This window comes from Pelecanus crispus, chromosome 8, assembly GCF_030463565.1.
Source record: "Pelecanus crispus isolate bPelCri1 chromosome 8, bPelCri1.pri, whole genome shotgun sequence".
Lineage (NCBI taxonomy): Eukaryota > Metazoa > Chordata > Aves > Pelecaniformes > Pelecanidae > Pelecanus > Pelecanus crispus.
The window spans coordinates 28,381,523-28,442,470 of NC_134650.1; the positions used below are offsets into that span (position 1 = coordinate 28,381,523).

The window sequence follows — 60,948 nt, forward strand, 5'->3', positions numbered from 1 at the left end:
TAATTCAAATTTGCAGGTGGTCATGTGAGCCTGTAGTCTGATAACTATTCAGACCATTACATTATTAGACTTAGGTATCATGTCTATATTAAAGTTTTAAAAATTTCCCTTGGTAATACCATGCAATGAAACAAAACATACAGAAACTTGCATACTCACAGCCACCTTTGCAGTAATCTTACCATGCACACTAAGATGAAAAGTGGCAGAGTAATGTATCAGTTTACTATGATTTTAGCATTTTCTTAAAATCTAGTCCAGCATTCTCTTAGCAACGCTGCTGAGGGTATTGGATATGCTATCAACCATAACCTGTGGTCTTTTTTTTTTTGTTCCTGTCATGTGCAGCAGTTCTGGCAGCAGAAAGGATCGTATGAATGCTCCCTAGTACTGTAGGGGTGAAATCATCCCAAATGTCATAAAATATCTTTGTTGGGTGTTTGAACTGAAGCAGATGACTTTGAAGGAAATTCTGACAGTAGATGCAAGAAGGCTGCACTTTGTGCTGTCGAAGCTCTGACAAGTAAATGGGATGTATTATCATTTTGAGCTGACAAAACTGTTCACAAAGTAAACTTTATCTATACTAGGTCTGGAAACATTTTCCTTACTCTGAGGCTGGATAGATCTTTTAAATGCTTTTGGCAGGCCAACTATTAGTACATACTTCTGTGTTAACTAGTTACAATTGACACAAAATATGAAAAATTATTGGCTGTAGGCCACATGAGAGCTGAATTAAGTTGACAATTGTGTTTGCCTTCTGGATCATAGCTTGGTTACCCTGATCTACATAGTAGAAAATCTTCAAGCAGAGGATGCCGTATTATTCAGCTGTAAGGGTTAATGTATTAATGATGAAAGCTAAACTGAGCAAATAAAGGGACATTTAACATGTAACATATGTGATGTAGTGTTTCTGTTAACAAACACTGCTACTGCTGAATGTTCCTATGGACTATAATTTCCTCTTGGTTTTTCAGAGTCACAGTTCAAGACAAAAGACTCAGATTTTTTTTTTTTCCCCCTAACAAGTTGAAATACTCCTTTTCTTATCCTGCCTCATTGAGGCAAACTGTATAGCAGTGCAACTGCAACAGCAGTATGTTTGTCCTCTTGCCTTGGGTGTATTGCACATTCACTGCTCAAGAACACTTTCAAAGGTGACCTAATTCTGGGTGGGCTATAAGCAAAAATGCCTATTTAAAAAGGGAAAGAATATCCATGGACTCTTCAAGGCTTCTGTCTATCACCTCTATATTATGAAAGTCTCATATCTGATTCCCACATGTCATTATTATACGTATATAAACATACATATTTTATGTTTGAAATTGGATGTGTCTATTATCCTGTGGTTTTCTTTGTAGTGCATATGAAGTGTGAGACTTTTTACTGTTTGAACATGCCTCCTATATTTTTTAGATACATCTACTTGTTTTGATACTCTTCTTCAGGGTAAAACATTCAAATTGGTTCAGAGAACAGACAAACCTGGGGGAAAAGTCTAATCATTGGGTAGAATTTGACTGTCATCTTCCCAAGACATTAAGGAGCATTATTAGAATTAAGTTGAAGGAAGCAAAGAGAAAGAGAAGGCAAAAGATGTTGTGCAACTGTTGAGCAGAGATTTATCCTATAATGCTTATTAGAACAAACAAAAGCAAGAATCTCTTCATGTGAAGTTAGCCATTTAAGACTGACTTTGCAAATCTGCATGGTGTTTGATCAGCATAGTGGTCCAACCGTAGAAGTAGCCTAGGTACAGCTTAATGTTACATCCTTCTACTATTTCCTGAACAACAAACTAATTAGTATGGATTATTATTTGAATGAGTCCATAGGAGAAAATCCGTGATGAGATGTCGGTTCAGTTGATAGCACTTACCATTTGATTTGAAGGTAAGACGGTAACTGCAGAGCACTGGTATGGGATACTGTGCCACTACCATCTTCCAGAGCATTTCTTATTAGAGGGTCATTGTTTCATGGCCAAACACAAATGCATCATGGTATTATGTCTACTTAAAGGCTCCCACACTAATTCCAGCTTTTTAGAACATACTTCACTGCATGCCTGTGCCAGTGTGTGATCTTGCAGAGATTAAATGACAGTTCTGTTCCATTAATATAATTCTGCCCTTTAGCCATGGGCAAAGGACAGTTTTGGAATTTTCAAAATGAAAATGAAGGCAAGTATTACAGCTAACCTTAAAACCTACATTCACTGTATATCTTACCATGGTGGAATAAAATGCATCCAAATAGTGCAAAGGAGTAGGTACCCTACTCAAGCATGACACTAGCAATGTATTTTTTTATTCAGAATGGATCCAGAGTCCAGGAAGTATAATATAACTAGCTTATATAAAAATAATGGCAATAAAGCTTTTCCTTTCTTGTTTTAACTTTCAACAGGAATTCACCCGTGTATTATTCAGGACTAGTGAATGAATTTTTACAAGGCCCACTGGGGCCTTTTATCTGCTGACTTCTATTGAGTCTGCTTAGCAGGAAGCAATATTGGAACTTCTATGCAACAAGTTAGCTCTGTGCTGAATGCTGCCTTTACAACTGACATCTGTCATGTCACAGTGAAACTTCTTGAGAAACTGCACAAGTGGTAAGAAATAAAAGATCTTTTGCAGGAATGTGGTATACATCACATTTGGGATCTTTGCATGGCCTGGGAAAAATTCAGTCATGATCCAGCTTTGGACTAAAGCCTGCCATTGCAGTTGACTTGATATACACAGAGTTCTTTTCTACATTCTTAATCAATGGAAGCATATTCTCATCCCCTTCCAAAGGCCCTGTCAAGCAGATGTCTTTTGAATTGTGGCTAAAGTATAATTTCATGCTATTCCTAAGTAGGAGCAGATATCCTGAGTTTCTGAACCCTCACAGAGAATTCTGCCAGTCATGCCTTTTGTTATATCAAGGATATCAGATTAAGGCACATGGACTGCAACTGTGGCCATGTGTTGGCAGGTATGTGCACAGAGGAAAGAGTAATGAGAAAAAAGGGTATGAGATGATGCACCCATTCTGTGTAGTACTTGTAGTTCATAGCCAACATATGGAAAAAAAAATTGCTTTGAGTCAAGAAGTTCAGAAGTAGTCCTTGCTGTACTGACACGAACCTCATTTTATTAGGTTTTTTAAGGTGCAGCCTTATGCAGAGTACATGACAACAGCATAATCCAGATGGAAAACAATTATTAAGGGCTACACAAGGAGCAACTGTTGCATAGGTATAGTAACTTCAGAGTGAAGCTGCTTAAACATGAAGGCATTGCTGGGAGGGGTGGAGGAAAGGTATCATAAAGAAGCATCTATGTGGAAGGAGTATGTCTCTCATAGGCAGTCATTCTAAAAAAGGGTGCTGTGTACTGCTGGTAGAAAAGTGAGACAGTCACCTTCAAATCAAATGTAAAAATATTAAGTATATAATGGCATTATAGCAGGTGTGAATTTCACCCTATTAAGGCAGGTTTTTTTTTTGAAGTGTCACTTCCTTTCATTGAGGGGAAGGGGGAGACAGTAATGACTATGTGTCCTGAATGATGTGTTAAATAATATGTATACAATTTATACTTGTAATACTCTTGTGGAAAACTTGAGAACTCTACAGACATTTGGTCATTCTGTGTTGCTATATACTCAGCTAATATTCTGCATTTTCAGATACTTGAGAGAAAGTATAGAAAAATATAAACTAAAGGAAGTTTGTAGGAAGCCAGAAATGCTAAAAGGGAACAGATCAGTTGTCTGCCTTTGGCCCAAACTTGAAAACTCTGAGGGAGCACAAAGTTGAGGAATGAAAATGAATATATAACAAAGGATCTACGTATATGTGCATGTAGATATACATACATGTTTGTCTATAATATGGGATCATGTATTTTGGTGAGCTTGCTATCCAAACATTCATGTTACCCTTGGTTGAAATAAGATGTATTTTGATCTAAGAAATAGATTTGGAAACTGAACTGTTATATTTTGATTCTTTGAAATTTGATGTTTAAGTCACTGAAGTGTTTCAAACAGTATGTAAATTAGCTTCATATATGTCTTTATCCTCTAAAGGGCTAAAGAAATTAAACAAATAGATCCCTAGGCTCTGATTTTCTTTCATGTATAAACAATGCTCTTGAAATTACTGGGTTTTGTCTCACTCAAAGACAGTGGATCAGACAAACTCCTCAATGTTTCACCCCCATGCTAATCTTTCTTGTTACATGCTGAAGTTTTTGTTTCACATTAAAATTGAAGGCAGCAACTCTCAAATAAGTTTGAGAACATTCCAATACACGTCCTTTGCCTCCGTATTCCTCAACCATTACGCAAACCATTGTGCCCAATGCCAAGTCAAGTTCCCTGTTGAAATGTGATGAATGTTTTTTGTCATCTAGCCTTGACTGTATTCTGGAAAGACAAATGAAGACTGAAGAAAAAATTTATATTAAAAAGCAGCACTTGACAATGAATATTTGTTGCCCAAGAACCAGGAACTGTGGGCCTGACTTGCAGAACTGTTGGCTTAAGTATCCCTTTTCCTGAAACAGACTTAACATTTTTTGTCAGTGGTCATATGGGGTTTTTTTCAGCTTAGACTGTATAATCCTGCCTGCTTAACCCATGTATTACCAGTCCCTTAGGATTCTTCTAAGAAAGGCACATTTTCTTTTCTACATAAGAGAAAAAAGTCTATCTTATGCAGCATATTGTCCATATGACAATGAAGAATTTACTCTATGACTCCGAGTGTGTGTATATAGTGGGTTTGTAAATCCCTTTGAGCCTAGTCTTGAGAAAGGCAGCTAATCCCAGTAAAAGGGTATTGCTTCATATGAAGTCTTTGCAGAGCTGTGGAATACATTCCTCCACCCCAGTTGCCCAGGCTGTTTGCATACTGGGGCTTTGCCTGCTATAGATAAACTGTGCAAATAAATGAAACTGGCAGCTATTTCACACCCACTAGTTTTATTTCATTAGGTATATGCTCACAACCTCCTTCTCCCCCCCACCCAATCGTATATTGTGACTATCTATTATGAAGACTGCTGTTCCTTTGAAGCAATGAAAATGCATCCTCAAATGCATTGTCTGTCTCCTCCACTGCTTTTAGGCCCGTGCAACCAAGTTGTAATTCTTAAAGTATGAATCCTCTCCTATTGCATTAGAGCCTACATCATCGTAATGTGTACTGCAGGTTTCATTCTCAGAAGAGCAAAAATAACAATAAAGTAACTGATTCCCAATTTTTAATTTTCTATAGTTGTCTGCCTGTAAATATTTTCTTCTTTAACGAAATCCTGAAGGAAACATGGATTAAAATGCTGTTGATTTTCTGCCTTTTCTTTTAATTGTTGTGATTACAAAATACTTTCATGCCCATGAGCTGGAGGATTCTGATTAAGTTCCCACAGAATACAATTACTCACGCCTACTCCACCTTACTGCTGTGCTAGTAACTGTATCTTATTAATCATTGTTGCTATCCACCCAAGCCTTAGAAGCTACTATAATTTGTAAGAAATACATAGTGGTAACCTGAAGTCCCAGTCTTTCATATTACATTAAATTTTCTTTGCTGTTGCATACACTCTACTACTAGCTCATTTGCAGTATGCAGTGGCAATAAAACAAAAGATGGTTTTATATCCTGAATCAGAGGGAAAGGTAAAGGCGGGGGGGGGGGGGGGAGGGGGGAAATCTGTGAAACTACAGGAATGATTTATCAGTAAGAAGGTTTCTAATATGAATGTTTGGTGTGGTTTAGGCATTTTTAGGTGGCTTAAGTTTCAGCAGTGCGTTCTGTGCTTTGATTTTTTTATAGTACTGAATATGTGTGTGTTTAAAAATTGTTTCTTTAAGTAGACTATGTTTAAAAAAACCCGAAATAACAAACACAACAACTTCCTGAGATTCATACGGATACTGAGCATTGACAGGACTGACAAATATTTTATATAAGAATTTAAATTACAGATGAACCAGAAAAAGGAGGGTGCAAGTGATCTAGCAATTATACCATGATGATGCCTCAGAGGACTGAGAGCATTGTTTATATATAATGAACCCTTGTCCTGTCTACTGGAACTGCCAGTCAGCCTACCATTACTCTAATACAGTGTATATATCAGCCCAGAGGGATTGGAGAGGAACCCACTAATTCATTTTCTTCTGGTCACAATGCAGCCACCAATGGAAGAGCTGGATTCAAACTGATGAAAGGGTAGGAAACATTACCAGTATGCTAAGCATGGAATACTTTTGAAAAGTATATCTCATGGTAAACACTTCCCCAAAACCTTGTGTGAACTATTTAACAAGAGCACAAAGGCAGGTGACGTGCATTGGCTTTGCCAGCTAGCCAAGATCTGAAGATCTAGCTGTTTATGCTTTTTTACCTCCAATTATCTCTCTGGAGTATGGGAGACTGCTCTTAAGGCTGCACTGTGCAGGAAGTGCTAAGTATGTTCATAAAGGTGTGGCTTAGCTCCCTAGCGATTCCATGGTAACAGGGGCATAGTAAACTAGCCTTAAGTAAAACAAACAGGCTTTGTGGAAATCAGAAGTTGAGAATGCATGCTGTTCACATCTCTTTGATTAAAGCAGCTAATCTTTGATTGAAGGTGGTGGGCTCCACCTTGTTCCCCTACACCCAACAGGTTCACAAAGGTTGGATAGATTAAGTCTTGTGCTTTCAGTACCAATGCAAAGGAGTGGTTTTTAGTCATTTTTGCAAGATGTGTTGTGAGAAAAAGAGATTAAATTTACATGTTATTTTATCGCAAACATAATGTTAAATAAGAGGAAAAGCCCTGTATCATTTATTAAAAATCTCATTACCCTGTACAGAATTGCTCATCTTATACTGAGTGGTACAGAGCAGAACCCATAATACTGAAAAAAATCTCCACGCTTTGTTGTTGAGTTCTTTTACCTTGTTTTCCCCAAGAGATATTATGTGTTCTTACCAGGAGCTGACCAGCACAGGTTCAACTCTTACACAAGGCAAAGCAGATTGCTGGTACTTTCATCTGGCTAGCAAGAATTTAATTTATAGACAGTGTTCCCTTCTCCAGGAATCTACATGGCAAAAGCACGCTTTTTTCCTACCTTCAGACAGGGATTCCTGCATAGATAGAAAGTAATTCAGAGATCTGAAGAGACAAGAAGACCTGATCTTCACAGTCTTAACAAAACTTAGGCCTCTACAAAGTAGGTGTAAAATGCTACCCAACGTGACTCATCTGTAACAGTGATAGCCAACCTGCCTGCCTTTAGTGACAGCTGCAGGTGTTCAGTAGTAACTGGCCACAGAAAAGCTTGATATGCCCTGAAGCCATGGATTCACGTTACTATAAGGCAGCAGAACCCCTCTTGTTTTCCTGTTCCCATGAGTCACTCTCTTGTTTTTGCCGGGATAACTGTAGGACCAACCTCTGAACCAAATGAAGGAATGGATCCACCTTAAGGAATACTCTACCAAAATGAGGTGATGCGGTGTTCTGTTTGGTTTTAACTGAATCAGATCCAGCTTTCTGAAACTGGATCAATATTTCAAAGCTGATTCAGTGTAGCCCCACAAACAGTGCTGAAGAATCAGAGGGGACAATGAGCCAAGGGTGGGATGAGAATGAACAGCTGAGGCTGGATGAACAAGGTATGCCTGAAATTTATATTTATGTCAAACATATGAAACCTACAGCTTAAGAGCACAGTTTGTCATATGTGGTGGGCCCAACCAACTCCGAACTATTCCCATTTCTTCAGTGGGGGTATGTTTGTTTATAGTGCATTTATAGGATTTAATCTATCTGAAAAATAATGACGGAGTAGATTGGACTCCTCTGCCTCCCTGCTCACAGAAAGCAGAGCACTGGAGAATGGAAAGGAATGGTTGAAAGATGGTAAGTTAAAGTTATGTCCTAGACATCTACATCACCCGGAGCGTTATCAGTACATTCACTCTACTCACTGTGTAGCCAGTCCCAGGATGTTCCAAGCAACTTTCTTTTGTGTATGCCCCAGGACTCTCTTCCTTTTCCTCACCACTATACATTACAGTGTAGAAAAGGCAAAATCTTAATGTATGTTAACTGTGTCACACTATGATTGAAATTGTTGAGAAAACCAAGGAATGACTGAACACAAGATGACACTTCCTGTCAAACAAGGGTGTGCCATGTTAGCAGAGGGTTGTGGAAAGGAGGTGTGGTAGTACTGGCACTTCTAAACCAGCTCTGTCACGGTACTTTATCACAACTCAAACTTATTGGGAAGGGAAAGGGCAGAACTCATTGCACCTGCTTGCCATGCGCTTAGTTATTATCTGTGTTTATAAAGCAATTCTGTGGCTATTAAGTGATAAAATGCACTGAATTGCATCATATGGCATCTTAAATTTAAAATTTCTGCAGTATGCCAAAGGGAAGAATCTAGGTAACACTGGGTTTTTGGGGGTTTTGGAGGGTTTTTTTGCTTTTTTTTTTTTTTTTTTTTTTTTTTTTTTTTTTACTTGAATACATTTAGTGACTGTACATATGTTTCTTTGAGAATGTTTCTTCCCAGGAATTCACATCACTCTCTAGTGTCAGCCAGATCAGATGCGTCAGTAAGGACACTACTTCTATCTTACTTCCACTGTGTAAATCCACCATCAGGACAAAGGAAGAAGGATATTTGCTCAACCATGCTCAGAGGTTACAGTGAAGAGAGGATTTGTTGAATAGAAACAATGAAATTTATTTGAGTGAGAATCTGATTACTGTACTGACATAACTGTAACTATAGAATACAGTTCAGTGTAAACTAGAGTCTTCCATGCAAGCAATTGCATGTAGAGGTCCTGTAGAAAAAATTAGATATCGTTGCAAAAACTGTGGTTGTGTTATCAGGTTGCAGATGGTAGAGTAGAAAATAAACTCATCTAATCTTCTTAGAAATTAACATATCAGTTCTGCTAGACTCTGGTAGTAACAAGTCAGACAAGACTTAACTTTTTAAAGACCATGTACTTTCAAGACAAAGATGGTAAAAACAAAAACACAGAAGTTGTATCAAAGGTCTGATTCTTTGGAGAAATTGTTCCATCATTGTAATCGGATTGAATAGGACATGGAGCATGTTTGAAATCCCCCTGTGAGATCCTAAGTATGTAATAATTGGTGGTGGAAGTGAAGTGGAGCAAAATAAACATAATCAAGATGAAAGAACAAGAAACCATTGAATGATAGGTCTCCTATCATGTCTATTTTGGATGCACATAATTGCATTCATCAGTTTATTATACAAAATACTTCAACGAAATGTTTTTAAAGTCTAAGTACTTTGACAGGTGGTTAAGTTTTGCTTAAGTTTTGCATTTATATTTTATCTCTATTTATACTGTGGTGAGAAAAAGATGTGTATTAGCATATCTGTATGTGGAATAAGTTTAATTAAATTATAATGAAGAAACCGGTTAAATCTCAGAGCAGCTAAATCAAATGGGAATGAAATATTATAGGAACACACCCTCATTTTTTATCAGGGTTTTTAAGTCAGCTGAGAGCTTGTGGTACAATCTGAATAAAAAGCCAGAGCTTAGTAATTTCTGCCAAGATACTCTCATGAGGCCAGTATCAGCCAGTCATCGGTAAAGCTTGAGAAAATGTAGCTTGCATAAATTCATCATTAATTGTGGAATTCATACAGTTACTTTTCAGTGAGCAATTTGGACTTCCGGTGTACAGTCTTTTGTATTCAGTTGATGATCAGTTCTTTCATCACTGCTATATTGCAGAACTGATTATCAACTCTCAGCAAGCGACAGTAGTGTATAGCATACAGATCTTTTGATGTAGATAGTGACATTTACATTTCTTATGTTCTCTAATTGTTTTTTATGTTTGCATGCAAGGTGACTGGAGTTGGATACCCAAAGTTCCAGATGGCTTTGGCTGTCTCACTTTCAAACATCAATGATTTTGTGTTTCAGTGAACTTCTGAGGACTTTCTAGATCTACAGTGTGAATATATTTATGTGTGGGAATATGTAGGCTGAATATCATCAATTCATTGAAGGAGTTAACACAAAAATTCTTTTGTAAAAAGTCAAAGGATTACTGAATTTCCTTTCTTGCTATTCCTATGACTGGAACTCTCTGAGTTGGTCTGTTAAATATAAAGTATAAAATGGCCCAAACTAAATGCTTCATGTAGACATCAGGTCATTCTCATTTTCTGTTATGAGGAGTTAACCACCTGATCTTTTCAAAAGAGAATATAAAGTTTATCCTGTTGAACTTTAAACATGTGAAGTAATTTTGAATGTTATTGTTTATGAATTAATAAGACGGTTCTATTCAATTGCATTTAAATAGTAGTGAATGGAAGCCACCATTTTGGCTTTTAGCTATTGCAGTGAATTGTGTTATCAATTTATGTATTTACTCTTTTTGCTAAAGTGTGGTAGTGATGGTAGCAAGAATGGTGGTAGTGAGTTTTTTTTCCTTTGTCGTTTGATGTAACAAACAACTCATTATATTAAACCTCATCGTTAGAAAGCAAGTTTTTTACTGTCATGCTGACAGACTGCTATATCCTTTTAATGGAGAAAGAGAGGATGGGTTAGTAACAGAGTTGTTTTAATCTGAGGCTGAACATCAATTTGCTTAACATCCTGCCACTGAAAAAATATTTTCCATTAAATTTCAATTTTCATATTATACCTGAGACTTGTAAAAAGGTGACCAATTTCAATGAAAATTTTTAAAGTAGATTTTAGGGGCAATAAAGCTTCACACAAAGTGAATTTGCAGTCACAGGTAAGGTAGATTGAAAGGTTCAGGAAGTACTTGCATATTCATCTCATTAGGTAACAGAAATCATATCACATGGCTTGTCTAATTTACCGCAGCTTAAAGATCCTGTCTCAACTAGTTGTGGTGAATTATTTAAAAATGTAGCAGTGAGATCAGATTGGCCACTAGGAAGAAGTTTCTCATCAGCAATGTAGTGCAGCATTGGGACAGGTCATCCACGGAGGTTTGGAATCTCTGCTCTTGGAGGTTTTCAAGACGCAGCTAGACAAAGCATTGGCTGGTTCAGTCTAGTGATGGCAGTAGTCCAGCTGTAGGCATAATGTTGGACAAGATGACTTCCAGAGGTCCCCTATTTCATTTCAATGATTCTAATTCTAGAAAGCTTTAGTAAATTATTTGAAGGAAAGCATTCTTTCCGATGAGAGAAAAATCTAAATTCACTGTGTATTTGCTGTAAACTGTTCACTTTCATGTAACTCTACAATAATATTTATGAAAGACAGTACTATGCATGCATGTTTGATCTGTTCATAAATTTGATATAAAAGTAAATGCTTAGGTCTTCAAAAGCCTGATACTTGTAATCTGGAGAAATTTGGCTAAACAGCATACACCTATACTCCAGTGGGAGCTGAGCATGTATAAAACCTTTGTAGGATTAAGACACTGGATTGGTTGTCATCCCATAAAGGACAGAAGCTGTGTAAAATGATAGGGAAAGTTATTTCATTTTTACTTGTTTTTAGTCAAGTCACCAATTTTATGTTTTAATTTATCTTTGAGTCAATAGAAATTAAATTCCAGCTGAGTGAATGCTTTCAGTATGGCCTGATGGGGCTAGTATTTGCAGGGTTAACAATCCGTTGGAAACCATCTTTCTGAAGCATTTTTGCATATTGCTGAGCTTTTGTGAATATCCCAATGGAAATGGTTTCAAGGCTTCTACAGTGCATTGTAATCATGACAGACCTACCTGGCAGACCAAAAAAATCAGATCTCTCCAAACATCTGGACAGCAATCAAAGAACACTGTTAAGCACTTGTTCCCATGCCCTTTCCCACTCATTTGCTGTTAAAGAAAGGATGCCAGAAAATTCTTTACATATGGGTTTATGTTTCAGGAGTTACAGTAAGCTCCTCCTTCAGAAAATATTGCTACAGTTGCTTATAATCCCATCCAGGAGCCAAGGACTGAACGGGTGTGAAATCTAAATGTCTTTTCACATTTACTTATAGATCACTTATAGCTCTTTTACTTCCTGTGCCAGTTCAATTTGGAGATGCTGAGGCACACGTGAATTTACTATTCCTATTGTGCAGATAAACACCAAGGCTCCATACTTATTTAAGCATCTCTGTTCCTCAGAACCACAGAATAATTTTGGCTAGAAGAGACCTCTGGAGGTCATTTGGTCCAACATCCCTGCCCCACCAGCATGGCCAATTTTGAAGTTAGGCCCAACTTCAAAGTTAGTTCACTTTTCTCAGGGCCATTTTAGAAGGATAAACGTCATCATCATTGTCTTCCTGTTAGGTGATGAGTAAAGTATTCATAAGGAAGACATAACTTTTCAATATCATACAAGTTTGGAACAGAAGGTTGACTTTTAGCTTCCCTGAAGGGTAATTGAAGTATTGCTGTAGATCTGAATGTGGCCAGGATATTACTCCACATCTCATGTCTGCAAGTTTCATACTCCTTTTATTAGGCTGTAATAAAAGAACTTCAGTGATCAAGACACTCAGTCCTCAGGGGTTTTTAACAATAATGTAGTAAAGGTAGAAGGGGATGGTGGTGTTTTCTTTTATTTTCTTTTTTTTTTTTTGTTTGTCTTGATTCATGACACTGGATAGTGTGTGCAGTAAGAATGAAATTGTTACTACAGATTTGTCCATTGCAAGCACAATGCATTTAATGAGCTTCTTCAGCGTTCTCATGTGATCCAACTGTAAAACCTTTCTATTTTCCAGTTTTGTTTGTTTGATTAAAAAAAGAAACAAACAAAATAATCACAATGCTGAACTTGCATAACAATGAATGTCCATCTTTAAAACTTTTATTCTCCACCCAGTTACATTTATGAGACATTATCCTTGTATGGAGCCTACAAACAAGAACCTCTACAAATATGCCTGCCAGGATTAAAGCTAAAGGTGAGCAATAACTCTTATTTCAGCAAGATCTTGGTTACAAATTAACTTTGCTAATGGTCAGTGTACAAGGCTTGTCCTACATGCTGTTTCAGGAAGTAGATCCTGTTGCTGTTCTGTGGAGACATGCAATATCATTCCTTTGAATTTTTTAGATCAATAACATTGCAGACTCTGGTATAACTAAGGGTTGCATGCAACTAAGGGTTGTGGACAGAAGGAGAATGGGAAAACAAGTTCATAATCTGATACTTGAAAATGTCTGAAATCCCATGAAGGCCAGTGGTTATTTAAATTTTCCTTTCAAGCACTTTAGAATATGTTTGAAGTCAATTTAGCTAGAATACTTTAGATAAGTTAGTAACAGTAGAAATATATGAGTCAAGATAGTCTAACAGTAGAAACCAGATGCGTTTTCTAGGAAGAGATACTACATTTTATTAGATGAGCTAATATAATTATGAAAAGCATACAAGCTTTTGGGCTCACTAGCCTTTGACACCATGCGTAGATTTCAAATAAGTTTTCAAGGGTCTTTGGCATTGATGTGACTAGGACTTCTTTAATTTGACATGTTGTGATAAGTGAATTACGATAGTTTTTTCTTTCACATTAGATCCTAAAAGACAATTACATAGGTATTGGCATTCTCTGTGCCAGTTCACTGAAGCCTGTGAGCATATATGTCAAGCTAGCCAAGAATATATCATGTGTATGGTCTTCTATAGAAATCTGCTAATTATAATCCCAATTTGTATGAAGTAGTTACGTATTAGGCCTATGAAATGGCACCCTCATGAAGGCAGCTAAATTGTAGCAGACTGATACTTTTTTCTGTGAACATAGCTACAGGTAAAATCTGTGTTTACATTTATGCGTACAGACACTGCCTCCCCCCAAACACCCCCATGATATATGTGTATTTGGGAGGGAAGAAATAGGTTGGGATAAGAGGAACAGTTCTCACACTTGAAGTCAAGGTATTCTTATGGTTCCTATTACAGACTTACAGTATAAGAATCATCCCATACACAATGAACAGGCTGTTAATGTAAATATATATATGTAACAGATTAAAGTTTTCATCGTGGAGTGTTTGGGAATTTGCCCTTTCTATAACAATGCTCTAGCTTCAGGACTGCTTTTCAGGCAGCTGCACATGTGAGCAGCAGAGACACCAGCTGAGAGGCATTTAACAACTATCTTGTAATGTTCAGCGAGATACACCTGTGCTCTGTGAAGTTCTCTGCGTGGCCTCTGCCAGGCAAATATTTGCAATACATGAATTCTAAGATAATTCAGGTGAGACAGCATCCTTGAACTGTAGTTTACTTTCATTGAAACAAGTGGAAATAGTCTTGGTGATGGTGTTAGCATGTGAATTGGTGTTTGCTGAAGGAGGTCCATAATAACTGCCATAATTAACCAATTATAAAATTAGCATGTTAAAAGAAGAAGAGAAAATGGGATGTTAATATTTAAATCCATCAGATAATCACAGTTAAATGTCCAGCTCTGCATTTTCCCATGATAGACATCAGTAGCTAAGTAGCACCATTTTTCATTCAGTGAAAACTGTATTTCAGCACAACACTAATATTGAAGTACAAACTGAAGATTTAATGAAGCAAAAGAAAAATTATGACAAGTCTAACTTGCAGCATTTGGCCTTTAAAAACCATTAGTAACTCATCAGTGGTGGAAATAGGAAAAATAATAACATGGTCAGAACAGTTTAGAGGCTTTTTATTTTCATTTTTGCTTTAAAATAAAGTGGAGTTTGACAATGTCTCCAAAAATTGTCTCAGTCCCCAATGTTACAAATACTACTGCTGCTCCCATCGAGCGGAAATGCTTAGGAGTATTTTTATAGCAGCTAAACCAGGTGATGTTTTCCCATTGTAGAACCTCACCTGTGAAACAGATGAAAGGTATAGAGAAAAACTGCCAATCTTGGACTGCAGCTAATGCCCAGGGGTTAGTTCTTTATTGAGCAGTTATAGGGTAGAAAACACAGGGCCTTGTATTTGTATTTTGCAAAACATCCTAGAGACAGCCTTTCTCAAAACCAAGAATTATTTTATTAGGGCCCGCCTTTGCAAACCATATGCAGGATAGGGCCTAAAACGCAAAGTGCTTTCTGCCTGTAACAGCTCCCGCAAACGCTTGTGTAACACCACACCTTTATTACACGTTAAGGCTGGCACCGGTAGCTCAGTGCGCGCACAGCGACGCGCACAAAGGGCAATTACCGAGAAGCAGGTGAAGACTTTCGTGCCTTTCAAAGCCAGGGCGCAGCTTGCGCTCTAGCAGCGGTACGTGCACGTTCTTCAGACTTCCAAAAGAAACGGGACCCGGCCCGAGCGCGCCCACCCCCAGGGCCCCGTACGCGGGCGCGCAGCCGGGGCGCGCAGCGCCCGCTCCCAGCGCCGGGCGGGATCCCGCAAAACTGAAAGCAGGTAGAGGCGCTTCCTGCAGGCAGAATTAACGAGCGAGAAAGGGAGTCTTCCTCTGATCTCCCTCAAAAACCAATCAGGCCAGATCAGCCAGGCGTTGATTCTCCCTCCGTCCCTCCTACACCTTTTCCAAAGGCCCAATGGCCTTGTCCCTCTGGGAGATTGACTAGAGTCACATGAGCTGCACCAAGGGCAGGTAACTCAGGAGAGGGGAAGGGGAAGGAGGTGGGGGGGGGGGGAAAAGCCAGAAAAAAAAAAAAAAAAAAAAAAAAAGCCCAAGCCCAGGCTGGGCTTCTGCCATGATGTCAGAGGGAAGGAAACCCACAGCTTGCTAATTTCACCTCCCAATCAGCCCCGGGAAGAAGGAGATCACCGGGAACAGGTAGAGATGCAAGCTTTCTCCATTTTTTTTTTTTTGTCTCAAACACCCTGACCTCCTAAATAGCTCTTTCTCTCCTCTTGATATTGTGACTCCTCGTTTGCTCCTTTCCCCTTTGATCACTTGGAGGTAGGGGGCGAGCCTTGTGGGATTTTTTTGTTCTTTTTTTTGTCTGTTTGTATGTCTTTTCTTTTTCTTTCTCTTTTTTTTTTTTTCCTCTCTTTTTTTTGACCTCTGCTTTTGATTGTAGTTGTTTCCCCCTGTGGTCATGACGGCTTCGCACAGTGACTCTTTGGTGGTGTTGTTTGGGGCAACAGCTGGTGCATATGGGGCTAAACTGGGTTCGGATGAGAGGGAACTAATTCTCTTGGTGTGGCAAGTTGTGGATCTACACAGCAAGAAGGTATGGCTTCGACACCCGGTCCGAGGGCGCGTTCCCCGGGCGCAGGGCGAGCAGGCTCGCCCGGCCGCTCGCCGCCTCCCCGGAGCCGTTTGTTCATTTCACAAATGCACCGAGGGGAGGGAGGGGGGGAGCGGGGCCCCCGTGCCCGGGGGTCATTCCCTCAGCGCTCAGTCACTCAAGAAGGGCCTTTTTTGTTCCGTTTTAAGGGAAGAAGTAACTTCTAAAGATTAAGTTTGGCCGCGTCCACGCCCCTGCCCCGTCCCCATTAAAACATTCGTAGCTTCAAATTCGAAGGTTGTCTGCGGGCTTTTGAAGCTTTAAAACAAAAAGCTGCCCTCGGTAGGCTCCGAACGGGCATGCTTTCACGGGAGCTGTCTCAGGGTAACCATTGGACCCTTTGCGGCCTGCAGCAGGAGACTTCTTTTTTTTAAAAAAAAAAAAAAAAAAAAATCAATGTTTGGATAACCTTTAAGTGAATATTGACTTCCTTTAAATTTTAGGCTAATCTGAAAATATGTTCTAATTTTTTTTTTCTTTGCAAAAGCCCTATCATAAACAAGACCCCCTAGAGATGAAGGGCTTTGACAAAACAAACGTGCCTATGAATTTCATGAACAGATTCAGGAAACTGCCTTAATCTTACATGATCTTCCCTTTGCAATTAACAACTCCCGTAAAAATCGGTGCTAACTGCAAAAGGCGTCACATGAAAGCTGCCCGATTGCCCGCAGCGGAGAGCGTGGCTCTCCTGGGTGGGAGGGAAGGACACCGAGGCAAAAGGTTTCGATTTGTGAAATCGACAAATGCTTTTGCTCATTGCCATTGTTATCGGCAACGTGACACTGCACCTTTCTGGTTTTTCTGCCGTCTGAACGCACTGTTAAGAAGAGCTAACTTGATTGTTCCTCACTTTTGCCCATCATTTCTTAAATGTTTCTAGGTAGGGACGCTACACAAATCCCTGGTGAAAGCAGACAATTTGGACTTAAGTGACCAGTGTCGCGAAGTGAGTGGCTTAACACCAGAGGGACTGGGCAAAGCTGAGCCCCTGGACCGGGTCCTTCAACAGGTGAGGTGCTGCTCCTGGGAGCAGGGGCCGTTCAGGGTGAAGCCTGGGGACAAGAGTCGATTGAGCTGATAAAAAGAAATAGACTTTAATTTTGCCTTTCACTTAGCAAGTTTTTGTGCTTATTTTAAAGCTAACCCCAAAGAGACCTGAACCATTTGAATTGGGAACCATGTAATTCTGAAAGTTATATACAATACCAGTGTATCTGAGCAGATGCTGTAGTCCTTGGAAAATCTGGCTTCTGATTATTTTGATGGGTCTACTTTTATTCCAAATTTCTCTTACTCAAGCCTTAAAAGAGTAGGCCAATAAGAGCACTACTTAATTTAGTGATGTTAATCAAACTTCCAAAATTCAGGTGGTATGTTTTAATCTACAGGTTCACTGCTATAACGTGTATTAAAAAACTTGACCTTTTCTCATTTGTTATTCTTAAAGTTAGTTGAAATTTTCAAAGTATACTTTCACAAAACAGCAGCTGTGCTTGTTCTGTATCACTCTTTTCCAGATGAGCTTAGTTAGTTTAGCGGATAATAAAATGATTGGGTTTTTTCCTACAATTTCTGTATTTTGCTCTTTGGCTCACTTAATTTCACACTAAGACAGTAAATCTGTGAATCTGTATGATTCTCGCCGTTAAGAGGCCCTAAGTTACCTAAAAATTTTAATGCACGTAGTGTATACATAAGCAGTTCCTGAAGGTTGGCTTGCTTTCACTGTCTTTTCTATATATGAAATGTGCTTGAATGGAAAAATACAATAGTGCATTTTTGTGTAACATATAAAACTGGCTTTCCACACCTTGTCTGAATCATTCGTAGGTGTGTTTCGGCAAGAAACTTGCTTAGGCAGTAGAACAGGTTCATGTTGCTGTAACTTCTGGTGACACAGATAACTTGGCAGACTAGGTCCTAACCCTCTTTGATACTGAATGGTTAACATTTCACCCTGGAGTGAGTATCTTTGAAAGTAGACATGTGTAACTTTTATGTGTCTTAAAATCTGTCAACATTAGCTGCAGATGGCGTTTATTCTACTTGTACTAGTTTTGCTAGAGTCCAAGACCAAGAGGTGTTTTTTGTTGGTTTTTTTTCTTGTTGTTTTGTTTTTTTTTTTTTTTAAAAAAAAAGCTTCAAAATAACCCCTGAGAAAATGTGCAGCTGCAGGTTTGATCTTGTCCCAGATCTTGCACTAAAGACATCTGGAACAGCTTAGCCTAGTACACTCTGTTTACCTTTATAACAGACACACTTTAATTATACTCAATACCTTACGAGAGATTGTATCTTATTGCTGTAAATTGCACTGTAGGTGGGTCTGCTTTAGCAAATAAAAGGAAACACTACCTTTGTGTGTAGGTGGGTAGAGACTCTTGAAAAACAACAATTTTTTTCCTTTTTGTTTGGCATATCTATGCAACTAAATAATGATTTTGCTGTTAATTGTTGGATGCCAGTTGTGATGTGGCCAGCTCCATCATAGGTCTTCTGGAACACTCTTTACCTAAGCCCGTCTCCCTTCCCCTGCCTGTGTCCTGGCTCTGTGGGAACTAGGAGAGAATTAATTCATCCTCCCACTTGCAGTGGTGGCAAAAAGCAAAATTCCTTATTCTTTAATAGTAGATCCTTTTCTGCATTTTTGAAGATAAGTCCATTAAATATTTTAATTGCATCATGTATTTTAAGGATAAGTCGGGTATTTGTCAATGCATACAGACTGGTTTTTTCCCACCTCTCAGTTAACTTGATTAGCAAAAGCACAGGTGGGTGAAGTGGTTATTTGAAAAGGAGGAGGAAAAGGAAGTAGACTTGTACCTTGATTTGAGATAATGTTGCAGAGTACGTGAAACTAGCTTTCCACACCCTGCTTGGATTGTGGTAGAAAACTTGATGATGCAGCTGAAAAGCGCTCACTTTAGCACACATCTCAATCATGTAAATGAAAGTTTCAGTGCCTGCTTCTGGCTTTTGTCTTGGGTTCCCAGTCTCTACATGTAGAGGGAAGTGAGAATCACTAAGTACAAATCCATTGTAACTTGTGTCTGTGCTTCAGAGGTCTCTCCCAACCTCAACCATTCTGTGATTCTGATTCTGTGATTCATAACTGGTAAACAGTAGATCAGCTACTGTGGGTCTGGAGTTTTTCCACTGACCACAGAAAGCCTCCTTCTATTACTATTTAGTTCACTTTCCAGCAATGATAGGGTGTACCAAAAGCCTGTAATCTGTGGTTAAGTCTTTACTCTGCTTGTAATAAGGCACTTCAAATGATGCATCATTTCAATTTTATTTCCTATTCTTACAGTGTTACATCTCACATGGCTTACGACTTGGGTTTGTCTTAAGAAATGTTCTAAAGTAGGGTTTCCCACTGATACGTTTTTGCTGTGTAATTTTACAAAATGGGGTTCTGAGGCACAGTGCCCCCAAATAACTGAGCTGTTTGCTGCAGTGTGTGTTCCATACATTCTGCTGCAAGTTTTTAAATACCGTGCTTGTCCAGGGTAACGAGCATTTGATTCCACAGATGCTAGTCCATTTATGGGATCCAGCTGTGTTTTCTGATAGGTGATGTGCAATGTTTTGATAGCTATGTTTTGGCTGGGGAGGGGAGATCCTGGTAATGTACAAATACTAGGGAAATAGTTATCTGAAGTCATAAAATGTGTGCCCTTTGGAAGCAGTCTGCTTGATGTATTTGGTTAAAAAATGGCATTAATAACTTACCTATGTTGTTGGACCAATAATGGTGAACTTAGAGCTGCTGACTGAGATATGGTGGTGTAGTTGCAGAATGTTACTGGGTAGAAAAATGTGAGTGGTTTGGTTGTTTTGTTTTGTTGTTTGTTTTTTTTTTTAAACAAAGTAAGTAGGAGATCTCTTGTTCAAGTGTGTGTTTGGAACTGTCTTGAGCCTGTGATGTAAGACTCTAAACATGCATTACCTACAATACTTACTAGAGGGAATAGCGTGCTATGCTTCTTCCTGCATTACTGGGACATTCTTGTTAAGTTTCATTGTTCGGATCCTCAAATCATAGGACTGGCTTGTTTAGCATGTTATTTGTATTTTTCTAAATAACTGCTGGAGGTTTATGGTTTCCCAGTTTCCAAGCTTTTAAGGGAGAAAATTATTTTCAGGGTGCCCTGAAACCTTGCAGGAATGGAAGCTTGCTTTTAAAGAGCAAAACCAAAATGAACTTTGCCTTTCTCTCAGCCCCATTACTCTGTTATCAAAAAGCTGACATCTTCATGTGCTTCTCTGATTCTAGCCATGGGGGTTCTAAGTTAAAGATGGAATACTATGTTGAAAGTGTTGCGGATTTCTTAATCCATCCCATACAGAAAACCCGGCTGAATCAGCATGACTTGCCGTAAGCCATGTTACTTTCCTTTTGCAATGCAATATTTGCATGTCTCCCTGACAAAGGATAAGTCTAAGGAGAGCTAATGATTTTGGAGAGCTGTCTGCAGTATTTAGCTGTAATTACCATCTTACTTCGAACGATATACATAAAAAGAGAGAGGTTCTCATGAGAGCTGGGTCTGCTTTTGGACCTATCGAAAGCAAGCAGTTTTCATCTATGGATTGACATTTCAGTATTAAAATATTGTTTGAAAGACTGTCCTAGTCTTGCTGATCTTTGATCGCATTGTACATTGAATCCAATGCATCAATGGTAGATTTGATTAATATTCTTAAACATAGAAAGACAAAGCTGGGCCTTTTTTCCCTGACTTTCCTAAATGATGCACAAATTGAAAATACTGAGGGGTTGTCACTTCATCAGGTGATAGCAAATTACCAGTTCTCTAAAGCAGGTTTGGATGCCTATTGATCATCCAGCTGAGCTGCAGGTGCAATTTATTTTCTCACATATCAACAAATTCAGCAATAAACAAGCTGGTTAGATGACCATTTCGAAACAAATGGGATGGGGGGAGAGGCAGAAGAACCAGTGAATTCTTCTAACCTGATAAACCGGTTACAACTCTTTTTTTTTTTTTTTTAAGAGAAACTTGTTCTGCAGCCTCTTCTTCACAAAGTGCTAGCAGAAAGTTTTCTTGGTTTGCTTGCCAGCTGTCACACCTTCATTTTGGATAAATGATTTTTTGAATTTTTTTTTAATACACTTCTGAACCTTCAGACTGCAGAAAAAAAGCCTGAAAATGCAGGGCAATTTTTTTGGTGTGGGGTTTTTGGTTGTTTTTTTTTTTTTAATTATTTTAGTCTCATGGTTGGTCTTCCAACTTCAGAGTATTTGGTGACTACATCACCTCAAAAAAACTAACAGCCTGTATTTTGGAATATTTGCTGGGTCCGAGTTCTGAATTTTTGGAGCAGGTGAATTTTTGGTTTGGCAAACCTTTGGCAAGTGTTACTGAGCAGGCTGTTCTTTCCACAATAAATACTCGGGGTGTAGTTTCACAAGATTTGGCTTCAGCAGTGAAGCCAGCTTCTTTCTTGCCCCTGCACCATACTTTGCCATCTTTTTGTTGTGTCAGTAAAACTCTTTGTGAAGCTGTGCTGTAAACAGGATCACTGAAATAAGCAGGTAGGGTGGGAACTTCTAAGCTGCTTTGCTGTCCAAGCTCACATCCCATGAAACTACACCCTTTGGTTGCATTTTCATGATCCAACATGTTTGATGGTGATACCAGCTTAAGGTATTTCTGCCCCCGCATTTTGTTCTCAAGCTGCAGTTGTATGAAGAATTTTTAGTGGCACCTTTCACTTGGAGGTCCATGTAGCAGCACCTACCTCTCACCTGCATTTTGCCAATACAAAAGTTTTTGGGACTGCATGTGAAACTGGAGCAGGGCACTGTTCTGAGTTAAAAACAGTTCTGGTTTGGAGCGGTTCTGTCTGTTATACCGTGGGGCAGATTAGGTAATTTTTCTGGGGGCAGCCGTAGCACCAAGCAGTGCGGGACAAGCAGTGTGGGTGAAAGGAGAGAGACATTTTAAGACAGGCTGACCACCAAGCAGTTTGTATTGTGAAACTGTGGCCTTGGTTTGGTATCAGCAGTGAATGATGAGGATTTCCTGACAGACTCAAGGTGGCCTGCAGGTTGTCAGGGCAGGTAAGTGATAAACTCCTGCTCTTACAGGAGGGCTGAGTGTACTGTGTGCATGTAGCCTTATGTAGGGTTCTTACTATGTATTAGCATTTAATAGCTCCCTATTTCCATTGATAAACTTAAATGATCATTGGTTAAATTATGTTTGATACCTAATATTGGAATATTGTCAGTCTTTGTGGTGGGGAAGTAAGGATGTGCTGATGCTTCCTGTAGCTGCAGGCTGTTACAGTGTGGATTTTTTTTTTCTTTAGCAATGAAAATGGATGGCTAACTCTTGTTTCAGAGCCCTAGTTGTAATCCTGTTGTTGATGGTATAAGTAAACTATTTTTCCCTTTACAAATCCTGTGTGCTACCCAGCACCCACTACGTTATTATTGAAACACTCAAATCTGTTCTCTCAAAACCAGATAAAAGTTAATAGCAGAAACAGTTATTCTGTTATGTATATAATATATATAAGTATACATGAATATACATATATAGATCACATGAATGCACTTCTTATTGGCAGCGTTTATGTTCTATTAGGTTTTGTGAAAAAGCAATACCTTAACTTCTCTGAAGGCTGCAATACTTTCATCTGAATTCCTCGAGTATTCCCTTAAGCCTTGCTTTATGCCTGTATTTAGGTGCATTTCACTTCAGAATGAGCAGAGAATTAGGTAAAGGAATTAGTCTAAAGTTTCATATTCTTTTCTCTGCAAGCATAAAAGTGTGGTAGTCCTGGCTAGCTGGGCTCTCTTCTTCTCTTAAAATTAGAAGTGCCAATATTCATTAGAAGTGAATACTTTGGCTCAGTGGTTTGACGATGAGCCTGAGTAGACTTTTTATGATAGTGGATGCTGCTGCTTGTTCTAGTGAAGTTGAACAGTAACATGAAACCTTTTACCAAGTCTGGGTGGATTAGCATATATAGAAAAATAAGCTTTACTATGACCCATCCAGAATAGCTTGAAATGCCTGTCTTCACGCAGTGTGATGTTGTGCAGTGTTTGAAGACTGTGTCACTAGCACATTTGGATGTTCTTGCAGCTATAATATATCTGACTACTTGAATTTATCTTGAAATTGTACTTGCAGGTTTTTTAAAAGGCATTGGAAGACAGTAAAACACAGGGTAGAAGCCCTTTAATACAAAGATTGCTGGATTACATGACTCTCAAAATCTTTGAACTTCTTTCCTCTAACTTGCTGTAAGTAGCTACTGAAAAAGTGACTGGAAATGTGTTAAGGAACTATTGCCAGGGTTTTCAAAAGTGGCTGAGGAATAATAAGTGAGGAATAAAGGATTCATATTCTACCATTTTGACAGCAAGGATACATGCAGTGCTTCTACAAGTTCTTACATGTTAACATAGAAGCAGCTTAGAAAACTTTGTGTGGATACTCTAGATTGTCTGCAAACCTCCACTGTTTCCCTCTTCCTCTGGTAGCATTTTATCTGGTTCTTGTCACAGCTTTTGAAAGGGTTGCACAGTTCTTGCATCTGTGTGTTCATTTACTTTTTTCCTTTTTTTTTTTTTTAAAAAAAACCAAAAAACACCAAACACCCTTAAGTTATATGCAGAAGGTCTTGGGTAGCTAAGTCCTGCCAAACGAGGGCAACATCTCTGTCAACGTGTTGCAGCACTTCTTTGCTGAACAGTTAGGTTTAAGAGTGACGCATAGATGCTGGAATTGATATTGCTAGCAAAGCAGTGTTGTGGCCAAAACTAAAAATGCTGATTGGAGAATTAATTTTTTAAGCAACATAATGTCAGCCCTGTTTTATTTTATAATTTCTGTGTTTAAAATTGGAACTTTTAGTTGCTGCTTTGCATAAAAACTGCAGAGAGATCGTGGTGGTGTCTTCCTTCATGACCAATTTCTGTTTGCCACAACCTTATTTCAAGAAAGGAGGGCAATATTGGTACTCTGAAAGACAACTTCATGTGTGTGTCCTGAGGTACTGAATTAGAAGTTATGTTTGCTCTACAAACCGTTTTTAGTGTTTTTCTCTGTTAAATCTGTGTTGATGTTCTTTAAAGTGTTCACAACTTAGTCCAGTATACATCTATACCATAGCCTCTGTTCTTGCTTTGTTTATAAACAGCTGCTTTACTAATTTGTCCCTCATTCATTAAATCCACCTGCTGTGAAGGTAAATATGAGTTATAAGATAAATATTACACAAAAGGTATTGGGAACTGAAATTTAAATGGTCGCCACTTGTAATGAGTGACAAAACAAAACAAAAAAACCCCCACCCTGCCACTTGTCCCAAACTTCCTTTTAAAAATATTTTAGTTTTTCTTTCCCCCTGCTACCTTTCGTTGTAGACCTGCAGACGGCAGAGAGGGGCAAAAAGTTTTAAGAAATAGATACTATGTTAACATTAAAATATTGGAAAGAAACTTAATTTTAAGAAACAGTTGCATTCTCGTTCACAAAAAACTTGGCTTCTGTGATCGTTTTGGACCCCTGTTAGCTTAAAAGAAAAGGTTCTATTACTAGAGCTCTAGGGCGGTCTCTGAATTGTGTTATCATTCTTACTGAATTGAAATCAAAACTGAATTAGTGGTGTTTCCATTCTCTGGCTTTAAATCTAGAGAAATTTAAGCATGTGCTTTAACATTATAATGAATTGTGTAGATGTTGGCAGTGTGTGAAATTAAATGTCTTTACAGAAATAATGGCAGAATTACTTTCCTGATAATTCTGTTGCAGTGAATAGCACTAGGAGTAAAACAGAACTATAGGGTGCAACTTGGAAAATAAAAGTGCAAAAACCACTGTGGAGGTTTTGCTTTGTAAGTAGATCTTGTTGTAGCTGTGTACCCAAAAGCCTGAAAGTTAATTTGGGAGTCCTTTGCAGCTGAAGAAAGACACAAACCAGCATATAACACATCAAACATCTTGAATCAAATAACTTTTGGACTGGAGGGGGATGCATGAGATTGAGAACTGGAAAATACATAGCAGTCACAAGAATATGACTCTGACAGAGTTTTGGGGTTTGCTTGGTTGATTACTCGACTGTATTAGCCCATGTTATTTCTTACAGCAGAATTGAACTGTTACAGGATGAACTTTTGCCTTTAAAGGCAAGCTGATTTAGGGATCTACTTCCACTTCTCCGTTATGTTTTTGTGAAAGCATGTTGAACAAGAAAGGAAAAACTCCTGTTTCTGAAGCAGAGTAGAGCCAGCTTATAAAAGTTTGACTTTTTTGCTGATGTTTGTAATGGTTTGAGCAAGAATCACTTGGATTCTTGTATAAGCAAAGATATTTCAGGAAAGTCCATGCCTATGATATTCTTACAGTGTAAGTTTAAAGGAGAGGCAGGAGCATGAGAGAATCTTGAAGGAAGATGTATTGTGGATAACAGGTATGCCTTCTTTCTTTTTATGTCTCCTTTCCACTTTCACTGGATATTACTACAAAAGCAACCCAATAGAAAAAAAATGCTTTAATTTTGCAGGTATTGGCTATTATCCTACAACTGGTTAAGCTTGCACTACAAACAATGAGGCAGTGTTGAGTAAATAGAGCAGTACCATGCATTACAGTCAATAGAGCCAGTGCTAAAGATCACATTGCTAATGAAAGTTTGTCCTTGAAACAGAGGTAAGTGGGAGTGGGGGAGGTATAGAACACTGTGAGAGAGAGCTTGTGCTTAAATCAAGATTTTAGGAAATATTGCAGTCACGGCATTAATTAAAACCTAAAGTTTGGAAAGTATGTTCAACCTTGTCTTTCAGGCTGTAATGACTTGCTCTGTGAGTTGAGCTGATAGCAAGCAGCCTGTGAGGACTGTGAGGCACCATTGTAATCCTGCTTGAAATGTAGGTAAAAGGGTTGACAGAATATGGATTTTTTTGTATTACTAATATTCAGAGTTTCCTTTTGCTTAAAGACAGACTCATGAATAATCTTATGTTAACAAATGCTAAGGTGTTCTGCAAGATATGCATCTTTTTTTGCGTTATTTTGTTGGTTTTGATAGCTAGTGGCCTCTTTCGTACAGGTTAATTTAAAGGTGAAAACTTATTTTATCTCAGTAAGTGTTTCCTTATTTAGCAGTTTCCTGACACGTAATACAGTAGTAAAGTAAGTCCAGAAACTGTGAAACTTTTATGTTGCTGGACTGGGGTGCGTTATCTTACACAAGGCTAACTTCAAGCAGTGTATTTGTGGAGTAGTCTGCATATTTCAACACTCTCTTATTAAAACAGATTGTGCTTTTGAAGATAAAAGCTGTGACCTGATTGCTGTGACATTTAGACGGCCTGAGCCATGGTCTTGCCTTTTATGCTTAATGCATTACCTGAATTAGATGCTGTAGATACCATAGCTGGAAAGCATGAAAATAATCTGGTGTTGCAAACTTCCATCTAATAAATAATTAATCAAAAATGGTCATAAAATGCTCAAATGGCATGGCTTGGACAGATCTTTGTCTTGGCAGAAAGTTAGATTTTTGCATTCTTTCCTAGGAAGAATTAAAACTTTTAGTTAACTATTGTTTACTTTGTTGCACAAAGACCCAGGCCCAATTACATGAGCCAAAGGAAGAAAGAACATGGAAGTTTCGCCCTTAAGACAGTTTACCACAGTCCTGAGTCACAATGGTCTGTTTTATATGGTCTACAAACTGTCACTGGACAGCCAAAACATGATAACTGTTGCTCCATTTCTGTATTTCATATTCTACCTGTTGAACCACGCTAAACAAACCTAGTTTTATGCAGAAAATTAGCTTTAGGCTACCCTCACCTAAGCTTAAAGTTTCCAGTCCCTGTATGTAATTCTGAAAAAGTATGATGAATTTTAAAGTACTTTTCTATGTTTTGTTGAATGGAAGGATGTGATAAACCTTCCATTTTTCTCCCTTGAACTCTTGCAGTCATTATAAGAGGTATATGTAGGCTGCATGCCTTCCTGACTTGAGAACTGTGGTGACCTGTGTAATAACAAGGAGGAGGACAGGGTGGTATTACTTCCTGGAACTTCAGCTTCCCAACAAAGTAAAAGATAAAGGTGGATATCTTAAATAGCTTTAAAAATATAATTCTGGATTTTTTAACTACTACTTCTTTTGAGGATTTGTAGTGTTTGGAATTTTATGGCAGAACCCCAAGCGTAGGATAGTTGAGACCTTAACCCTATTACCTTTGTTAGCTTATGCCATGTGTGGAAAAGAATTAGTTTCTTTCTATGAGAAAGGCAACAATATAAGTTTATATCTATACAGACATCCAGTGTAGATGAAACTGGTTTGGAACAACAGCAGGATGTGTGGTACCTGATTTGCTGTTGTTGGACCTCTATTCAGGAAAGAATACAAAATGGTAACAAGGTTAGTAGATATAAGAAGCAACATAACATACTTGAGGAGAAGACAGTCTACAGTCCTTGAAGCTTAGTGCCACATCCTGCATCTCGTTGAGACTGAGGAGAGCAAACCTGCTCTTACACTTGCAAATTCCAAAGTTGGATGGAAACTCTGGTTTTGGGTAACGTACATACCTCTCTCATGAGTACATTTATGGTGGCCATTGCAACTGATTACTCATTCAGTTATTTAATACAGTTTATAGGACCTCAACAGGCATAAGGTGATATGTAACTTGACTGGTCATATTGAGCACAGTTATATTGTCTGTGGCGTGCTGGAAATGAAAACTGTGCTTTTGTCCAGGCTAGTCTTCAGTCACTAAATAATCTTGGGCATTGGTGTTCAGTAGAGCAAAAAATTGCTTTCCCCTTAGTAGGAGAAATCAAACTGGCAATAGTGGTTTTGAACACTTCTAGTGAGTGGACTTGAGCTGCCTCTGTCATCTTCTGCAAGTTTCCCCTGCAAAGAAATAAAACCAAGGGGTGATTTATTTTTCATGTTTGTGTCTGAATAGTAGCTAAATACAGTAATTTTTCCTGTTTTGCTAGAAGGGGAAAAAAAGTTAGCTGCAGCTTGTGGCTGCACTGTGGTTTAGACTTTTTTTTTCTTTTTTTTCCATACAGCAATTTCAGTACAAGGTCACCATGTATCCATTATCAGCCATGTGGAATAGGAGTTAACAGATGAACAAAGGCAAGGGCTTACTGTAGGATTCTCTGTTTAAAAAGTTACCTAGCACAATAAAGGGTTATCATACTTGTAAATACTGCTGAAATGCAGTCTGTGCACCTCCCAGTAGTATTGACATGCTTTAAATTCCTCCATTGCGTGGATAAGGCTGACATTATCACCAGGGTTTGAAGAGTGAAGGAGCAGAAAACTGCCCATGGAGAGTATTGTAAATAAAGTCCAAGTGAAAATATTTCCCAAAGTTGACATGTCATGGTATGTTGTGAGTGTGTGTGTGTGTTCAAGCTTTGTATACCAAACCTATGGCTTGTTACTCTTGAGATTTCTCATGCTGTATTAGAGCTTTTAAGTCTTAAGGGAGACTTCAGGGTTGCTGGGTGTTTGTTTTTCAGTGGTGTTCCACTTGCTTATGTTTTGGTGGCAAAAAAGTTCTGTTAATCAAATTTGGCTGCATCTCACCTCTTGATTTCCTCCCCTTCACCCTGCCCCCAGACAACACGTCCTTCCCCACAGACCCACCCACCCACCCATACACATATACGCTATGGTGGCATTGATGTAATGACCTTTAGTGTAGCTGCAGAGTAGGCAAAACAGAGAGTCCAAAGAGATCAGAGAATCACGCAATAGCTGAGGTTGTAAGGGACCTATAGATGTCATCTAGTCCAACCCCTGAAAGCAGGGTCAGCTAAAGCAGGCTGCCAAGGACCATGTCCAGTTGGGTCTTGAATATCTCCAAGGATGGAGACTCTGCAGCTTCTCTGGGCAGCCTGTTTCAGTCTTCAGCCACTGGAGATCGCCTTTCAGGAACCCACCTGCAACTACATAATTGGTTTTGGGTGTTCTCTGGCAATAAATTGTAGAGGACTTTCTGCAGAATCAGGCTTTGAGGCAAGAACTGCAATATCTTTGCCTGTTGAAGCAGAACTTGGAGTAGAGAATCTGCACACAGACCTTTTTGGATGTGGTCATTTGTTTTCCATAGTTCTCTTACCTGAAAGAAGATGGATCATTGTTATATGCTCTATGCTACAAACAAATAATGACCCACACCAAAAGCCTAAAAGGCAGCCTAAAGCTGTAATGTAGTGAATTACGGTAATGTCTAAGAAGTAATGATTTTTTTTTTTTGTAACACAAGTAAGACTGGATATCATACATGGTTATAAACAGTATGGCTTTAGCCAAAGCACATGTGATGTTTATTGCAAAGTGGTAGTATATATGATGTTAATATGTGAAGTATGTGGTCTCATTGCTAGGAGAGCTGCAATTAGAAAAGTTTAACACCTGTTTTTCAATTGACCATTCACATACAGCAAAGTGTGAGAGTATGCATGAGAGTAAGCTCTGATATCTTGGGATTAAAAAAAGAAGTGCTTTATGTGGTTGCTACTTAAGTTGTTTCTACAACATAAAACACTACTATATGTATGCAAGTCTGTATAGATCTTATAGTATTGATTTGTTTTGGTAAATTCTATTTGATAATCTGTCTGATAGACTACGAGCTGTAGTTCTCAAACTTCATTATGCTAATAAAATGTAACAAATTTCAGGACGTAAAGAAAATGTTGAGAAATATAGTGAATTGAAATTCAGAAATAATTTTATAAATTTAGACAGTTTGAATTGTTAGATGTGCAAACATGAATGTTCAGCTGATCTCATGATTTTTTTTTAATACTGTCATTTGTGTCACTATATATAATTCTATACATAAACATATGCATGAGTACACAGATACATATATCTGCATATTAGACCTGCCTGCCTGTAATCGTTTCTATGCTGCCCTCCACCTTTTTTTTTCTAATAATTCATTACTGGAGGAAGTCTCTTATTTAGGTAAAATAATTTGCAAAAAAGATCTGAAATAGATCTCTAGCTTCTACTTTGCATGGAGATGTGTGCTGGTCAGAGTGGAAGTTTATTCTTGATTTCTTAAAATGAGTATGGGAAAAAAAAAAAGAACACATGTGGTCAATTTCCCAGGTTTGAGCAAAAGAGATGTAAGCAGTTCATATTTATGTGCCTCAGATAAAACTTTTTTTCATCTCAAACATTGTATTTTACAGATCTGTGGAGTATATTTTCACTTTCTTTATGACAGTTACATATTAGTAATATGAGTTCTTTAAGTTCAAGGGAATATATTGGAATAGATGAGCCTAGGTGGGTGGAAATAACTTATAAGAAAAGTTATTTCTGAAAGTTTTCCTCTTAATAATGTCCAAAAGATGTCACTCCTGAATAAGTTGTTTTGGGTTTGGTTGGTTTGGTTTTTTGTGTGTGTTGTTGGGTGGTTTTTTTTTGTGAGGGTTTTTTTGTTTTTTTTTTTTTGTTTGGGGGTTTTTTTGCTTTGGGTTTTGGGGTTTTTTTTTTTTCTTTTTTTTTTTTTCAAAAGACTGATCTAGAATGCTAAGCCTGTTCAAATTCTTTTGACAGGCTTTATCCCGAATCAAGTATCATCTGTCTGTCTTGAGTCTTAATTTTTGGCTGGACTAGGTGTGGTTTGTCCTCCCACCTAAGTCTAAAGATGGCACAGAATTCAAAATGAGCACTTTTTGATATGCTAATTTGGCAGAAACTTGATCATGTATTCATGTGTAATCACCAAATTGTTATCTCTGGGCAATTTAGTAACATGCCTGTCGATACCACTGATTTGAAACCTGTTCCCCACACCATGAGGACCATCCTTTGTGTAAAGAATATTGATAAATCTAATAACTCATCTTTCTACTTGGGAATAGATGTATGTCTAGCTTAAGCATGGACTACAAACTAAGTTTCTTTCTGGATTTTTATGTTATGCTGTAGCATAACATTCCAGACCTGGTTAAATTGCCAGGATGCCTTTAATTGTGAAGCTTTGTGAAGGATTTTGTGTCTTGTCTGGTGCTGTTAGCTGTGATGTGGTAGGGCTAAAAGAAGCAAAACAGAGAAACTTTGTGCTTTGCTAAAGGAAAGGATCCCATTTTGAAGCTGCACTAGAAGCTGCTGGAGGTCTGGTGAGTAAGAAGCAGCCAAATTTTCTGTTATTTCTCAGAGGTGAATTAAAGAGAGAATCCCCCAGAGTATCTTGGTGTTTTAGAAATGGTTCAATTGACAGCACGGATGCATTCTGCAACTGATTTATCTCAGTATTTCATTACCATGCCAGGCACAGATACAGCGCAGATGCAGTGGCCTTTCTCAAGGATGAGAGCTATTTTTAGCTAGGGAAATGGGAATATCCAAATAGCCAGAGGTTTATTTTAGTGCTTTGTGCATCGTAACTATAGAAAGAGCTTAATGAGGAATCTTCTTGTTTCTCTAAGATCCACAGCTTTGTTCAGTTATAGTTAAAGCAACACGAAGGGGGCTGTGTCATTTCAGCCTCTTGGGATTCATTTGCAGAAAACACAGCAGCTTGTGCTGGCTTTCATCCAGCTTTGCTGCTGGCGAAACATGTCTCTTTCGCTCTCTTTGTACTCTCAGCTACATGACCAAAATCCTGTTCAGCCAGTTTTTCAAACTGGTGTTCAAACTCTGTCCTTCCCTCTCACCACCTTTTCTTTAAGAACCCTTTTAGGTTTTGTGGAGGTACAGAGCAGCTTGTTCAATTCTTTCTCTTCTCTCTGTTCGGTTTTTAAGATCAGTATTGAATTATTGAACATATTCCTTTAAATACGGAATGATTCGTCAGAGCTCCACTAGAGAGCCTGCTCTGGTGGAATAAGCAATAAAGGGTGGAGGGTGATGCCAATACACTGTGGTTCTTGCAGTTGAAATGAGGGCTGGTTGCAAGATGCAAACACTGGTAATTAACACTCTGTATAACTCTGTTGCTATGAAATGAGTAGATTAACAGGGGAGACACAGGGTGTGTGAGCTTGGTGGAGGAAGTCTTAAGGTGGGGCAGCTTTGCATGCTAAAGTGGGGGAGTGCTATGAAGGGCAGCATGAAGATGAATGACAGGCGGTAAATAGCTGAGAGAGTTTTTATTAGTGGAATGAAGGAGATGTGGATGGAATTTGTGAAATGACAGAGTTGTGGACAGGTTGTTCAACATGTGAGATGGAAAAATGTAATGTAAGTCTGGCACTGGTCTTAACTTGTCTTTAGCTCCCTACATTTGGGAGTACACTGGTTCAAGGTTGTTTTGAGATGCTGTCTGAAATTCATAGTGCGAAAAAGAAGGCTGAAGGTGGCTTTTCCGCAGGAACTCTGAATTGCTTAACTTATATTTCGGTGTGGTTTTATAAACATATCTGCACTGGTTGCTTAACACCTTCTGATACATGTGATAGGCTGTATCTATTGCCTGAGAGACTTAAGGGTCCAGTGTAATATATAGTAATGAGAGCTGGTCCACAGCTATACTTTTCATACTTAACCTTTCCAGAATTTGGAGATATCTCGTGTAGATGAAAAAAGCCAGTTCAGGCTAATCTCAAATATCTGTTGTTCCTCTGTGGCAGTGTTATGCTTCCTATTTTGCCCCATGCTCTTCTCCTAGGTGAATCTTCCCGTTCACACTCTGCTACTCCATTCCTCTCCTCAGTTAACCCATGCAGTAGCCAAGCTGTTTTGGATAGGAAGGATTGCTTATGTCTCCTGACGATTCTTCCCACACTCCTTTTGCCCTCTTCTGGAGCAGTACACCCCAAAGTTTGAAAAAGCCTGGTTTTAAAATAGAAGTTTCTAAATAAGCACTCAGCAAGGCCTGCCAACCTTGTGGCATTTGATCTAAGGCACTTTAAGCTGCTAGCCTCTGGTAAGAAAAGTAGAGAATTGTTTTGACATGTCGATTGTCCCATTGGAAAGGAGTTTGCAATGTTGAATGTTATCACTGACATTTAATAAATATGCAGTGCAAATACTTAGGCCCAGTTAAAAATAAAAACAAATGCTGCCTCTGCCTTTTATGCCTTCTTGAAACCTTAGCACACTTGGAGTACTTGGCTTATCGGTGTCCTTATGCAGTATTTCACTCTTCTTGATGTCTTCTCACCAGGAGCTTCTGAAAATAGCTGTGTTGTCTATATGTCTTTTCAGCTGTATGTTGTGTGGGAAACACCATCTGAAAAAAATATGAATATTTCAGTGCAACAGTCTTGATTTTTACCAACTTGACCTACACCATTTGGCCTGAGCATTTCCTCCATTGTCCAAACACTTTTCTCCTTTTGTTTTCTAACTTGGTAAAGACTTTTTGAACTACAGTTCTTATGTTTTATTTGTAAAAACAGGAGACTGCATACATTTGCTGCTTCCCTCACATTGTGTGTGTTGGATTTCTTCTTGTATCTGATCAAAATAATTCCCTAATTGCACTCTTTATATGGGCTCTTGTGCATCTTCAGAAGCACAGGGTACAAAGTTGAAGGTGTGGAGAGTGTTTTATTACTGTTCATCAGTAAGACTTTGCTTCCTTTTGGCAAGAATCCCTGTACACCTTCTGGAGCCTAATTCCTATCACCATTTCCAATCCCTTTTTACAAATATTTGCTCCTTACTGTGCCCAGAAACTAAACCAGAAAATAATAAGGTGCTGCATTTAGTAAGAAGGCAATTCTCCTCAAGTCTGTTATTGTGGTGAGAATATTTGTTACTGGTCTGTGACTGTGGCAGTCCCCAGAACTGCATTTCTGAAGTGGTTCCTTTTGAGTCCTCTGGAATTTTCTTCTTTTTCTGGTGTTTACACATCAGCTGAGGTATTTTGAGCACTCTCAGATCCCAGTTTTCTGACTTTAAATTAAATCATCCTTAAACAATGACTTGCTTTATAGCCTCAGGTTCTTCAAGACTTCAGCTTGTGGTGGGAACACAGCCTGTCTAGCAATCAGGAAGAAACTGGCTTTCTGAATCTGCAATAGTTTGGGTTGTTTGGTTGGGGGTTTTTTTTTGGTGTTTGTTTTGTTTGTTTGTTTTTTCAGGGGGTGGGGGAGTGTTTTGGTAGTATGTAGAGAATTGCGTTGTAAAGGGTGTTTTGGGGGGATATTTCACCCTTAAAGTTTCAAATATCTTCTGTGTGATATTAAATAATGTCATTTTACAGATATATTTATATCTGTGTATATTTATCTGCAAAGTAAGCAGCTTAAACAAGATGCTGATGTAAGTGCATCTCCTTACCCAGCTCTGCCCCTCAGTTCTCTGTCTTGCTATGTAGTAGCCACTACTAGAGCATTTCTGAACTCAAAATGGTAGTGGAATGTAGGTTAGCTGTCCAGGCCTAGAAAAGGGCCTGAATTGCATTTGAGCAGTTATTTTGAAATAAAGCCTGGGTAATCATGTCTCTGCTCCTACTAAATCAGGTTCAATACATGATTTCTCTCTTGTGGAGCCTCACCTTTGGGGGACAGATGCTGCAACACTTGTTCACACAGTGAATACTATGCAGCTGTATGATCAGATTATTAGGACATCATCTTTCCTGAGCAGAGATTGTAACTATGTAAGCATCACACAGATTGACGGTAAAACAACTCAAGCCTCTTTTCCCCCCCATACACAGGTTAAAAGACAGCATGAAGGTATTGTCTGAGTTTCAAGTCAACCTGTAATTTGCTTTTGGGGGTGGTTGTTCTGGAGTTGTAAGCTGTTGCTGAGAGCTGTGGGTGGCTACTGCATCATGATGTTAATTATTGCTTTGTTTGTGAAGTGATGCTTTCCTGGGAGGGAGTAGCATCAAGAGGGAAGCTTAGAATAATTATAGTTGTCCCCTTGAAAGTTAGCTAACAAGCTACTATTTACTGATTTGATACATGGAGGTACTATAATGCATTAGTTGACTATTATGAGCAAGGAATTTAACACTGGTATGGAGTAATAAAAGGCTAGAAACTGTTGTATAAAGGTGGAAAAGAACATTGAACAAGACGCAGATGGAGTCCTTTCCTCCTGAGAATTAATCCGTCCTACAAGTAGGGAATAATCTTGCTTTATCTGGTGTTTGTAACACTGTACCTCTACCAAGACCTTTCATTGGCTTGGATCCAACTTGATTATCATTTCATTTTTGAAGGTATTAGATCACGATTTGTTATGATGAGTTATAACAATGAGTTATATCTATAACTTTTGAAACATTGGTAAATCCTGATGGATAGCTTTTTCTTTTTGAAGTTCAAATTTAAAAAAAAAAAAAAAAAAACAAAAAAAAAAATTAAGGACATAACTGAAGACAAAGGTGCCATAGGTGAAGAAAGGCCATTGCAAAATCATTCTTGTGACTGATCTTGAAAGGTTTTTTTTTCTTTCAAATATTTCATAGGTTTTATTATAATTAGTTCAGATTTTGAACATTACCATTAAAATACCATGACCTTTCATATGAGCTCATAATTCTGCCATATTGTCCTAACTGTTCTTTCTATCATACTGCTGGTGTTCTTATTTTCTGTTCTGCAAATGCATGTAGTTTCTTTGCCTACCTTTATCAGGAGCCCACGTCTGTTCTCCGTCATGTTTTTTCAAAAACTGTTACAAAGTGCTGAATTATTTTTATTGTCTTAATTAAAAAAAAAAAGTGTTTTAGTAATGGTAACTACTTGTTTTATGGAATTATCTGTATCAATCAGTACAACTAAATTTATCACTTTATTTTTCAGTTTAGTCAGCTGGTATCCAGTGATCTGAAAGTACTTGGAAGGAGCTCTTACACACTCTGCAGTGATGGCCAGTTACTCATTCGACAAGTCCTCCACCCAGAAACATCTAAGAAGGTATGAGATCAGAACTGATGCAGAAGGGCAGTGCTGAGTTTTAGGAACATCAAAGAAAATTGCTTATGTGAGTTTGAGATGAGTAACACAATTCAACCTTGGGAACCATAGTGTTCCAAGAATATTTAAGATGATCCCTCCCTGTCTGAACCTGGTGTAGCAGAGAAGTAGTTCTTGGCATTTGCTCTTGAAAGTCAGCTACAGTACTTGAGGACTGCCAGGTGAGCGTAATGAAGAGGAAAATTAGGAAAGACAGGTTAGAGACAGGAACAATACAAGTACTTTGAATTCTGAGTCTTAAGAAATGGAAGCCAAGGTACAGGTCTAACCTCAGCAGAGGTGATGGAGAGCTATTGCTTTGTTTAGGCTCGAGTTAAACCACAGGTTCTGTGTGGAGCCATGGGTTTCTACCAAGATCTGAAATTGGCAGAGGCCATGTGTCAAGGTCCTGTAGAGAGTAAACACACAGGCAGTGACTTGCCCTGGAGAACAGCAGTGGTTCCCTATCTGCATTTATTCAGCAGGAAGCAGTGCTGCAGCTTATTTGCTACTCGCACATGAAGCAGCAGTTTCCACTCCAAGTTCCTGCAAGGGCGTAGAGCAGGCTGTCTTACACAGGGAGAAGAATCTTGCCTTTGTGCAGGGTGGTGCCTCTTGACTTAGCCTGCTTGGCAGGGTCTGCAGGAACCCCACAGGAAAGGGAGCTGCTGGCATCGAAGGAGTTTACTGATCAGTTGTATTTTTTTTCCTCTGTATAAGGGTATTGGCTCATGCTGAGTTTCTACAAATATTCATTCAGCATTTGTGTTATGTTAAAACATGACACTGACTTCTTATGAAAAGTGCATGTTTATGTAGGGATGAAGCAAGTAAAGAAACAGAACTTACATTTAACATTCAAATGTGATAGTGTTTGGTTTTTGTTGGGGTTTTTTTGTTTTTTTGTTTTTTTTTTTAAACTTCATGCCATCCTGCAATATGGATTGTGGGTAATTCTTTGTACTTCCCTCTTGAAACAAATGGACTAAACCAAAGCAAACACTGTAATGTTGTGGAAGAAATAATTTGCCATACCAGATCAAGGAATGGATCTGATCAAGTGTTGAGTCTCTTAATACTGCATTTCTTTCTCTTTTTTCCTTTTTTTCTCCTTCAATACTTTTTCATTTGCAGAAGTTTATTTCTCCCTGCACATGAAATATTAGTAAGCCTCAGACCTTAGATCTTACTATTCCTACCATTCTAAGAAGTGTTAACTTGTGACTTTTCTTTATTTGCAAAGGTGGGCCCTGTTTGGTTAGACCAGAGTCAAACGTTTATATAGTAAAATGGTTGGAGACTGTGAGAGAGAAAATAGTGAATTAGACCAGAAATACTTTATTGCTTGAAAAAAATAAGCTAATGTCTGATTGAAGGGCTGCTTAAATGTTTATTTAATAATATTATGTAATTGAAATTCTTATCCAATACACAACAGTAATAAATCAATGTCTTTAAGTTGCTGGAAGATATTTTGTACACTGTAACAATATTTATTTAAACTTTGTTATCATGTTTTGGTACAATATTGCTTTTCAGTGTAGCCACAAAAGAGAAAATACAATATCCTAAATGGGAATATTTATAAAACAGCAAAACCTAGACTTTTTTTTTTTCCTTCCCCAGCTCTCTTCTCTAGCTGTTGTGCACAGGTCTGCCTCTCAGAAGCTATTTGGGTTTGCTCATCTAGAGATCTAATTCTGTAAGGCTATGGAATTTGAACTGTGTTACAAAGGCACTAAACTGGTCTATTGTAGACAAGCTGTTGATATGCAACTATGTGATTTTTTTTTTGAGACTGCCTCAGTCCAAAAATATTAATTGGAATTTAAAGGAATGGTGTGTACAAAACAAACTTTTTGCCTCCCTTGTAGAACTTCCTGCTGTCAGACTGCTTCTATTCCTTTTATGATCTGCGCAAAGAATTTCACACTTGCTACCCTAGTTCAGCCGCCGTGAAAGATCAGACTATCAAGACCATGGCAGAATGTATCCTTTTGCTGCAGCTTTTACACCAGAATCAATTATGCTTCTTTAGGTTTTATGCCTGTGATTTGTTAGGGGTTTTATTCTTCTAAAATAAGACGTGGGTTTTAAAAACTCAGGTAAAATGGAAGGAATGTTTGGTTAAGTGTGTGGTGTGGGGGAAAGCTCTGCTTGTAATTCCCCTCCCCCCCCCCAATTTGAATCTAACAATGAATTCTAAACCCTATTTAGGTGTAGAAAAACATCATTTGCATTGATACTTCATCTTAAAAGAAAGACTTAGCTATCAGTGGGCTTTTTCAGCACCAGTTGGCCTGCAAGCTTCTACTGTTTGCAGATCGCAATAGTTCTCGTGTGTGATCCTGACTGAACTGAGTTTAAAACAAAAACTAATAAAAAAAAAAAAACCCCAAACCAGCAAAAAACCCAGCACCCTACATCTACATTTTAGGAGGATTTTTGTGGCCCAGATGAATGTGGTTAAAGTTCAGTTATGTTTCAAGTGATAGGAACTTTTTTTTTTTTTGAAACTGTTAATGCTGAAATGATGTAAGCTATCAATAGTTTTCAGACTGTTGACTGTTAAAGTGAATATTAACCAGTTTATGAGCAGGGTAACAAATGTCTAATGGTCATGTGTCCCCACTAAGACCAGTAAATTTGATTACCAGTTCTGTGTTAATATCGGGAAAGCCTTATGACCTGTTTACAAATGATTGTGCAAGTCTGTTATTTTCTATAATCACCTGTTTAGATCTAGGCTTAGGGACAGATGAAACGGAGGAGGACTTTGGTGTGTGGCAAGTGAAAACCATGGTGGCTATCATTTTCAGCATGCTCTCTGAAAGTTGTAGTAAGTGACCTATTTATACAGAATGCTGAAATCTTGCTTTTTCTGTAAGAATTGGCAGTGGTACTGTCATTCTTAAGTAATCTCTGACCCTGGTTATATTTAAACTTCCTGTTTTGTTGCAGATCACATATTTACTGAGCCTGAAACTGTGAAATACAAGTACGAAACAGGTCCTTGGTAAGTGCCCTTGTCACGGTTGTTTACAACCAAAGATGAGTCTTGTCCACAGCAAGGAAAGCTTGTGAATATTTCCCCATGGTCACTGTGAAAGTAGGTTGGTTCCTGAGAACAGTAACAGCGTATTCAGTAGTCTAGTTTAGACAGACTACAGATGGTATGTTGAATGCTGTACTTTAGTCTGTCTCTTTAAAGTCACTGCGAGTTAAATGCTCTTTGTTCTCTAGCTTCTGTTTTGCATGGCAGCAAGGCTGACTTATCTTACCCAGCGGTGAAGAAATATTTGTGAACTTTCCCTAAGTCAACAGGGGGAATGGCTAGCGTACCCTATGTGCATCTGAACTACATGGTGCTTCTGAAGAGTGGTCTAATAGGCTGCATTGCACACTGGGTTTAGGGAGAGGAGAAACAGAATGGGTCTTTGTTTTGAAGTACATTGCAGTAACTGGAGAATGAAACATCTTAAGCATAAGTAATATGTATTCGTATTTAAGACTGCCTTGTAAACATCTATGTTGGATTGTTAGATCTTTCAAGTAAAATTAATCCAGTTCCTTGTTACTTCACTTTGAAACAGTCTTCCTATTTTTTTTTTTTTTAAGGAACTGCAATGTGGTGACAACATAATGTATCTTAGGCATTGTGTATGTAAAAGGATTATCCCAGTTATTTTTCCTTTCTTTATTGAAATAAGTAATGGAGTTAGAAGCATCTCAACAGCAAATATACTCCTGATTTACAAGTTAAATTAGTTGCAAACTGAAATTTGGTAAGATAATGGAAAACCTAGATTAAAGCTTAATTTGGCTTCTTTTGGGGTTTTTTTTTGGTGTTTTTTTTTTCTTTCTTTGCAGTAGTAAATCTGAAACAGTGGACAGTGAGACAGTAATACGTGCCAGAGGTTTGCCATGGCAGTCTTCAGACCAAGATATTGCTCGATTTTTCAAAGGACTCAACATTGCCAAGTAAGATAATAAGAATTTCTCTTGCTTTCTAACTTTGTCTTTAACAGCAAGTTCTTTTAATATTTGTTTAATACGCATCTCCCACACACCCCCCCACTAGAGTCCTTGCTTCTACTGTCTTTTTCACACCCAGGCCATGATCATGATCACCCCATGGTCATGATAACTGAACAGGTTTACCAGCCTTAGGTGTGCAAGAGTTTTGAAGTGTGTGAAGAAGAGACTTATCAATTGAAAACCAACATACGTTCATTTATTGCTAGTATCTAAAGGGAAAAACTCCTACTGTGTTAATCAAGGCAGAGTCCAAGATAGAATAGAAGCTTTAATTTTGTGCCAAGTCTTCAGTATTCTGCTATATCGCATAAACAGGCCAGGTTCAGAAACCTCCAAGTGCTGTTTGGAAGAAATTTTCATATGACTGATGTGTGCGTATCTCTGTGTTTATATGTGTGTATTTATATACAGAGTGAGTTTAATTTAGCATGCCTGTCACTTAATATACATTCCAGTTTCTGAACACTGAGAATTTTCTTTTTAGAGGTATGAGGAAATTCAAATTTGCATCTCTGAGATGATAGGAAGGGTTTGCAAATTTACATCTGAATGGAAATTGAGAAAGTGGTGAACAGCATGAGATCCAAGATCTTGCTGAAGCAGATTCTGCGGTATAATTGTGTTACACTAAAAATGAAATTAAATTGTGGATAGTAGCAATTTCTTTTTCAGTCTGTAAACTCCACGTTAAAGTCTGATTCCTCTATTGTTCTTACCCAATTGTTTATTAAATGTATTAAAGATTCAAACTAAGTTTATTTTTGTTGGTTTTACCTTCCAGAGGTGGTGTGGCTCTTTGTCTGAATGCTCAAGGAAGAAGAAATGGGGAGGCATTAGTTCGATTTGTCAATTCTGAACAGAGAGATCTTGCGCTGGAAAGACATAAGCATCACATGGGTAGCAGATACATTGAGGTAAAAAGTAGTGACTTGAAATAAATCTTTGGAGAGCAACCTGAATATTTTAGACTACAGTTTTAAATGAGAATAAACTGCACTTCTGTTTTGCTCAAAGTACCAAAATACAATTCTCTCACGTGAGGGAGAGCGTGTGTGTGTTAGAGTTGAATATTGTAATTTTGATGTGTGGCCTTTTTTTTTTCTTTTTCTCTTTAAGGTTTACAAAGCAACTGGGGAAGAATTCTTAAAAATTGCAGGAGGTAAGTGATGTTGGAGTTCACTGTAATTACTGAAGTTCATAGGAGTTTGTTCTACTTCTGATTCCACCACCCCCCACCCCTTGGTTGAGGACACAAATGGATAATGAAGTAGCTTTTCCCGTTTTGCCTTCCAAGAATACTTGACCCTGTCAAGTTCTGGTTTCACATGGTTGAATTTGAGCTGTGAGCATTTGGGCTGTGATGTTTGCAGACAGGTCTTGTTGTTTGGGAGGAAGATGAGCCTTTGCAGTGGAAGCATCTGTGTACCTTGTATAAGTTCACACTAATCTCATCTTTGTTCCAATTTCATTAAAATATGAAACACTTTCCCGGTAAGGGAGTTTCACTTCAAAATAGATTACTGGGAGTTAGTAGTGTCTCGGGTCTTCTGTGGGTTTGTTGCTATCTACTTACCTCCTATATTGCTCCTTGATGCTTTGCCGCTCCGGTGTCCTATGGAATTGACTGACCAGCATGACCATATGTTGTTGGCTGACCATATGTTGTTATCTTTCTACCAGGCACCTCCAATGAAGTGGCCCAGTTCTTATCTAAGGAGAATCAAGTTATCATCCGGATGAGAGGCCTTCCATTCACTGCTACTCAGGAGGATGTCTTGGGGTTCCTGGGGCCAGAGTGCCCAGTCACAGGAGGGAAAGAGGGACTTCTCTTTGTCAAGTACCCAGATGGCAGGCCCACAGGAGATGCATTTGTGTTATTTTCCTGTGAAGAATATGCACAGAATGCACTTAAAAAGCACAAAGAAATACTTGGAAAACGTTACATTGAACTCTTCAGGAGCACAGCAGCAGAAGTCCAACAGGTTGTAACTATTGGCTGTGAGACTCAAAACTTAACGGTTAAAACATTTCTTCTAACACTTACACACAAATACGTTGTAGACAACCATGAAAGTCTATTATATTAAAGATCAAGTTCTAGAAAGGGCAATATGTGCTTCCTGATTGGCATGGAAAATTGCACAGCATTGGATTTTTGTTGTTTGTTGGGGGTTTTGGGCTTTTTTTTTTTCCCCTACTGCCACTGTTTGGGTTTTTTTTTCTTTTTTTAACATCCCTTAGACTGTAAAGTCAAAATCATTGGATAATTTTCCCCTACTTAAAGGTTGACTGAAATCACAAAAATAATTTAAAAAATATACTAGATTAATAGTATTGTAGTAATGCTTCTTGAAAATCTGCAGTATTGTCTTTTAAATTCTAGTCTCCATGTAAAGAATTTCTAACATTAAATCAAAATCTGGATGCATTAAAACAGCTTTTCCTACAACTGCTTTGTTGGAAACTGAGAATTATGAGGATTTATCTGATTTTTGGTGAAACGAAGTGAAATACTTGTTTTCCTAAGATAATATATTTAACTTTTTTTTCCCTATCCTTTACTGGTTCCTATTATCACCTTCTTAAATTGGTAAAACTATTTTATTTTGGCACCAGCAACTCAAGCCTGTGAAAAAATCACATATTGCATTTTTCTGCCTGACACAAAATATTTCTAGGCTGATAATACCAAAGGGAACCATTACAAGACTTGATCTCACCCTTGCATAGCAATTGGCTATAAAAACTTAATACAGTTACTGTTTCGAACTATGTGACATCAGAAGTCTTTTCCATAGAAGTGATGGGGCAAGGGGAAGAATATCCACACTTGTAGACCTGCCATTTACCCTTAGTACTGTGATATGGAGATAAGAACAGCCAAGAATCTGATACAAGTATTGTGAAGACTAAGTTAAGCGGCATGGTGAGATTTCTCCTACCACTGAAAACTTCCTTTTCAGTTCTGCTCCTTAGAGAGAATGAAGCTAAGTTCTCTAAGGAACAAAACCACTCTGTCACAGTGACCAAGTCTTTGTTCTCGTTTTTTGTTAGGGAGACCTGGATAAAACTTGTATAACTTACATTATATCAATATGTCATTACTTCCTCTACAACAGCTGTCTCAGGTGACACCCTAATTTTTTTGCTGCTTGAACAAGAGATTATTTTTTTAGGAATTACAGACTTCTTGTTTGAGTAATTACAAGAGGTAAAGCCAGCTCTCATCCACTTGTTAAGACAAAGTAATTGCAATATTCTATACACAACTGAGGGAGAAGATTTCTGACCTGAAAGGTGCTACAAGTAGTTTCTTGAAAAAAGGCTTCTATTGAGACAAACTCCCTAGGCTGAATTATTATTGACAAAACTAAAGCTTTGTAACTCCTTTTTGGTACATCTTTCAGTGGAATGTGTTTCTTTAGTTCTGATAATCATTGCTAAACAGGTTTTTCAGCAGCAGGCCCCAACAGCAAGTTATGTTCCCTTTGTCATTTGAGTATGAGTCAAGATAAAATAAAACATGGAGATCAAGGTCTCCTATAGGTCTTTTTTTTTTTTTTTTTTTTTTCCAAAAACCCTGTACTTGGAGATGTGCACTCAGGTTAAAAAACAAATATGCTCACTTAACCAGTCAGGTTTTACAAAGGAATTAGAGCTAGTGTTTTTTCTTATTAGTTATTTCAGGTCTCAGTTCTTTTAAAATGACTGCCTTTAATTTACCCTAGTTTAAGAAAGAACTGTATGTGACAATACTGGTTTATTAGCACAAATGTGGTTTTCAAATGTTCCTTTTTGGGATATTCTAAAAGGAACTGTAATCTGCTTTTAACTTTTTTATAATGAGATTAGAAAGGTCTATTACTAGGGTCTAGCAAACTAAATTTGTAAGACTTCCTCTCTCCCCTTCTGAGTTTGAAACTTTCAAATGCCCAACAGGAAACTATCTGCAATAATTTGGTTTAAGAAGGTTGGTTGGTTTTTTGGTTTTGGTTTTTTTTCTGATGTTGGAAGTGGATTTATTTAAATATGTGAAATAGTATTGTGAGAATTGATTTGTGCTCAACCAGATGATGTGTAAATCTCTATCAATGTGCTTTTCTTGCCAACAGGTACTTAATCGATATATGTCAACACCTCTTATCCCCACTCTCCCAGCTCCCATCATTCCTGTCATACCCCCACCATATACCATTGCCACGGGTAGCATACGTGACTGTGTCCGGCTCAGAGGCCTTCCTTACACTGCTGGCATAGATGACATCCTGGAATTTATGGGAGATGCCACAGCTGATATTAAGCCCCATGGAGTTCACATGGTCCTTAATCAACAGGTAACAGCATTTTGCATGGGAGGGCTAACTTTCCAGTTACTGAACAGGGTTAGAAGTCAGGGTAGCTTACCTCTTCTTGGCTGTGCTTTAGGTCTTCTATAGCCTTGAGAAAATACTGTGTTCTGTTTGCCTGTCTTTTCCTTCCTTCTCCTCATTTCACCTCCCCTTTTACATAAACACTTACTTTTCTTTCTATATGTGCATGCATAAGACTGGGGAGGATGAAGCTTGTTCTTTTAATGATAGCTTTATCCTGGAGGCTGTCTTAAATAGCCCCTTGTGTTTCAGTCAAGTACTGGAAATACACAAGACAGAAATGTCTCTCATGTTAGATGGCATGGCTGCTCTGTCAGCTTCAGGGTTTCTGCTCAATGGTAGCTGTGTTGTTTGAGTGGTATTTGTGGAAAAATTAGGTTTTCCTAACTTCTAACTTGATTAAAGACTTCTCAGGCTTTAAAGGAAGTTGATAATTAAAAATTGTGGTTTGGATATATTTTAATGGCATAATCATAGGGATATTTTTTCCTTGTTGTCTTGTGTTAAAAATAAACTCTATTAGCCATAGAAATATTGAGGTATTAAAGAAAACAAATATTTGTTCTGCTTTTTTGTTAAGAAAGTTTTTAATATTTTATACATACAGCAATGTCTGTCAGGTTGCAGAAAATCAGACCTGGAAATCAATTTCTAATGTAGCTATGGACTTTATTAAAGCATGTTCTATGTCTGGAGCTTTATACTGTTGTACTGTTACCCAAAAAGTAGTTACAGGGAAGGCAAAGCCAGATTCTTCCTAGAGCTTCACAGCAAAAGAATAAGAGACAATGTTAATAAGCTGTGTCAAGGAAAATTCCAATTGGGTGAAAAGAGGCGGGGTGGGGAATCACAATGAGAAATTAGTTAAGCATCTGAAACAGGTTCCTAGAGATGCTCTGGAATCTGCACTCCTGGAGATGCTCGGAATTCAAGTGGAGAAGGCCATGAATGGCCTGATGTAACTTGAAAGTTAGCCCCACTTTGAACAGTGTTTGGATTAGAGGCCTCCAGACTTTGTTTCTATGCTAAATAATTTTCCATTTCTTTCTGCAGAAGATGGAAGTAGTGTGTTACAGGGTGCTGGTTACATGAGTCTTACCTTTCTGCTCCTAAAAAATAATTGTTTAGTTATTAGTCATTGGTGCCAGATGAGGAAGAACAATACAGACTTTCACAAGACATTTGATCTTAGTGCTTTCTGTATTTCTTCTGCTCTGGGACTTTTAATAACAGATTGACTTACAACTATGTCCCCCCTCCCCCAGGGACGACCATCAGGTGATGCTTTTATCCAAATGAAATCTGCTGACAAAGCCTTTATGGTGGCTCAAAAATGTCACAAAAAAATGATGAAGGACCGTTATGTGGAAGTATTCCAGTGTTCAGGAGAGGAGATGAACTTTGTTTTAATGGGTGGCACTTTAAATCGTAGTGGCTTATCCCCACCGCCATGTAAGTTACCATGTAAGTCTGCAATTCTTCTGCTCTCTGCTGCTAAAGGCTGATATGTGGTAGGTGCTGAAGCTTTGTGGCCTTTCACCTTTTGACTTGGGTTTTGCCATGATCAATAATCATCCATCTGTATACATGCCGAGATTGGAATTGTTCCCTTTGGGCAATAATGGGGCTGATCAGAGGCATTTTTATTGTGTTTTCGGTGGTGAGTAGGGGGAAGCAAGGCCTTGCCAGTGAAATTGTTGCATACTTTGCTTTTTTATGGGTGTACTGTTCTTCTGAGCTCTGCAGTAGACTTGCCTGTAGTGAAACCTACTTGGAATTAGAGGGGTTTTTAAAAGGGGGAGAAATTCTATATTCTAGCTGCCAATGAGTGCTCTTGCTATCTTGCCTTAGAGCATTGAGAAGGTACTCTTTGGGCTTGTTTTTGAAGGAAAACACCCACTGGGATTATACGCCAACAGACCATAGAGTGGTGAAGATGGATGGATTTTTATATTTTTATTTTAAGATTACAGTAAACCTTCTTGTGGAACTATAATAGAACTTTACTGTACCATTCTAATCAGTCTCATTGATTAGAATCACTAAGCAGATGCTGACGTGTATTTGCAAAATAGTAAAGAGCTGCCAAATGTAGTACTTACAGTTTGACTGTACACCAAGCCAAGCTTTATGTTCCTATACAAATCAGATATTTGTTCATCAAAATGCATCAGAGTAGTGTTCTAGTGAAGTTTTCTTTTTTCCATTTGCTATATCCTAAAAATACTTTTTGAAGTTGCAGGAGGCTTATACATGAAGAGTCATGGTCAGCAGTTGTGGATGCCCATGTGTAGCTAATATTATGGTACTTCTGTCCCACAGAGTACGACTTCTGTTAGAAAGAACAGAGGGTGTGTTGATGTGCACGCCTGCTTTTTCTATGCACATGGCTTTACGCTTTCTTTGAATAACTGAAGTTCCGTACTTTCCATTTGCATATGGACAAGGCTGCTCAGCTCTAGGAGTTGTGAACGCTTAGGAATTCCTCATTTCAAATACCCCAGTTGTCATTCATGGTGATGTAGCAGGGGTCTCCAGGGGAGACACTAGAGAGCAGTCTTTACACAAGTGTTCATTAATCATGCCCAGATGGTATTAATCACATTGGGGTGAATAATTCCTTTCCTGTAGCAGAGATCTCCATTCTGATTGTTTTTTGGTGCTGTGTCCTGATTTGGTTTTAGGTCTTTCTCCACCAGCTTATGCTGCTTTCCAAACAGCAGCTGTGATCCCAGCAGAGGCAGCACTTTACCAGCCACAAGCCCTCTTGCCAACCACCAGGACTCCCCAGGCCTCCGCAGCTGCTCCTCCAACTGTTACCTACTACCCAGCTCAGGCTGCTCAGCTTTATATGAATTACACAGCTTACTATCCAAGGTAACCTCTAGACTTAGCTGCTTCTCTTGACATTTCATCTTAGTGGAGCAGGCAACTGTGTGGTCACCTCTGCACAGCATTTAAATTTGTACTTCTGCTGTAGATAATCCTGGAAACTTGATGCTCATCAGCAGAGGCAATAGCCATTTTAACTGATTCTCTGTGGCCTTGTAAGGAAGTTCATCTTTTCTGTAGGTTCTGTTTGACTCTCATGATAATGTTGGTTTAATATTTAACAGTGTTTTTGGCACTGGGGCAATGTCATCAAGGTGGTTCTATTTCTTGGTGAAATGAGAAGCTGTGTCAATACATGCCTCTACCCTCATCCCTTAGTTTGTTCTTGTACTTATGATACTGTTTCCTTACTGAAAGACTCGTCATAGGTGTGCACTACGTTTGATTTCTTATATCAGTGAGACCAAAGAACACTTTACAAGTGTAAGCAAGGCAAAAGATGTCCACCTTTTTCCCTTCCCACAGATGGTGGTATCAACATGGCTCACTGACATCTGGTACTTGGGTCCATGGGGAAATAGCTTGTTCATTTATAGTTCCTAGGCTTGTGACACTTACTAACCTTGGTATGTGGTAAATTGCTAGACTGGCCCTGTCCAGAAATGAAGCTTTACTCACTGTTTCGTGGCTCAGAAGTACCAGATTTGGGCCCTTGTCTGCTTTTCACACTATGATTCCACCCCCATCCCCGTTTTTTTTCTGGTTTTATTAAGTCTTACAACAAGTCATCCGCAGCTACTATTTTTCTCCTCCCCTGTGAAATAACAAGTGCCACTCTTTATTTCTTCAACTACAAATGTTGGCTATTTCCCTTTCCTTCTCTTCTCTAAAAATAATTTCGCAGATGCTAAAAAGGAGTGAACAAAGTCCACAAAGCAGTCCACATCAGGGCTGCCTGTTTATCTGTGGTTTTTGGGCTTATTCTCAAACTTAATTCTTCTGTTTCATCTTTGCCTATTCTAGGGACTAAAACTAGTTATTGGTCTTCATAGTAATTTTGCCTCTCTTTCTCTTTCAGTCCTCCAGTATCCCCTACCACAGTGGGGTATATTGCAGCTCCTCCAGGAGCTGTAGCCGCTGCTGCCACTGCCACCCACACTCCAATTCTGCCCCAGCCTGGAGCATTAGTCCGTATGCAGGGCTTGCCATATAACACAGGAATGAAGGAGATACTCAGTTTCTTCCAGGGGTACCAGGTTAGTATGCAGTCCCTGTCCTTGATATTGTATTTGGACCTCCGAGTAATGATCAGTGGGGATCAAACTGAGCAAGTGAGTGCTTTTGGAAATTGCTGAACAAGTGTGCCAGCTCAATGTTGTATATTTAACTGGCAGACTGAAGTGCAATATACAATTTGCCTTATTTCTTGTATAATAAACATACCCTAATTTGGAAGCAGTGGTTTAGTGTCTAAGGTTAGGGTTTGAGTTTGGAGAAGGAGAAAGTGCAGAGCCCCAGTGTGAGTGGGGCTGCAAAGGGGCTGCCAAAAGCTTTAAGTCCTGGCCACTTTTTGGTGGGAGTTGTAGGTGGGTCAGTGTTTGACCTTCAAGACTTAAAGTCTGCTGACAGCAAATTTCTAGTACAAAAGGCTGTGACCTGCTTTCAAAAGGAGACAGATGCCTCTGTCAGACACTCTTTCAAGGACTAATCATTTGGGTTACAGGCAGGAACGTGTTCCATTAAAACTGCATTACACTGCAATGGAAAGGAAAACTGTATTCTCCAAACCATTTTGTACTGATAGCAAACATTCTGCATGCTATAGGTAATTTCAGTCAGTATGTACTGATTCAATGCTCTATCAGCGAGCAAACACCTAAAAACTTATCTTCTGGAAGAACACTAAAAAAATGAAAAGCGCCATGTACAAACATTTTTTTCCAGCAGCGTTTATTTGAATTCATGGAATGGGTCTTTCCATGTCTTCTGCCTTTCATCTCAGAGGATATTGTATCTATATCCATGCTTTGTCATCACATGTTTGCTAAAAGGAAAGATAATTGAATATAGTATATTCTGGTGAGTATTTGACTTCTATGGATAACAGCACTTACACAAATACCAAATCTGCCCTTTTGGTACTACTCAGAAGCCCTGACTTAAAATCCTCTTGGTGGGTCTCGAACCACTGTTCAAGACATATGTATGAAAAGAAGACAATTTTTGCATGTTTGCCCTTCAAAATCTGTAAGTTGGGTAACAGTGATATTGCTAAAGGGTAAGATGCAGATGGATTCTTTTCATGCATAGCAGTGGTTAATACGAAACGTTCAGGCATGGTACTTTTTTCTTTTTTTCTTTAAGATTCTTAAAGGACAATGGGCTTTAATTTGTAGAGCCAGATGTCTGCTATGTAAATGAATGCATACTGAGAACAGATGCTTAAATGTATATGTTCCAAGTTTTGAGTATTTGGAAGATACAGTGCTCTACCTGTTGTGGCTTCTTTTTAAATGTTATGTTTATGTTTGAAAGTAGTTTTGCATACTGGGTTTTTCAGTGGAAAAATTTGAAGGTTCACTTATAAAAAGTGACATGAATTTTGACAAACATTAAAAAGAAGCTAAATGTCATTGTATTTTAGTGCTTTTTCTTCAACAGATATTTCCAGAGTTCAAACCACAGTTACTTGTTGCTTTCATGATTTCCAGACAAACAGTAGTGATCATTCATCTGTTGCTTAGCCATCGATATTTTACCTTTTGTTTTTTTCAACTGACTTGGGGTTTTTGGTGGATGGATGGTGGGTGTATTAAAACCTTAAGTGAGGAAGCCTATTTTCTAAATTGAAATTCAGCTGGAAGGGTAAGTGAACTACTGAAAAATGTGACCTGAACCTGTCTGTGCATGGGACAGGTCAGTGACAATGTCTAGTAGCTCTGTCTTCCCCTATATCATCAGTTTAGTGAATCTGGACTTGGGGTCTGGTGCTGAATTTGCCCTTTTCCTTGTTTCTGCATTTGGAGAGCAGTTCATAGGGTTTGTATGGCACAATTAATTGTTTCAAATGAATAGAAATTTTGCCACAAGGTGAAAAATATATTCTTCTGCTGCAACCTCCTGTCATCATCAGTTACTGTTATTAAATTGGTCGCCTCTTTGATTTCTTTAGAAGATGTTGTCCAAATGAGATCGGGTTCAATATCTTATAAAGGAGCCAAGGAATTATTTTGAATTGTTCTTGGAATCCCGCATGTGGTAATGCTAGTTTTATACTTGCTCATTCCTTTAAGGGAAAAAAGAGGTGGTGACTTACTCTATTGGGACAATATTGTGTCTCTGGAGCAATAACAAATCTTTTTTTCTTTTTTCCTCCCCTTTCTCTTCTCACATTATTTTTTCATTTTCTGCTGCTACCCAAGGATCTGTTGCACGATGCTTCTGCTCATTTATAAAGTGAGCCCCTAATAATCGTCAGTAGCTTGGGCATGGTTTTAATCTCTGTGTAACAAATTGATGTTGGTATTCAATGGGCTTCAATGTTGGTATTCTGGGAACCAGATCAGAGATGCTGAGACTGAAGGGTGATTTTTGTCTTTGTATGTCCTTGTCCAAAAGGAACAGGTTTTAAGTTTTAGTTCTTGCTTTATTCTCTACTGTTTTCTTCCTTCAGTCCTCATGGGCTCTGTATATTGCATGTATGCACATGTTGCTACTTAAGTGAAAGCACCTTTCATACCAGACCTGCCTCTTAAGAGATAGACTTTGCTTACCATGGGCTTCAACAAGCTGGTCTCAACATCAGTACATGCTTCTAATAACAAATAATGTAAAAATCTGCAGATCAGCATTTTAATTTTCAATTAATTTTACCAGCATTAGCCTCTTGCTTAGTGGTTCAGCAGCTTGATATCTTCTTGTAGTTCTGCTTTCTTGTTTTTATTGTTGAAAACTCTTTCCAGCTTGCATGTGTTTAATGTACCTTGCATTAAACAATCCTGAAAAACCTGTGAAGAATTTTAATGGTACATCTTGGAGATGGTAATTTCCCCCATCATCTTTCTGTATAATATTGTAGTGTACTGTAATCTTCGAAAGAGCTAATATTAATACTCTCTGATTCAGTAAGTAATTCGTGTTGAACTGCTTTTTATTGTACTGTCATGCAACAGGGCTATTGATTTGACTCCAGTCATATACTGGATACATAGCTAAAGGATACTTAACAACAACAGCAAAAACCAAACCAACCAAAACCACAACAAAAAAACGCACCACACAATTCAGATGGGACAATGGGGTGACAGTAGTTGCTCTGACGGGTGCTAAAACACCAACTGCTCAGCAGATGCTGGTCTTTGAGCATTATGTTGAAGTAAGGGATCTATGGATGTTTACAGGAAACTTCCCTTATAATTTGAAAAATATGTGATTGTGAAGAAAGCCATCTAGAATTAAGAAAAATAATTCATATTTCAGATCCTATGGGGAAAAATTTGAGGAAGAAGTGGTGCAAAAATAGTAATTACATGCAACGGACTTTTCTGTGTTACTTTAGACCATCGCTCTGTACAGTTGTAGAAGCAGTGATAGAGGTCACGTAAATAAGGAAGGAACAGGTGTAGTAGTTGGGTAAGGAATTTACATGACGTTGTTCATGTACATCGGAACAAAATTTTTCACTAAAAAGTATTTTTCTTTATTTACTGGCTAAATCCTCTATGGATTTTACTCTTTAGCCACTAAATGAGTCAATAAAGAATATTTCTAGTCTCCAAACAATGACCTGACTTTTTTTTTTTCTTCTTATGAGAATGCAAGTTTATTGCTAACATTGCCAGAGTTGGTATTCTGACAAGAACTGTTATGTTTATGTACAAGCAGATGCAATTGAACTGTGCCCGTGGTCTTAGCTGACCAAAAGCTAGTTCACAACTGTTGTCTTAGCTAGGAATCAGCATGCATTTAGTAGTAGTTGCCCAGTTTCTTGGAGGTTGGCATGAATGTAAAGTGAACTCATGCCTGCCTGAAGAAGACCATGTGGATTAGTTCTTAGAAAGCAGACTCGCTATTTGTTTCATTCAGGACTAGTAAAAAAAACAAACTAGGAGAAAGACTAAGATTTAGGGGCTATTGTCACCATGTGAGCTTTATTTAAAGCCTCCTGAAATTGCTGGAAAAGGCTAGGATGGAAATGTAGGGACTTCTTTGTATGCACATTTTTATGTAGGACAAGCTTAAAATAAATACTGTTCTTTAAATCTGTACTAGGCTTAGGTGCCTTTTATCTGCAGCTAGAAAAGAGCTTTTGCAGTATATTAATCCTCCAGGTCTTCAGAGACCCAGAATTCAAGGCTCATTGTTTTGGGGGGAGGAGGGTGGCTTGTGCTTAAAACAGTAATAAGGAAGTGAAGGGAAGTGGATGGATGGCTAAATTCCAAGGGCATTAACAACATTTCTCTCTTGTATCAGGACAGCAGTCTTCATTGTGACTGACTTTTTAGGGATTAGGTTTTTTTCTCTGAAATGCATGCTTGAACAAAGAAGTATTCTCTATTTCCTGTGGGTTGCTTTTGAAATCTGATGCTTCATAGTCTGAGAGGGATACCCCATCGTCTGCGTGCCAATTCTAGGCATAGCACCTTCTGACTAGGGAAGGGAAAGAGGATGTGGTAGAAGAAGAATTCCCACTTGCTGGTATTTGAAGTCATCTAGCAATATAGACATTATTATATGCTCACCCCCATGCACTCAGAGTAGAGTATGATGTTTGTTTTGCTTTATTCCTAAATTTATCTTCCACCTGGAAATGTTGCCTGTGTGGAGAAGGCATGTGCGAGACTGGGTCTAGTAAATTAGTGGTTACTATTTCTGTCTGTTGCCTCCCATGCTTGAAGCAAGAGATTAAGTGGCACCATCTTCAAGCTGTATTTTTGGGAACAGGCATTACATATTTCACTGTCTGTTTCGCAAAACATTCAGGTGGTATCTGTTCCACAGAGCATTCAGGTCGTTGCCAGTGCTTGTATCCGCACTCTTAAGGTACAATTGATATACTTTATTGATGAAGTGAGTTTAGGGCATTTCTCCTGACTCTTATGCCAAAGTTACCTAGTCAATAAATCAGATTCTATGTTCCAGACTTACTATATCTAGACTTTTTTCCAAAGTCTGAGAGATGGATTTCTTCCCTTTGGGAACTGTTCTGTGATAGAGTTTATTGGTAGTTTAGGCTAGAATTGCAGCTACAATCCTGTAGAGGCCATTTTGCCTATGATGTTTTCCTTTCCAGGTGGGAACTATTTTTAGCTTTCATTTCCCCTTGTGTTTTTCCCAGTTGGGGCGTGTCTAAATATACTTTCCAATTTTAGTTTTGTTTTTAGCATTGGATTTTTTTTTTTCCCTAGATTGCTTTGCATATGCTGTTTTAGACTGATCTTTGAATGTCCACTGTAGGAACTGCAAAAATGAAATGGAAATCACTATCTTGCTGGTTAGTGACCTGGTTAAATCTGTGCACAGTCCGTGAGGGGACAAGGACAGTCCCATATTCCTCTTAATGTAGCAGGTATTCTCGAAAGAAATAAAATAGCTTGAAGGGAAGGAAAAGAAAAAAAAAACAAAACAACCCAAAACAAGCCACCACCACCAAACCAACATGTACAAGGAGAGAGCATAGTATACTACCTCTATATTAACCAGTCTGTCTCTGATACCTATAATCTTAAAAAGTTTTGCACTGCAGTAAGCATAGCAGCCTGTCTGGGAGATTGTTGGTCAGAAATGGTGATCTCCTTTAAAAGAGAGGAGTTAGTGTTGTTTAATACACATCTGTCACTTCTTATTGTAATATTAAATAACACATTACAATAGACTGTATAATAATAAGTGTATTTAATATGCATGAGTTGAAGTATCCCTGCCATTTTAAATGTTAATACCTAGAAAGGTATTTACCTTACACTTGTAAGGTAAACTGTTGATTCTGTAAAGAAGCAACATGTCCTTCAGGAAACATCATTTTGCCATTATGAACAGACATGTCTTAAGCTATAAAAGTCTCCACTGTCACGGGGGAGATAACAACAAGAAGAATGTAGGGAACAGGAAACACCATTCTTCACCATTCAATGTAATCTCTGTTCCAGTCAGCTGCTTTTTTTTTCCCCAGCATGTATGCATATTCTTTGCGCCATCTTGCAGCCTGCCATAGAGCTAAGTATTGACCCCAGAATCTTATTTAGTAACCACTTGGAAAGGTTCTGTTTTTCTTCTTGTTCTAAATGCAAACTTTATCCCATACCTAGTTTCTCTATTTAGTTTCCATCTTTCTTGATCCTAGCTCCCATATCTGATCACTGGAAGAAGTCAGTGTAGCACCAGGGCGTATGCTGGGAACCATATCTTGATGTCTTTAACTCTGAGGCTGACTTTTCTAATGGAGCTCTTAAATTAAGAGCAGTATTCTGTGCGATCTTCCTTAGAAGACTAAGCTAGACTTCTTGATGGCTACTTCAAGGGGAAAAGAGAAAAATTGCTTTATTTTCTGAATTTATTTTTGTATTCTCTTTTGGTCATTCTAGGAAATAGGTCTCCCCTGTTCATCATCTGTGAGAATTTGAGAGTATCCAATTTAGTAGGATGAGATGAAGGAAAACTTTTGATAGAGATTGTATTTCATAGATTAAGTAATGGCTTAAAAAGCAAGATTTGCTGCTGTGTCCTTCCAGTAGACCACTATATTTTAATGCTACTGTTGACGTACTGAGAGTGAGTGGAAGCCCTTGGGTAAGAAAGAATCTCAGAATCTTTTAGGTTGGAAGGGAAGTCCAACCCCCCAAGAGCCGTGAGGTCAAAGAGGGGAGGGAAGAAGGCAGCAGCTCTGAGGAAAGAGGCTGCATTTCAGTTCAGAGAAGCAAGGAAGGTAGCAATGAGATGATAGTGGGATACAAGGAGGGTAGTGGAGGCACTTACAGTGAGGTCTGCTTTTAATTTTATTTCACTTAAATTTAAGGGGAACTATTGCAGTATTTGGTAACTTCTTACCAGTTACTTGTGTGTTAAGGGTAGGATTTGAAAATACAATGTGAAGTTTCATATCATCTCTGTATTGCCATACTGTCTCAGGTCTCAGTAGCATTTATACAGGAAACAAACTGCTAGAATCTAGCTCGGTGAACTTGCAACTGGTTATACTGGGGAGTTAAATCACTAGGTGGTATTTTTCAAATCTAAATGGAAGCAGAATTTGGCCTACCGCATTGCAGGTGAAGCTAGCACAACTGTATTTCCATTTTGAGCTTCACAACTTGGCTTTACACAGTTCATCATGCATGATTAGATGGTTTTGTTTTGGGGGTTTTTTTTCTTTCTTTTTTTCTTTCTTTCTCTCTTTAGGCCTAGGCCTAAGCTCTGACAACTTTGAAATTTCTGTGCAGGGTAGTTTTCCCACTTTCATGTTTTCCTCATTGTTTATGTATTTCAAGTGTAACCTTTTAAACACTGTCCCTCACAAGAGACTATAGACCTTTACTTACTGTACATCTACTGATAATCTAAAGTATGTACTATCTTGAGACATTCCTTCCAAAGAGTAAACTTACATTTTGTAGATTTGTTTCAAGGGCAGGTCTGGGAACTGATAAATCTAATATTTGCACGGTCTGGTTGCCCTGGCAGGGACTGTCTAGAAAATACTTCTTATATTTGTCTTTTACTTAATGGCATGGGTATAGATGTGAAGGTGGCTAGAATTCAGTAGTAAAAATTCTGGGAGGTTCTCTTCTTTTACATTCTCTGGGCTCTTGGGTTTTGTTCTCTGTGGAAGGTGTATACTGTGATGGTTGGTTGTTGTTTTTTTTTTTCCTTTTCAGCTTCACTTTGGATGGCTATAATGTGTCCTGTATGCCCAAATATAATACCTTTTTCTCCCTAAGCTGGCAGGAGACTTTTTGTATTATTGGAAATCAAAGGAAGGCAGCATAGTATATCTACATTGTGTGCACTTGGCAATCCTCTGAAATGTTAGTGCAAAACAGCCATTTTGGGGGAGACAGGAAACACTTCTTGGCACTGAAAGGATATTCTATAACTTGGGTTATGTTAAACATTTTGTCTTCTGAATTACAGGAGTCACTTCAGTAGTCTTCGTAGCGTGTTCAAGTATGCTCAGTCCCTTTCCAGGATACGTAATTTTGGAAAGATTGAGATAGATATGAAACATTGTTTCATATTCCCCAAGATCTATTTACTGACTATAGATTTCATATTTGTACCAGGCCCTCCAATAGTATGCATGATTACTGTTCAGATTCAGGATCTCAAATATTTCTTAGATCTGATCCACGCGTGGGTTTTTTGTTTTAATTTATTGGTGTGACTGTACTGTACAGTCACTATTTTTATTTTAATATTCTTCTACAAACCTATCATGATGCAGTTACACTGTATAGTTTATTTCTTTTTCCTATATGGAAATATACTATACTAGTATAAATGCTGTTTTGTCTTCTAAGTGCATTCATGCTGGGACATTGTTTTTCTTTAACTACTCTGGTGTAGTCTGTGCAAGTCTATTATACGCAGCTGAAGTGTTTATCACTCAACCCTGGAGAAGCTGCAGTTTATTTCCATGACTCCGTAACAGATCTGAATGAGATCTGTATGCTGCTTCTAATCTCCCACTTCAGTATGCATGCTGGAAGATGCTCATCTGTCCCAGTGAGAGTCATTACTGGAAGCATGATTATGCAAACTTAAGAGTTTTGTTACCTGATGCTGCCGTCTCATGAGTAGAAGGAAAAAAGGAGCACTTCATGGTCTAAACTATTTCCCTTCCTTGACAAGGAACAATTCAAATGCACAGTTTAGAATATTCCCCATATGCATTTACTTTAAATCTATTTCTACAACTGGTAATTCAGCTGATGGTTTTGGTTTTTTTTTTTTTATCTTGCATAAAAATAGTATCTGTCAAATTCACTGTCTCCTGCCAGTTATTATAGCTGATGCTCTTAATTATGGTTGCAAATGATCATCTGTGTGGCTTGCTGTACCAGAACTGTTCCTCTCTTGCTGATTATCATATATCACACTTGTACTGTAGTATGCACCTGATGACTACAATGGCCTTATTCAGCTGACCGATCAAGCAAGGAGTGTGTTACAAGCACCGAAAGAGTGGGTCTGTTTGTAACTCTTTGTAACTTCTGAAGAAGGTAAGATGCGACTGCCAGGAACTGGGTCTCCAGTGGTGAATGGGAAGGGAAAAAAGGGCTTGATGATAGAGAATTGTTTGCTTATGGCTTTTCCCCCCCTTCTTAGCTTGCATTGAGATCCTTGCTTTAACTCTTCTGCTTTTGTCCTGTTAAAAAAATCAACTAACCTAAAGAAACAGGCCAATTGTGATCTGTAGTTGATGGGATAGCAATGGTGGAGGTAGTGTGATTGCCTGGTTCTGCTCAGATGGTGTGTTAAACTTCCAGAAGGGTTTATTAGTGTTTGTTTCTCATGTGAAGCTTTCGGTCCAGTATTTTATTTTTAGCACAGCAGCAGGAATTTTTTTTTTCTTGATATGGCTACAAAGCACACACAAATGTATGTGCAAAACCCCCAAACCTCTAGCTTTCTCTTTCCTGTATCACATAGCTATCCAGAGATTAATTTGTCTGCTTGTTGATCGCCCTAATGTAATGTGAACTACTACTTCTTTTTTTTTTTTTTTAGAAGAGGTTTCTTTGGTATAGTGGCTTTCTAATGCGACTAACTACATTTGCTAATGGTAAACTTCCCCACATTTTTGGCACTAATGCATAATGCTTAAAGAAATTTTTTTGTGTGTGACCTATGTGGAGTTTGTGACTTCCCAACACTATTGTATTCCATTCAAAATGCTACTGGTTAGTTACTACGGTTTTTTTTTTTCCTTAAAAAAAACACACAAAACTTTCAATACCAAAATGGCAATCAAATACTGTGCCCTGATAGAAGTATCTTTGTAGATGAAGCTACCTTCACATAATCACCATCAACTCGGTTGTTTTCAAACTAGTTGGTTTCTCGTGATACTGTTAGAACTGCTAAGGAGAAGATAGATTAGAGGCTGCATGGTCTGGTGGTGTACCCAGTATTATTCTGAGCATTTCCATATTTATGTGACCTTGGACAATCTGTTTGGCTGTCTTGTTTTACCCAGATTAACTGGAAAACCAGATCAGCAATAGGGTTCTACCATGTATGAGATGGAAACAGTCTTTGACTAGAAAATAATTAATGGAGTAGCTCATCCTGAATTCTAAGCAGTCCAAAGTAGTATCATACAGATACCACTCTTTTTAAAATAAAACATCCAGAAGAAAAGATTTGTATGGATTTGAATCTATATTTTTAAATATATATGTAGATAAAGAAAATCTATTTCTATCTAGAAATCTATATAAATAAGAACCTGAAAGTAGTGCGTCTTAAAATAAAACTGAAGGGTTTTGTTTAACCCTTTTCATTATGTTGCTTGCAGAATGTGTAGACTTCTCTGCTAACTTTCTATGCAACAATTATAACATGAATTTACAGATCTTTACCCTGGTATTACACCAAGGCTGCTATTTAAACTACTTTTTTAAAGTTCTCCTCTGTGCCCAGAGGTCTAACTGTGCTCCATGTGTGTTTTCAGCTGACTCTGAACTGCAATATTAAACTTACATTCAGGACTGATGTGCTAAATGACTTGATCCTCTATGGATTAACAGCAAAGACCTGGTTGGAGCAGACCATCTTTTAGCTCTGATTTGCGGCTCAACACAAACCGTGTACAACTTTCTCTTTGAGCACAGTGTTATTCTGAAATAAACCAAGATTCCTTCCAAACCTGAACTGGGCTTCAGACAGACATGATGTTTTATTTGTGTTTTGAATTTCTTTCTGCATGCTATTTCTTGACTAACTTTAGTTCTCTGAGAAGAGATGAAGTCTGTACTAACTGTCTTATATGTGCTTTTAGTTTCTAAAGTGTACTGTTGCTTATATCTTAAGAATACTTTTACTGCCTGCTAAGTATTTGGGTGAGTGAAGCTCTGGCATGTACTTGCTTTATTTTCATATGTTTGAATGTAAAGCTGATCAGAAACTGCTGCTGTTAATAACTGGGAAGTCTGATACTTCTTGCAGTGTACCAGACACGCATAAATACTACAGTCAATCAATCAATCATAGAATGGTTTGGGTTGGAAGGGACCTCTCAAGGTCCCTTCCAACCCAAAGCATTCTACAAAAAGTGAAACTCTTTAAAATATTTTAACCTTTTATAAAATCATGAGGACATATGTCCCATGAACATAGCTTGAATGGGGTTAATACTTGTAAGACTGGTTGGTTTTCCAGCATAGACCATATGCTTTGCCTGGCACTGATTTCTTCAGCAAACTAATCTTGTATGCTGAGCTTTTGATCCTTCAACCTTTGGTTTTGAAATGTCACTGAGATCCGTTTCTATCCAACAAATAGGGCTCATGAACTTAGCTTGGAAGGACTTCCAGCATGTTGTGGCTGGGGTTCCATAGGGCAGAGAGAGATGTCTGCTTTAAACTCAGCATTTTGAAACTGCCTTGTAAGAATTCATGAGGGCAAATGAACTCCAAAGTAAATCAACTGCAGTGACTAAATAATCTCACTTGCCATCCTGCTTTTTTTTTTTCTCAGCCTTGTTAAAATGACAATAAAGGTCTTTTAATTCAGTTGGACTGCACCAAATTTTACTTCATTTTAGTGAACAATCTTTCTTGCACTGTATACCTGTGTTAAGTTCAGCTCATCCTCCCAACACAGAACTCCCATACAGCTCTGGGGTTTTTTGTCTTTCTTTTCTTGTCAACCTTTAATCTGAATTACTTCTCTAGCAAAATCTTTGCATGGAGTTATGTCTACATGATTCTGTTCAGCACAGCAGCAGAATAAGAGCTGCTGCTGTTCTCCAAGCCAAGTTTTTAATCTTTGGTCCCTTCTCTGCCTTCCTATTCTCACATCCAGAATCTCTTTTTGCCGCAGACACAGGAGTGGAGTGAACCAGATGCACAGCATTAAAAACTGCATTTCCAGGTGTGCTCTCTGGTCTTAATAGTTTTTTTTTTTTCTTTTGTCTTCTTGTACCATTGCAGCTCCATGCAGATTCCATCCTCGTGCTTTACAACTTTAGTGGCCAGCCCAGTGGAGAGGCGTTGGTGACTTTTCCAAGCCTGGATCTAGCTAAGAAAGCAGTGGCTGAGAAAAACGGACAGCTGCTGGGAAGCCGCTATGTAGAACTGTACCTGGTCTAACTAAACACTCTTTGAGGGATGGGGAAAGAATGCTGCACTAAACACCGTGCCTTTTGCAAAATAAGTAGTTTTCCCTTGCCACCCAGGCAGCAGCAAATGTGCCTTTTCAGCATAATGTGTTGGAATGTAGAGTGGTACATGTCCTGTATTTAATTTGAAAAATGGCGTATCCTATGCCAAAGATAAAGTGAAACAAAAAATTATGCAGTTAATTTACTT

General features: G+C 38.4%; 1 protein-coding gene across 3 annotated transcripts; it reads left to right on the plus strand.

Moving 5' to 3' along the window:
- Positions 1-16,071: 16,071 nt before the first annotated feature.
- On the plus strand, positions 16,072-60,729 carry ESRP2 (epithelial splicing regulatory protein 2). Of its 3 annotated transcripts, none has more exons than XM_075715343.1 (15): positions 16,072-16,206; positions 17,147-17,275; positions 36,027-36,140; positions 38,054-38,168; positions 38,920-39,018; positions 39,141-39,195; positions 40,050-40,160; positions 40,999-41,131; positions 41,334-41,376; positions 41,898-42,199; positions 44,330-44,551; positions 45,853-46,051; positions 47,272-47,464; positions 48,498-48,675; positions 60,571-60,729. In XM_075715343.1, the coding sequence occupies exons 1-15, from the start codon at positions 16,072-16,074 to the stop codon at positions 60,727-60,729; spliced, it is 2,187 nt and encodes a 728-aa protein (XP_075571458.1). The 3 variants fall into 3 exon arrangements, with proteins under 3 accessions (XP_075571458.1, XP_075571459.1, XP_075571460.1); XM_075715344.1 differs by lacking the exon at positions 60,571-60,729 and adding an exon at positions 57,525-57,614; XM_075715345.1 differs by lacking the exon at positions 60,571-60,729 and adding an exon at positions 57,525-57,614 and having other exon boundaries at positions 45,853-46,039.
- Positions 60,730-60,948: the final 219 nt, after the last annotated feature.

Coding starts and splice junctions, on each gene's coding strand:
- ESRP2 (XM_075715343.1), top strand. CDS start 16,072: ATGACGGCTTCGCACAGTGACTCTTTGGTGGTGTTGTTTGGGGCAACA. Junction 17,276..36,026: donor TGGACCGGGTCCTTCAACAG/GTGAGGTGCTGC, acceptor TTTATTTTTCAG/TTTAGTCAGCTGGTATCCAG. Junction 48,676..60,570: donor GTTTCTTCCAGGGGTACCAG/GTTAGTATGCAG, acceptor GTACCATTGCAG/CTCCATGCAGATTCCATCCT.